General features: G+C 38.8%; 3 protein-coding genes and 1 pseudogene across 4 annotated transcripts in view; all 4 read left to right on the top strand.

Moving 5' to 3' along the window:
• Positions 1–9045, top strand: part of LOC150075649 (uncharacterized) — a 9710-nt gene extending 665 nt beyond the window's left edge. The window contains exons 1-2 of the mRNA XM_090388353.1: positions 1–271; positions 7109–9045. The exon at positions 1–271 is cut by the window's left edge and continues 665 nt beyond it. Of these exons, the coding sequence (XP_090244479.1) occupies positions 1–268 (268 nt within the window). The 3' untranslated portion in view covers positions 269–271; positions 7109–9045. The remainder of the gene's footprint in view (positions 272–7108) is intronic.
• Positions 9046–19245: 10200 nt separating this feature from the next.
• Positions 19246–43936, top strand: LOC150075647 (uncharacterized). Its single transcript, XM_090388606.1, has 2 exons — positions 19246–20366; positions 43905–43936. Exons 1-2 carry the CDS (start codon positions 19808–19810, stop codon positions 43934–43936), a joined length of 591 nt encoding a protein of 196 aa, XP_090244732.1. The 5' UTR covers positions 19246–19807.
• Positions 37179–38926, top strand: LOC150075648 (intracellular coagulation inhibitor 1 pseudogene; annotated as a pseudogene). The gene is made up of 2 exons (XR_016547915.1): positions 37179–37389; positions 37710–38926. The product of XR_016547915.1 is annotated as an intracellular coagulation inhibitor 1 pseudogene (transcript).
• A 22931-nt stretch (positions 43937–66867) lies between the features above and the next one.
• LOC150075646 (intracellular coagulation inhibitor 1-like) lies at positions 66868–68352 on the top strand. Its single transcript, XM_090388605.1, has 2 exons — positions 66868–66897; positions 67036–68352. The coding sequence occupies exons 1-2, from the start codon at positions 66868–66870 to the stop codon at positions 68350–68352; spliced, it is 1347 nt and encodes a 448-aa protein (XP_090244731.1).
• Positions 68353–72089: the final 3737 nt, after the last annotated feature.

Below are 72089 nucleotides of genomic sequence, written 5' to 3'. Positions count from 1 at the left end.
CCTTACGGATGAGAGCTTTCTACATCTTCAAGAGAACAACAGCCTACATTTTAAGGATTCAAGGAGCGGAGGAGCTACCAATAGCATCGATGGAACGTGGAGCGCAATCAAAAGAAGTTTTAAAAAAAGTCCTAACCAGGTAAAGGACCATCTTGAATTCTATCTGGCTGAGTACGTGTGGAGGCGAAAGCACGCAGGTAAAAAGGGATTGTTTCTGCGATTCGTCGATGCCATAATCGCCGTTCATCCTCCAAGCGTGAAAGATTAATAGGTAAGTTTCTTTTTATTTATTTTTTATATTTTGAAATTTAGCTTTCTTTCTTTTTTTTTTTTTTTTTTTACTGCTCCTTTCCTTTAACACATTGTACGATATTTCTACTATTCATTCAGTTGATATCACTGGCCGTCCATTTTCTATAATTACAGCTTGCTTCAGTGTACAGAATTAGAGAAAATACATACCCCCCTGTGTTTTCTTCATGGTTGTTTTTTTTTCTGTCAGAAGAAAGTCCAAATTTTCAACAATTGTTTTCATTTACAGTTTTGTGAGAAGGAAAACACTGTGTAAGTTATATTAGTAAATAATTAATATTCAGGATAATTAAATTCAGTCTTTCACTCGGAGTTGCTCAGGGGTTCCCATATGGCATCCACTGGCTACTTGTCACCATTTATGTTTATTAGCTCTTGGTCAGGAGCAGGGCGGACTAGCCATAACACTTACCAGGGAAACCCCGGTGGACTGGAGGCAGTTTTGATTCTGGCCATAAACACTAGTATAAGGCTGCTACAAGTTTTACCCAGTCTGTCTCTGTTCAGGAGTCCATACAATACAGAGAGACAGCATTAAGACAAACAGGCCAGTGGTTGCAGGTTTGTCCTTGGCGCTTCCATAGCCAGGTGGGAAGGAGCAGCAGTGCATAGCACACGCTTCTTGATTAGACCGGGGTTCGAGCCTGTCACCACCAAATACGGAGGATGCAGACAGGTCAGGGAATGACCACCGCATATCCCCGAGCAATATGGCCTTAGTTGCTAATGCTCCTAAAAACCAAATAACAAGCAGGTTTGTCCAGAGGCATACTGGACAAAGTGACAGACCGATGTAGCCATGTCGAGATGTACTACCTATAATGATCAGAATTACACTGACAATGACGAGCTTTCCTTGCGATGAAATAAAATTTCAATGAAACAGCTATAGGGGCTTACAATATATAAGAACTAATCTAATTAAAAGATGACACAGCTGCAATTGGTCAATACGTTCTACATTATATATCAATCAGTTAAGAAAAGGAGGAATTACCTCTATGATGTAAGACAGACAATTCAAAATAATAGCCAAACCCACAAAGAAACTATATGCAGCCCTTAATAATCGCTCAGTCCAATCCTCAACCACGTTCCAAATAAATGATTTAGCCTACACTGTATCTTGTAAGGATTGCAACTTTTCATACCAGGGATCTACTTATTGTACACTAAATACGAGAATGAAACAAAATTCAACATCCATCTTTGCGTTCCGCTCCTCTGCTTCAGAACTTGCATTCCATGCAATCAGTGAAGGCTACGCCTTTCTATTCGATGAAGCAAAAATGCTCAGCATCCAACTTGATTACACCAAATTATTAATTGCTGAGACTCGAGAAATTAACTTACATCAATTCAGTCAATGTATGCCACCCCTATCCCATCTCAGATTCATGCTCCTTCATGCACATGTGCTAAGATAGCAACCAATATCCATGCTATAAATTCCATCACGGAACTGGTGGTTTCACTTTCCTGTGAAACACCAGTTGTGCGATGGACTTTATTCGAAAAGCCCCGTCCACTTCAGGGAAGTAGTAATAGTAGTGGAGAAAGCAAGTGTATGAGCTTATGCAGCATCAGCCAAAAAAAAATCACACCATTCCCTCCAAATGCCTGTCCAGTTCCTCCTTAAATTTATTTAACCTATCAACTTCCACGACAGATGGAAGTTTGTTCCAGCAATTAACCACCCGCTGGCTAAAGGCCAACGGGTGGTTCTTTTAATTCCTTAATGTTTCAGTGCATTCTTCATGTTTTTTATGCTTTAACATTTGTTTCTAAAGTGTTTAAAGGATGGACTCATTGTTTAAATTTGAGTCAAAGCATTTAAATTGTTTTTAAAGTAGGGACTTATTGTTTTCTCGCACTCAAAGGTTTGGGTTGGTGATTCTATGTAATTTTGAGATCTGTGGGCAACCGATTCCATGGTGCATTGGAACATTGATTCTGTCTGAGTGTTAGGAATTCATGTAAATTATTTGCATATTTAATTCAACAATGGAGAGTATCAGCACAGAAGTGTTCTACAAACATCATAAAGGTAATTCCTCCTTTTCTTAGGTTGCAAACTGAACGGTCTAGGGTTGGTTTGACTGTTGAACATTCTTCTTGTAAAATGGCATATTATTATTATTTTAAAACTTAGGATTTTAAAGCAGAAAAATAAAAATGAGAATTTTGGATTATATTTTGTGTTGTTTGTATTGCATGTCAAAACTATGTTAAAAACATTCGATAATGGTGAAACACATTCTCAAAGGTTACAGTCCTGAAACATCTTTCAGAACTTCAAAACAAGTTTCTTTCTGAATTCATGACATAAGTCAGGTGTTTTTCAGCTTATTCATTGTACACTCACTATTTACAAGCAACTGTTCCTTATAATACTGGTGTGGGTTTTGAGTATTTCACATAATTTTTCAGAAGTTTTAAAGAGGAGTATTTTTCTCTCTTTAAGAAAAAAATCACCTATTTTTTCCATCCTTAAATGTAAATATTTCTATAAAAGCAGATTTCATCTGTAGTTAACCTCTACTTAGATGCATATGCAGGCACATTATGGTTCTTCTGTCTGTATGCCCTATGGTCTCCAACGTTTATCACTGATATTCTTCCACGTGACACAGTGCTTGCTATCTACGAGTCTAAAATGATGATGGAACTGATATTCAGGTCCTGCGAATCAGTACAATTCTGATGGTATTCTTCCTCTTGTTCAGAATACACATGCAGGCACGCATAAATTCAAATTGTTTAAGGATAGTTGCAGTGTACACAAGCTTTGCTGCTTTCTTGCATCATACAAGGTGTGCCAAATAAATAACAAACCTGTTGCAATAAAATAAACTTAATAAAATATTTTGTACCTTACAAGTTAATGTCCTTCAAAATAATTGCCTAGGGCTTGTACACACTGTTCCATACATTTCTTCCAAGCACAGAAACATTTCAGGAAATCTATCAGCCATTTTAACACATTGGTATTTTGACGAATGTCTTCAGTAGACTGAAAATGGGTTCCCTGAAGTATCCTTTTCAGTTTAGAGAAGAGAAAAAAGTCTCAGGGGACTAGGTCTGGCAACTAGGGTGCATGTTCACACACAGGGATTTGTTTTCTTTGGCCAGAAACTTGCAATCAGAGCGTGTGTTGTGTGCTGGTGCATTGCCTTGGTGGATCATCCAATCAGCCTTCCACAATTCAGGTCTCTTCCTTCGATTTTTTTCATGTATCCTTGTCAGAACTTCAATGTAGTATTTTTGATGTACAGTCCGATTTTTTGGACATATTCAGCCCTAATAATTCCTTTAATATCATAGAAAACAAGAAGATGGTGTTCACTTTTTGTTTTAATATCCTTTTTTTTTTTTTTTGTCTTGAGGATTGTTTTTCCTTCCATTGCATTTACTCGATTTTAGTTTCTGGGTCATACTGGGAGAGTCAATTTTCATCACAGGTAATTAGAGTACTTATAAAGTACTGAAATCTGGATCTTCAATTTTTTTAAAAACATCTTTACAAGCTTAGTCATCTTATTCTTTAATCTTCATTCAAAAATTTCAGTGCTGTTTTGGCACACTTTCTCATGCATAAATTTTCAGTTAAAATTGTCTACTGTTTCTTTGTCCATATTCAGTTCTGATGCAACCATTCTAATGCTTAAGTGACGATCTCTTCTAATTAATGTCCTTACCTGGGCCACATTCTTATCAGTTTTTATAGATAACAGATGGCCTGGTTGTTCATTGTTTTCTGTATTCTCTCTTCCTTCTAAAATTCTTTATACCATTCAATCCCAAAAGATCTTGACATAGTATCTTCCCCATAAACTTGACGTAGCAACTCATAACTTTAAGTTGGTGTTTTCTTTAGTTTTGTTAAAAAGTTGAGATTGATTCGTAGTTCGATTCTTTTGTCTCATTTTCTGGCCAACTGAAGAAATACAATAATGAAAACCTATCTCACTGCAAAGCAAATGTGCATGTCGGAACTTGACTTGGCAGACCATTAGGGAATGGTCCAAGGTCAACTGCTGTGCCTTTGATCACAGGTGGCACTTGGTGTGTAGTGCCTGCACACACAGTCTCCTTATTTCATAGCCACACCTTGTATTCTACTACTACTAATAACCATGGTGACGTTATTATTCCTTACTTTCAGAGGGTATAGCTCTAAATGTTTAGGCTGGCCACTAGTTAGGTCTCAAGACTACCTATTGGTAACCCTCTAAAAGACATCTAAATCAGCTGGTGTAAGATGAAATTGCTTCTAGTGTGCTGTTTGGTGAATAGAGGGAGTCTGATTATTGTACATGATTGTTTTGGCCATGCTTTGTCAAGGAGCTGGGTATATTCTTGCTGTGTGTATACCAGTGATTCTCAACCTTTTTATTGCTGCAGCACACTTTTAAAGATGCTAATATTTTGTGGCACACTACAATCACTACTATATTCATATATTCACAAATGGGAAATTATTTCTTGATTTTAATAATACACTTATTTTTAGAGTTTGGTATAGGTGAACAGATCTAGTACTAGGAATCAAAATATGACGTCACATTGACCACTGGAAGGCACAGCGTAAATAAATAAATTTTTTGTTTGAATTAATTTTTATTATAAAACTTGATTTTAATTATTTTTTTATTTGCATTTTCTGTAGCACTAATGTGCCATGGTACACACAGGCTGAGAAACACTGGTGTGCACCCTATCACAAAAATTTCATTAATTCGTACATGTTCCCCTGTACTTGTACTTATTTACTAAGTGCACCGTGAATAGCCAAACTACTGAAAACCTGAACAAACTTACTGAAAAATATCTATACTTTCTCGTTCATTTTGCAAATGTTCCAATCTCTGTGATGCCCATTTCTACTTGCAATCTGCCAAACTCCATTTTTTGTGATGGAATTTCAATCATGTCAATCACTACTCATCTTTGGCCTAATTATTTGCTCTGTGATACTTGTGCATATATTGCTCTGTTATATTCCTTGTCAAAGACTTCATAAGTTGGAATCTACTCTTTTTGCATGCCACTGGCTTAAACGATCTCTAGTCCATTCTTCAAACTCATTTGTTATTTTAATTGCACTCTCAGATCTGCTAATCACCCTGAACTTTTTCTCTTCCTTCTGTTGAAACTTGAATTTCTTCAATCTAAATTTCATAACAGTGAGGTAATTTTCCTTGGTGATTTTAATGTTCAGAAGTGCAGCTGGTTTTGGTATTCTAGTTACATGGACTCAACTGTTCAAGATGTTAAGGCTTTTGCCTAATGATCTTGTGCAGTTTATTCATTTATCTACCGGAATACCAGACAGTCCTAACCACACATTTAGCGCACCTGATCTTTTTCTTTTTTTTTTTTTTTTGCCAATAACCTGAGTACATGATCAGTGTTAGTGTGTCTCTAAACAACTCAGTTTACACCTTGGTGATGGACTCTTCTCCAGTGATGCCCCACCCCCATTCTCAAGATTGTTCATTTGACTTTGCACTAGTATGAAATGAGATTATCTGTGTGATTTCTAATCTCCTTTTCCTTGGTTGAACTAGTTTTAAATCTTCCGATTTCTGTATTTGCCCAGGTTGTGTCAGTGAAATTATTCTTGTAAGAATGAAATCCTTTATTCAGAATTCCATCCTAAAATCTCCTCTGTTATCTTGGTTTTCCAGTTAATGTGCCAAAGCTTCAAGATAAGACTGTAGGAAATTGCAGTGGGCTTGTATCCAAATCTCTATCATCATTTTCTGCCTACACCAAAGGTTGCTTGCAACAATTGTAAAACAATTATAAACCATTCCAAGCTTGATTTTGAAGAGGTTAAGGGTCAAAAACTTGCATTCTAGTCTCTTGCCAAATTTGTTGGCCACAACTTCTGTATCAGTACTCCCACCTCTGTTACGACATCTTGATTTTTTTACATCCTCAAGTTAAAGGTAAAGCTGGTTTACTGGCACCCTATTTTTCTTAACTTGTATCAACTACCTCTTACCTTACTCAATGCACTCTGCTCATGCCTTCCATGGCATTCCATTCAGTAAAAGGATGTTTGTTAGAAGAATTATGAAAAATCCCGATGTCAAGAAAGCTCTAGGTCCTGATAGCATTAATAATAATTATATAATGTATTATTATTATTGCAAGTTTTAGCTACACTTTTTTTTTTTTTTTTTTTTTTTTTTTCAGTTAAAAAAAAGTTCTTGTTTATACTCTGGAATGACACCAAGTCACAGAAGTTTATGACAAATTGTGAATACAATCATTAATGGTATTTAGCAGTCATGTGAGCTTAAATCTTGGTCCATTTAAAGAGCATGTGCTGCTGCACTCTTGCTTTTGATCACTTGGCTACATTGGACTAATTTAAACTGTCCATAATTTAAATTTTTTCAACTTCTATATTGATGAATTGAAATAAGAATAATTATCAAAGAATTTATTACTTATTGGCTAACATGAAACAGTTAAGAGTCATGTAATGGCTTGTTTCATTGCTCAAGTTATCCATCCTTATAATATTATGTTTTAATTAAATTTTATTATTAAATATAATCAAATTCTAAGTTTTTATATATACTACTCCTCCCAGATTAGTCACACACATTTTTAATTATAATGGAATGTTTAATCTATTCTGTATTTATATAAAATCAGTTTATATTATTAATTAAATATGAAATTTATTAAATTTTGTCTTTCTTGAAAACTTCATCATAATTTATGACAATAAATGTAGAATTTAATTTGGTAATTATTTATAATGCAGTTTTTTTTTTAGATGGGAAGAATATTAAAGGATCACTAAATCAAGAAAAACAGCATGTCATCCATCCAAAAGTGTAAATCGTACTTCTGAAATGCATGGTATTGTGACCTTTTGTGGTCAATCCAGTGATCACTCATCCAGTTCTTGAAGACCATGTAAAATCTGATGCTGTTGTGGAACCTTTCAAATGTAAATTTAGTGGTAAGATATTTTGAGTGGTCACAATTCAAAACGCACAAAGACTCACTGTAATGGACCTTTTAATTTGTGAAATATGTCAGCAATCATTTTTAAAATCATGTTCACTTGAAGCACCAAATTCACACAAATGAGAAAATGTTTACATGTTGAATATGTGGAAGAGCATTTAAATTGCAAAGTGATCTTAAAAGACTCGTAAACATTCACAGCAATGAAAAACCATTTCCTTGCAAATTCTGTGGCAAAGAATTTTTGCAATAAAGATATTTAAGAATACATATGAAGCATTGCCATAATACTTGTGAAGTAGATAGTAGTGCACATTCAAAATCAGTTCCTCTCACTTTGAGTTGCCAAAATAAGAAAAAAAATGTGGATATTTGAAGTCTGTAGGAAGGCATTTTTATATCCAATCAAATCTTCAAGATCACTCTAAAATGCATACCAATTGGAGACCGTCTCACTGCAATGTATGCGGCAGATTTTTTTTTAAGTCTACAAGTCTCAAAAATCGTATGAGAACTCACACTAAAGAGAAACCTTTTTATTTGTGAAATATGAGGCAGAACTTGTACAACTCTCAAATATCATATGAGAATTCATGCTAATGAAAAACCTTTTATTTGAGAAATATGTGACAAGACTTGTCTACTCAGGAACTCTTCGAAATCATAGAATTTCATACTAATGCGAAACCTTATACGTACTTGTGAAATTTATTGCAAGTCATTTACAGAATTGAGCAGCCTTATAAGTCATAAAAGAATTCTTATTAATGAGAAACCTCTTATCTGTTATATATGTGGTAAAGCATTTTCCAAGTCAGGAAGTCATAAAAAGGCATAGAAGAACTCATACTGGAGAGAAGCTTGTTATGTGAAAAATACATCGTAAAGTGTTTTGAAAATGAACTCTCAAAATGCTGTTATTGTTATTTGGTTTTTAGGAGCATTAGCAACTAAGGCCATATTGCTCCGCGGATATGCGGTGGTCATTCCCTGACCTTTCTCCGCATTTGGTGGTCACGGGCTCGAACCCCCGTCTAATCAAGAAGTGTGTGCTACGCACTGCTGCTCCTGCCCACCTGGCTACAGAGGTGCCCACTCAAAATGCACATGAAAATCCGAGGTGTATAAGCTGCATGTGGCATTTGAGTTTTCACTTCCTGAAGCAGACCATTTGTCAGTGTTACTGAAACTTCCCCTATGGCTGTTTGATGTTCATAATTCAGCTCCTCGAAGTGCATTTTATTGGTTGTCCTAATGAGGACAAACAACTGCCCTCAATGAAATTATAATCATGATTCACTGGCAATATTTGCAAATTTGTCCTTTTCTTTGATATCTTCAATATTCTTGTTCATAACTGCTTTGTATGCAATCCAATTCAAATAAGCATTAGTAAGTTTAAGGCGAAGGTAAAGAAAGCCAACACGAGAACGACAAGAAACGTCGGATAACTCACGCAGAAAATTAGTTTCCCGATACGGCACTGTAGCGCTGCTTGCTTGGTAAACAGACGGTAGGTGTTATTGGTCTGGAGCAAAGTCGAGAACGATATATTGATTGACCGGTAGGCATGGCAAACGATGTGCTGATTGGTGCGTGAAAACGGTTTAGTAGCACTCAGAAGCACTAATGGTAACTTGCCCTAATGAACACTTTCCATAATGGTGAAAAAAGGTCAGGTTACCTCCACTTGAATCCCATGGGAGCTTGATCCCCTCCCGAAGTGGAGGGGGTAACCTAACCTTTTTTCTTTAGAATCAGTCATATTTAGAAATACATTCATAAAAAATTTTTTATGACTGTATTTTTATTTTCTTGTTCAACAATATGCTCTAATGGCAAAAAAAGGTCAAGTTACCTCCACTTGAACCCCTCCCGAAATGGAGGGGGTAACCTAACCTTTTTTCTTTAGAATCTCATGGGCGGACTAGCGCATAAATTGTTTATTAACAAAGTATTAATTTTTTATTACTGTACTTTTATTTTTAAGGTCAGGTTATGAAATATAAAGAAACCTTTTCCTTTTTTCGTAACCAAACCTAAATCAACAGTATAGTAAAAACACCCACGAACTCCAAAAATCTGCTTTTAATAACGAGAAAAAACATAATGAAGAACATAAAAATAAATAGAACGAAGCTTTTATTAATTTAGTTTCCATCAAAAAATCAACCAACGTTTATTTCCTTACAAATTTCTTCCATCTTTAAAAGATTCATCGCTACTATTACCTGTTTGCTGTTTATCACAAAACTATTATGTACCGTTCTTTACTCATAAATACACATTATAATGACAACCAATGACTACACAGTAGTTTGTCATCTATCGTGCCCACCACCAATCATTTCATTGTTTGCCATGCCTACCTGTCAATCAATATATCCTTCACAATTTCGGCTCCAGACCAATAACACCTACCATCTGTTTACCAAGCGAGCAGCGCTAGAGTCCAATGTTGGGAAACTAATTTTACACGTAAGTTATCTGACGTTTCTCGTGTTGGCTTTCTTTACCTTAAAGTAAAGTGCAGCCATTATCAACCCACTGCAGGATGGAAGCCTCCTCAACAATTCATGCTGAGGGAAATGAACCATAATCTGCCACGCTGGTCCAGTGCAGGTTGGCAGATCGACCGTATTCAGCAGTCAGGGGCTTGAACCCCGGTCTACTCAAAGAGCGTGTGCTACTGCACTCCCACTCGGCTACTGAGGCCTCGGCTTTTCTTTACCTTAGCGTAAGAAATTCTTTACATTTGACAAAAAAGCATAATGAGAAGTGAAATTTTCTGCAATGTGGAATATTCCTGAATAAGCTACAGGCATTGTACTCTGAACTAAAACCAGTATGTTGTGACCCTGTCATAGAAACCCATTCCAGTAGCATCGAAAGTTATTGAAAAAGACCAAACATGATGATAAGAAAAATAAACAGCTCTTTCACAGATACTTTCACTACCACAATTATATGAAGGTAAAAGATATGGAAGAAATTCAAATAAATTAATGCTCAAAGCATAATTGTAAATATAAATTAAAGAAATCCATTGTAAATATCGAATATTTTCTCTGTTTATGGAATATAAATGTCCTAAATTGCTAAATTTTATTTGAAAAGGTAATAAAATTCGTACTTAATGTTCTTGTTTATATTAATTATTTTAAGAATGAATGCAATCATTAGCCATATTTATTTATCAGTCACAGGTGGTAGATGACTTTCATTTCAGGTGGTAGATGACTTTCATCAACCGGTGAAATACCACCACTTTGCTTATTGGAGGCTTGAAGTGGCGAAACCCATGTTTAGTCTCTAGAGCAAAGTTTCCGGCATCCCCCTCTCCCCATACTTCTCCTTCAACCCATGCACGGTACTAAGTACTATAGGTTTTGATACCTTTCGTGTTTGGGGCTCTTATAAAAAAAAAAAAAACATGGGTTTCAACTACAGTCCACTCGAAGTTCATATGCCTTTGCACTCTCATACCTGACTACTCATCTATACATAGTCACCAAACTTTCTTGTTTACTCTGGCACGAGTACTATGTCAGGAGTTTACATTAATTATTTTGACAGGGAATACACTCATTAACTGTATTTAGTAGTTGCACAAGCTGGAGCCGTGGTCCACTCAAACCATGTGTGCTTTTGCACCCTTACGCCTGTTCACTTATTTTCATGGCGAAATCAGGCTGAGAATATAAACTAACCCAACAAAATATAATGTAAGGTGATTAATCTATGCCAAAAAGTGCAGCATAGTAATATCATCTGTTAACACATGTGTTTAGTAATTGTGGATCTATCCTTTCTCAATGCACTGCTTAATGAGAATTTTGTGCCTTAACAGAATGTCATTAAGATTCATTTTGTGTAAAGAGCACAATTGGTAAGCAGAACCCTTTTAATTGGAAGTGGATCCGTGTGTACATCGTATTCTGAAGACCATTTGCAAAAATAAAATTTTGATAATTGGAATTCAAACAACTAATAACCTTTTTAATGATGTTCAAACCATTCTAGTTTGAGTTAAATTGAACCAGGGAGAAGTGTTAAATGTCAATAGTTAAAATATGTATAAAAAATAATGGAGTCACTGGTTAAAAAAGCATTGCAGGATCATCTAGACACTGCAGTAATAGTTAAGACAGCATGAGTTTGTTAAAGGGAGGTCTTGTCTGACCAATTTGATTGGATACTATGATGTGGTCTCAAAGGAACTTGATATTATATACTTGGATTTCAGGAAAGCTTTTGATACTGTTGCACATGGACGACTGCTGTACAAATTGGAGAGGTATGGCATTAAGGGTAAGTTGCTACAATGGATGAAGGGATGGTTTAGTGGGAGACAACAATGAGTGGTAATCAATGGACACTGCTCTTTGTGGACAAATGTTATTAGTGGAGTTCCCCAGGGTTTGGTGCTGTGCCCATTGTTGTTTTGTGTATTCATCAATGATATTGATGAAGGTATAGCAGGATTAATGTCTAAGTTTGCAGATGATACAGGTTTGCAGGGTTGTTAACGACAGTAAAGACAGTATGCTACTCCAACTGGATCTAGATAATTTGGGCAAATGGGCTGAGAAGTGGCAACTGAAGTTTAACATTGACAATTGCAAAGTACTGCATATGGATAGCAACCTAAGAGAAATGTATCAACTGACATCCATTTAGGCCTAAATCTTGAACAATATTTCTTAGTTGGTATTAAAAGCCTAGTAGCTTCCAAGATTAATTCTTTAAATGCTTCCCATTTTGAATTTGCTGTTGGTAACATCAGTTAGTCCCATGGTATAGAATTTAAATACTGTCTCAGAGCACCATAGTGACATTTATGAAAGAAAACCCTTCCCTTTACCCCTGATGGTAGTTACCCCTTTGAGTAAATCCCACTTCAGCACACCGTGATCATCACACAGATAATTAGTTCAAGAGTATTACTCCTAGTTGCCTCCCGAACATACTGCTGTAGAAAACAATCGTCTAATAAATCCACAAAGCATTGCTAGTGACCAACCCACAAATTCCAGTCAATCTCTGGGAAATTAAAATCCCCAATTATAAGACTCTGATTTACTAGCCCGCTCTATTTCCCCTGTTTTTTTTCTTCTCCTTTTTTCCCATTATGTTTATATGGGGTCAGCGATTTTATTGTTTTGGCATGAAATTTTTTACTGCCGGATGCCCTTCCTGATGCCAACCCTCGCCCTTCATCCGGGCTGGGGATATGCCCTGACCTTCAGCATCCTTCATATTTGGTGATCATGGGTCGAACCCTGGTCTAATCAAGGCGTGTGCTATTGCTCCTGCCCACCTGGTTATGGAGGCGCCACCCACTCCCCTGTACAGTTCTGCACTGTCCAGCGATGTCGACGCTGTACTTGCTTGGATTTTATATGTTTCTTAACTAATAGCATAACCCCCTCCTCCCTTCCTATCCTGTCCATCCTACCTGTACACATTGTATCCCCCAAATTCCATTTATGCACTGCTTATATCTGTGTCTCTGATGTCCCAACAATATCTGCCTTTGATGTTTTGACCATCACCTCAAATTCATCAAATCTATTTACCAAACTCCTAGCATTGGTGTACACGCAAGTATACATGTTCCTGTTCTTAGATACCCTAACACAACCCATGTGTTTACTTGTACTGCAATGACTTCTGCCAGCAGCTACTGTTAATCTATTAGTCCGTGTATCCCCCCCCCCAAGCTAGCAGTTTTCTGATTCACCTAACACTACCTCGATAGTATCAGCAAATATTCTTGCACCCTTTCTATTTACATGTATTCTATCCCTGTGGAAGGAGTCTTTCCTGTTATGTTGCCCTTCTCTGCACCCATACCAGCAGTTCTACATCCTAGAGTGAGGCCTCCAGGCCTGTATACGATACTCAAGAAGTGACCTAACCACGGTCATATGCAAAGGGATAAGCACCTCCTTATCCCTGTTAACAAAGTCTCTGTATATCAATGACAAAACTGAGCTCTCCTGGCAGCTCACAGAGAAATTCTAGGCACCTCTGTAGCCAGGTGGGAAGGACCAGCAGTGCATAGCACACGCTTCTTGATTAGACCTGGGTTCGAGCCCATCACCACCAAATACAGAGGATACGGAAAGGTCAGGGAATGACCACCGCATATCCTGGAGCAATATGGCCTTAGTTGCTAATGCTCCTAAAAACCAAATAACAGAGAAATTCTCTGAGCAGGGCAGACAAGATGCACTGCTCAGAAAATTTCATGTTTGACTGTTCAATTACCTCTAGGTCTTGTTCATTCTCCAATTCCTTGCATGCAGTATTACCTAGATGATTAGTTACCCTGGGATTATTGCTACCCATGGACTTGTCACGACAATCCTAATCATCAAAGGTATTGTCACTGGAAATGCATGTGCATTTCAGTACAACCCACAGAAGCGTCAGAGAATGCAGTGGACTTCGTTCATTCTCAAGCCCCAAAGAGTTTCGTTTACAAAATGTCGATACTGATTATGTTTTCTGCAAACATGGTGTGATTCACAAGGAATTTGTACCTGAAGGGGAGACAGTGACAGTGCTGCAGTCTACATAAAGGTGTTTCAAAAACCATTGAAACTCATTCCTGAGGCCACAAATTTTAGAGAAAGCTGGTTTTGTTACACGACAATGCTCTGCCAATTTCGCACGTGTGAAAATATTTCTGACGAAATATAGCGTTGTACAGAGAAACCAAACACTCTACCTCCTACCTAGCAACAGCCAACTTCTTCCTCTTCACCAAGCTGTTTTGTTGGTTGTAGCAGGATTTTAGATGTGTTTGCAAGTTAGACAATATTGTGTTGTATATGATATATATGTATATTGCATGTTCTTTGGTTGATGTTTTCGGATGAAGAACTCTAACATCCAGCAGGAAAAAACCATGCTACTTTCGCCTGAGACAGACTAACTCGGCCACGTAGACCATAAAAAATCCTTCTGTTATTTAGGGGATTAGAACTGGGGTCTTTTCCATTTGGCGTGAGGAGGACAGCGATTATTCCAAGTTTGCTGCTATCTATGAGGGCATTTCCTATTGTCAAAACTGCTCTCGAAAGATTTCAGGTTGCTGAGGGAAGAGAGCCTTCGTGGGTAGCACAGTAGATAGGATCGCCGTCCTCCCCACACCAGGTGGAAAAGACATGAGTTTGAATTTCCGTCTATGACTTGAGAAATTTTTACGGGCCTTTTTCACAACGTGGCTGAGTTAGTCGGCTTCAGTTGAGGTCGACTAACCATGGTTTTTCTCCCTGAAACTCAGCTTTTTTGCCCAGCAAACAGAAAATCGACCTTAGAACACATGCAATTTAGAGCCAATATACGGAGCAACATGGCCTTAGTTGCCGATACGCCTAAAACCAAAAAAAAAAAAACGTGAAAAAGAAGGCAACTGCACATCATCTCTTTGGATGCTTGTGATGACTCTTTTTAGAAACTTTTAGAATATTATAAAAGTACAAATAAAGTTTCGTTTTCATTTACCTTGAGTGCAACAATAGGACTTGAGCACTGATGAATTTTAATCTATTTTGTGTTACTGAATAAATAACCCTATTTGCATATAGAGTAATTTATTCCCTAACAAAATAGTTTAGAGATCATCTAACTTTTTTTTTCTGTACCATGAATTTCCTATACCAATTATTTTTAAATAAGACTGTAGTGGCCCACCTATCTGTCTTAATGTGTTAGTAATTTGCTATCTCTTGAAACCCTACAACAAATTGATGAAACCTGCGAAATATAACTATACATGTATAGCAGAAAACAAAGATGGACGCAATTTCTTTCAAGTTGTTCTTACCAAGTGTTTTCTTTAAAACATTTATGAACATAGAAATATATTTATAAAATTCAACAGAAAAAACATGAAACATTTTTCTAAAGCTGTTTTTCGAAATACTTCAAATCCAAGCATGTGACCCTTTGACCACGTGAGGTACGAGAGTGTGCAGTTAGTCGACCTACATAACATAGATAAGGTGTCAGTGGTTCAGTAGGTAGTAAAATTCCGAGCGTGATGAGTAAAAGGAAGGATTTATCAGGCTTTGATAAAGGATAGGTTGTGGGTGCTCGACGAGCTGGTTCCTCGAGAGCCACCGTAATTAAAGTGTACCAGGACTGTCGCCAAAATGGTCAAACAACCACCCGATGGCAAAAGTCAGTGAAAGGTTGATGTTAGAGGTGAGCGCCGGTTCCGACGTCTGGTATAGGCAAACAGCACTGTTGAAGAGTTGACTAACCAATACAACATGGGTCAACCCGGAACAATATCTGGCAGAAGATCCCTACAGCATTCTCTCCTAACCAAGGTTCATTGGCATAAAAGACTCGCCGGGCCAAAGAGCACCAGGAAGTTGGACGTTAGAAGACTGAAAGAAGGTGTGTTGGTCGGATGAGTCACGTTGTTTACTCCACACCGTGATGGTCGTGTACAGATTTGGCGTCAACAACATGAGGCTCTTGATCCATCATACATGGTATCAAAAGTGCAGGCTGGTGGAGGTGATTGTATGGTGTGTGGCATGTTTCACTGGCAGGAACTTGGACCTCCTGGTGCATGTGGAACAACGTATCAGTGGTCTCCGCAATCGTCACCTACTTGCTGACTGTGTACACCCCGCTATGTTACACTTTTTTCGATTTTGAGAAGGCATAGTCACTCTTTTACGGCCTGATCCAGATCTTCACATCACCGATTTCACGCTTTAATTTCAGCACCCGGGATGCTGGTGGCAGCCTATTTTATTAGCGATACCACGCGTAAAAAGACCTTCCTGAGACAGAGCAACAGCTACACTTTTTTTTCTTGGTGTCAGCTGAACATATGGAGCCATGCTTACATCTCAGCAAAACAGCATACTAATGAACGTCTGTACCCTTCCAATGCCATATTTATAGAAACGCTGATGAAATACTTTGAAATCACTGTCTGATGCAATATAAGCGTTATCTAATGCAATACCTTTGCTTTGTGACAAACAAAATGACTGTAATGAAACAATATCTTATACATTTCACCAGAAATATTACTTTTTTTAAAGTGATGCACTTTTTGTCCACCACTGTAATTATACAGCATTAGCCAAAATAAGTGATAAATAAATAAATACCCAATCTCATCTGTTCATTCTCTTTAATAATTTATGTAATCCTTCCATAAATTTATTCAAACTATCCACATCAACAACACAGGACTCATTCCAATAAACATTCACTTCCTGGCAGACAACAAATTTTTGCACAGCTGTTCTACAGCCTTTTACAATTTAAGCTATGATCGTTTATGTATTTCTTGGCAGAGGGAGAGAGTAAGGATGTTATCAGCATCACTTGGAGCTCTTTGATTTCCTTTCTCTAAAACTTTGAATTTCTCCAATCTAACTTTCCTAGCAGTGAGGAAAGTTTCCTGTGATTTTAATTTACCCCAGGGGAAAATCTGGTGAATATGGGCTTGGCACACCCAGGGTCTTCACCTGGACATCACCATTCTTCACTTTCTTGGTGATTCCTTTCTACTTCTGACTCCCTCTGTCTCTGGTAACTGAAGAATTTTTTTTTTCTTTTTTGGACTGTGCAGCATAAGCCTCAGGCTTCCTTGCACCATATTACTACTACTGATAATAATAAGGATCACAACTCCAGCAGGCTTCAGTTTTTGCTTTAGACGGATCTGGTCGTCGCGAACAGCACAATTGCCCTGTTCGAATTCTGTCAATGAGACAAGGAACTCTAAGAGTTCTTTTTTTACTTTGTGGCTGAGTTAATCAGTCCATGGGAGGATAAATTGCAAGGGTTTTTCTCCGTGAAACTTTTTTTTTTGCAAATAAGCAAACCGACAACTTAAAACACGCCATTTACAGACACTGTTATATGATTTAATATAGTATAAGTGGCCGATGCGCATAAAACCCTACAATAACAAGAACAGCACTAGATGTTTAATTGATAATCCTACATTATATCTTTCTTATTTTTATGATAATTTTTTTTTACAATGGAAATATTTGCTCAAAGCCAAACAATTAAACTAGCAGCTTGAGTTCACCTTAAGACATCAAGGTGGCGCTGGCTCTTCACTTTCGGAGAAAATTCAACATGGTGGTCATTTTATTTCTGGTGTATTTAGAAGAATACAGCTTGACGTTTGAACTTGGATTCCTTCGAATTATACCGCTATCAACAATCGGCAAAAAGATTCTTACAGTTTAAATCACTATCAACAACTGGAAATTAAATTAATAGACAGGTAAATATTCAGGATAATAACTGATGCATTCACTTTTCGATGTTGCGCTATGCAATTTCAATAAATGAATAATTTTATGTAAACTAATTTGCGTGATCCTTGTGCCATAGATATATATAGTTACATTTTTATTATGGTGTATCGCTGGTTTATTGTAATCTTAAGCATTTGTTAAGACATCATCAGATTTTTGGCTGATGCTGCATAAGCTTGCTTTCTTGCATCAAATGCCTCTACTAATGCTAATGCTAATGCTAATATTCAAACTGACATCTTACAGGGCTTTGCTGGTAATATTTATTTCGCTCAAAATATAGTACCAAAAAAAAAAAAAAAAAAAAGATCAAAGCCCTGTAATAGATTTGAACTTAATGTATTAGAAGAAGACGACATGCACAAGGCATAATTTCTTATGGGTTTAGGTAATTAACTATATAATATCGGTGTAGATACACCATAGTTTACCCATAAATTTGAACTACGTATGTTTAAAGGCATCGTTTTAATTGTATCTCATATTGTGGGTGCCTTCACAACGAGATAGCCGGTATTGCACTACTTCGAATAAATAACGCTTCTCTAGTAGAGAAGACTACTGTTATTTATTTTCAGTGGATACCACCACCCAGACGATCGTTTAGAAGCTAGTGGGCTTCATCATCAGTGGGTGGGCAAGTACACTGGTAATGCAACATGCCATCATGTTGCATTACCAGGGTACCTGCCCACCCACTGATGAATCCCACTAGCTTCGAAACAATAGTCTGGGTGGCGGTATCCACTGAAAATAAATAAATAACAGTAGTCTTCTCTACTAGAGAAGCGCTATTTATTCGAAGTAGTGCAATACCAGCTATCTCGTTGTGAAGGCACCCACAATATGGGATACAATAAAAATGATGCCTTTACACTCCATACGTAGTTCAAATTTATGGGTAAACTATGGAGTATCTACACCGATATTTGAACTTAATGTAAAATTTACTATTTATACGAATTACTATTTGCTAACTGCCGCTTCCATATGCAGAATTGTATGTTTGACTGCCTGGACCTATGACTATGATAAGCTAGGCCCTGTTAGTGGATTCAACAACAAAAAAAAAAAAAAAAAAAAATTCTGGAAAACGAATTTCCTATAAGGAAACTACCAATCAAATAACATCAGCATTAATATGAAGTAATATATCCATAACCCATCAGTCTTATTATCTAATCTACCTGTGGAATTATTCCGGCTGGAAACTAAACTTGCCAGTTCATGACGGTATACTTACTGTATGTTAGTGAATATATACATTTCAATTTAATTTTTTTTCCCTTTGTATTTCAGATGGGAAGAATTTTAAGGGACAAAGCCTACCAGATATATCTAAAGAAAGAGGTTCAAGATTTTTCTGTTGAAAATGTGCCAGGGCTTGTTATCCTTCTAGTGAAACCTGTGTAATGTGTATTATTTTTCTTATTTTATTATATGTAAATATTTTTGTAGACATATATTGAATTTTCTCTGAAAACAAGGCTTGTGAAACAGTTCTATGCTTGTTAATAGAACTTCTGAAAGAATTAGTGCTATATATAGTTACTGTCACTGTTTTTTTTTTTTTTTTTTTGCATTATTAGCTATTACAAGAAATTTAAATGGTAACAGAGTAATGTGATTAAAATCTTCCGTGAAAAACTGGGGTTAATACTTTAGAAGAAACTATAAAGCAGTCATCAGGTGTGTCATGAATAACCTAATAGTGATCCTGGTGGAAATCGTATGTCTGAAAAATGTGGTATATGACCTTTGTAGTTATTCCAGTTTACTCAGTCAGTTCCTTAAAATCCATTGAAAACTTAAAAGCCGTTGTCGAATCTTTCAAACGTAAACTTTGTTGTAAAGAATTTTCAGAAAGGATAATAAAACATATCTGCAAAGGCTCATCTTAATTAACCTTTGATTAGTGAAATATATCAAAAATCATCCTGTCTTAAGAGGCATAGAAGAATTTTGAAGAATAGAAGAAATGTAAAATATGTGGGAGAGAATTAAATGGTGAAATGATCTTTAAGTCACATAAGAACTCACGGTAGTGAGACACCATTTCTGTGAAAATTGTGTGATATGGTATTTTAGTCAAGGTATTTTGGAAGACATATGAGGAATCTCCATAACACTTGTGAAGCCGACAGTGAGACATTCAAAATCAGTGTCTCATCTTTGAGTTTTCAAATATGGAAAAAACTTGGGTGTGTGAAATCTGTGGGCAAGCATTTTTATATGCATCAAGCCTTAAGTATCACATTAAAATTCACCCCAATTGGAGGACGTCTCAGTGTAAGATATGTGGCAAGCTGTTAAAATCATCAAGTCTCAAAAACCATATGAGAACTCACACCAATGAAAAACCATTTATTTGTGAAATTTGTGGCAGTGGGTTTTCACAGTCTGCAACTCTCAAAAATCATATGAGAACTCATGCTAACGAAAAGCCTTTTATTTGTGAAATATGTGGTAGAGGATTTTCACAGTCGGCACACCTCAGAAATCATACGAGAATTCACACTAACGAAAAACCTTTTATTTGTGAAATATGTGGTAAAGCTTTTACCTATTCAACGGCTCTTCAAAAGCATAGAAGAATTCATACTAATGAGAAACCTTATACTTGTGATATTTGTTGCAAGTCATTTACAGAATCGGGTCACCTTAAAAGTCATAAAAGAATTCATACTAATGAGAAACCTTTTATCTGTGATATATGTGGTAAAGCATTTGCGAAGTCAGGAAATCGTAATATGCACAGAAGAATTCATACTGGAGAGAAGCGTATTCGAAGGAAAATATGTGGTAAAGCAAGTTGAGTAAGGTGTATAAGGCATACCCGGAAGTTGCTTTTTAATTTTTATGCAAATGTCATTCAGACTTGCACTACAGTACTGTTGGTTATGAACTGGTAAACTCCTTGGAGTAATCTTTTGTGAGTTCATGACCAGTGACTATTGTCGATCTAGCTATGCTGGTAATTGTTTTCAAAATTTGTTGTCTGTGCATTTTTTTTAGTTTTTTCAATGTTACCATGTTTATTTGCTTTGCTTAAAAATCAGTTTCAAATAAGTAACAGTAGCAAATTGTTTTAGAACTGGTTTTTGGGGAAAAATATAAAGAAACATTAAAGAAGTTAAATTTACTGTATATGTCAGTGAAAGTTATTGTTGGCATTGTATGTGCAAAATAACTAGCATAAAATATTATTTATTGTTTGTTTGGGCAAAAGGTGCCTCTGTAATGATGATAACATACGATGTAAATATAAAATAATAAACATTCAGAAGCATTTTTGTTTATATTAAAGAGATATTTGCTCTTTGCAGCTAAGCCAGAAAATCTAGTGTCAGATCAAGCGGTAGAAATTGATGAAACTATTCAGTAGACCTAAGTAGAACAAAGATAAAACAGTGGATATTTGCAACATGTTGTGACCCTGTTGTAGGATCCGCTATCTGTGACATCAACAGCTGTTGGAAAAGGTTAGAGACAATAAGAAGAATAGCATGTCGAGGCAGAAAGATGTAGAAGTAGTTCAAATCATCTCTCTAAAGCATAGTTGTAAATATCAATGAAAGAAATCTATTCTAAATATCACATTTTTTAATGTTTATGTTTATAGAATGCAAATGTCTTAAATTGGTACATTTCATTATTAAAGGGAATAAATTTCTTTCTGTATTTTTCTTCTTCATTCTTTTCTTTAAACCCAACCCAACACAAAATTAACCCAACAAAGCAAATTCTCTAGCAAAAAAAGTAGTCCATCGTCATATCACCCAAAGCAGTGTATAGTCATACTATATATGTAGAGTATATGTTAGTGAAAGTTATTGTTGGCATTGTATGTGCAAAATAACTAGCATAAAATATTATTTATTATTTGTTTGGGCAACAGGTGCCTCTGTAATGATGTAAATATAAAATAATAAACATTCAGAAACATTTTTGTTTATATTAGAGAGTTATTTGCCCTTTGCAGCTAACAAGAATGAACTCAAGGGTCTATTTTAGAAGTAAAGAGGTGATGGGATGATTTTTCTTTGATTATTAGCCTTTTATTTTTAGATTACACTTGTTTAAAATTAATCATATAAATTTATAATGAAATAATGTATGGAATTGATTGTGATTTCATTTCAATCTTAGTATGTAATACAGATAAAAGATTGGCATTCACCCTCTTTTCCCTGCTTCATTAATCCCTCTACTTCTTAAAATAGTTGTGTATGTCAGTGATTCTGAATTCATTTTTTGGCATTGTGTGCAAAATAATGCTGGCATTCTCTAGCAAAAAAAGTGGGATTATACTTACTACTAAAAGATGTATGCTACCTCTGTATAGTGCTTAATTTGAAATTTGTTTGAATATCATATTCTATAGACCATTTGCAAAAATTTTGTATTGTTTGAATTCAGACAAATTAGTTGTCTGAATTCAATTTTTTTTTTAATGAATGTAAAACATTGATTAGAATGAATCAACTAGAAAGAATTGATAAACATCACCGTTAAAAAAGATCCAGAAAAATAAGTTTTAAATTAAAATGAAAGCTTATTTAACCCATTGATTAAATAAGTTTTCTCTGAAATCATATACAAGATATTATCAATCTTGTGTAATGAGGATCAATTTACTGCCCAGCTATAAACTTTTCCTTGTCACGTATCCTTGATTTCCCGAAAATTACAATTTACAAAAATTCGAGTCTAAGGGCAATGCTATATGTGGTAGTCTAGATGAGTGTTTTGAATGTTGCATTGGATTGCATTTGTTTTGGTGTGTATGGATAGAATGCTGCACATGGCAGTGCAGTGCGTTATTTGAAACTAGAGTAGTGGTTGACATGCTTTCTGAACTGAGCAGTAGTGGTGCTGCATCAGCTGTTTACAATGTTTGATACCGAAATTTTATTTATTTGCTTTTCTGTATGCTATTTATTTTGTATTTCATCTGGATATAATTTTATGCAATAAAATAAATACATAAACCGAAGAGGTAAAAATCACTAATAATTAAATTATCTATACAGTGGGAACTTCAAAATTAGCTAATTTTATTTGCCAGTTTTTGAAATTATGTGAAGTTGGGAAGCCTGTCTTGCCCTTTCATGTGTTTTTTCAGCATGCAGGACTTAAACTGCCTAATTAATCCAATGGTTTTACAGTTCACTGAAATTTTATAGTTCAGATCCCAAATTGAAACTGAGTGGCCACCTGATACCAGTACATGGGCAACAGCAGAAAGTTCCTTTTTTAGGACTAATACCTGATCATGAACTGACCCTGCTTGTACACATTAAACACTTGAAAACCAGCAAACTTTGCCTCTGCAACAACTACAATGCAGTAATATGTATTTGCTGAACTTGCAGTAGGCATTGGTATAAAATCACTGCCTAGTATGTTCTTGTTTATACTCCAGCACGACCACCAGTTCAGTGGAGTTTACAATAAATCAATCAATACAAATGTTAGTTGCATTTAGCAGTCACGGGCTTGACCCACAGTCCACTCAAAGAGTGTGTGCTTTGCACTCACACTCCTGACCACTTGGCTACGTCAATATGTCCACCATGACATAGTATATACAGTTTAAGTCAAGTGGCACCAGTGGTTTCCCACAACTCTATGATCTCTTCTCTTGTGTTGAATACAGTACCCGGTAAAAGCCAGATAATGTGGTTTGTGTAGTATAATGTAGGGTTATGTTGTTCATCTGGCCTCTTAGCCTATGGTCCTGTGAAACGACACCGGACCCTAGTTACCATATCTGGTGTAGGGAGCTGGACCAGGTAGTAGGAATTAGATGCTCTTGTGGGGTGAACCCTGATGTTGCCTGAGCTTACCTGGGAGGGACCAAAAAAAAAAGTTTTTTTTTTTGGAGTGTGGGGGAGATAGTGTGAGTTAAGGAGTATAGGTGAAGGTGGATGGCAGAAAGGCTTCCACCAAGCAAGGATTTAGAAGTTAAGGCACCCTAGTGGAGCAGTCCACCCTCCACTGGGAGACTGTTAAGAACAGTAAAAGTATTAAGGTGATAGGGCCCACTAGGTAAAGTGTTTGGGAGAGGATTACCCCTTGGGTATTTAGGGACTTACAGTCGTAGGTTTAGGTCACTAAAGTGGGGGGGGAGTTGTTATAGGGCTATCTGAACATTGAAAAATTCCACAGTGAGGGGGAACCTGTCAGAAGACAAAAACACATCAGGCCCACACCTGTCATACACGTACACAATTTTTATATACAGGAACTACTTGACTTCCGTAAATTCGATTTTACGTACATTTTTGCCGGCTAGTGCACACTTAAAAAAATTGTGGAAACTTCTTTTGCATCCCGTAGGAATAAATTGAGGAATTGTGAAAACATTGCAATGTGAACCCAATAACACATTGTTATTTTTGGTAATTCGTTCCAAGACCTTGGAAGTTGAAATTTTCTCTATATAATTAAGCTATTTATCTCTCTAAAAGGTCATTTTTGTAATGAAGTGCTACCCTTTCGTCATTATCATATGTTCCATTATAAGAATCAATTTTGAATGCCTTTGTTGATATTTTTCTAAAGAACACATCTGGAGGTCACAACCATAAAACAATTTGCACTTGTTTATTTGGCTTTTCTGTTAGTGCATCTAATTATAAATGGGAAGTAAAATCGATCTTATTGCAATTGTTATAATTCTGATAACTGGAATTCTGTGGGGTTTTATGTTATGGTGAAATGCGTTTCACCTTCACTGAAATCTTCAATCATATAAGAAACAAATTTTCAGAATTTTCTCTTCATTTCTATTTACTTATTACAATGGTGAAAAGAAAGGGACCAATGGAAAGTGCAAGTGCTGGCAATGCTAGGAAATGAAACAGAATTGATTTAGAAATGAAGATGAAAATGATTAAGAAGTAAGAAGTAGGTCAAAATTTTTCATCTATTGCATGGGAATTAGGTCTTGCTGCTTCAACAGTGAAGGACAGTGTGCATATAAAAGAACGGGTTAAAGAATCAAGGCCTTTAAGATCAACAGTGATCATAAAACAGCATACAGGTGCTATATCGAAGATTGAAAAGCTATTAATAATATGGACGGAAAATCAGATTCAGAAGCAAGTGCTCCTGAGTCCATTGGCCATTCAAGCAAAAGCAAGAAGTATTTATGAAGATATTAAGGATAAAGTATGGCAAATCCCAAGCCAAGTTCATGACAAGCAACAGTTAGTTTAATAGGTTCAAGCATTGCGCTGGTTTCCGCAACGTTAAAGTATGCAGTGAGGTTGCCAGTGCCAATTCTGCAGCAGCAGAGAAATTTTGTGATGTGTTGGAAAAAACCCCTTCTAAATCTCCACAGCCCTCAACTTTTGCAGTGGTGTGCTTATCAGCTAGAGTTAATTCCGGCAACAATGCTCGGAAGTTAAAACTTGCCGATGTTATGCCTGTCTCCTCCCTTATTTAGTAATTTTATAATTTTGAAATTTTTGTAATTTTTCCTACGCGTGACATAAAAAAAATTGAATAAATAATTCTATTTACATGTTCGTTAAACATTTCTTTTTTTGCTTCAATCAAATTCAGCAAGCTTAGTTGTGAGTGCTGCATAAGCATTTAGGGAAATTTCGACTTATGCAGAGTTCCGCAGGACGCAACCCTTATGTAAGTCGGGGAGGAGTGGCTGTATATGCATATTTAGTGATAAAAGTAATGTAGAAGAAAAATAAAAGTAAATAGAAGTAATAAACACAAAATATATGCACCCTCAGCACCACACTGATAATTTAGCAGCACCTATTTTTTTCAAATTGCATAATGTCATCTACCTTATTACCTGCCATTCTTGTAATATTAAATATGATGGACAAACCAGCAACAAATTACATTTAATTTACATAGATCTGAAATTAATATTTAATATCAGATATTTAAAATAAAAAATATTAAACACAAAATTGAATTTAGGCATTTTAAATTACAGTTTTTCCAATGTTTTTATCTCAGTTCTTCCCAAAATTCATGATTACAACTTGAGGATTAGAGAAGAGGAGGAGGAGGAGGAGTATCTCTTCATGTTAAAATTCAAAACTTGTTATCCTTATAGGCTTAACAATAAATTCAATAATCAGTTTATCTATAGTCAATAACAGATACTTGTATTTATAACAAATTTCAAGTGGTTAAATATCTTAGTAAACTTCTCACTAAACAATCATACAATAAATCTAAAGACAAAAGTAGGAATAAATCTAAATTAGTTAAGGAATAGGACAATGATCTTATTAATCTACAGCTTATCCATAATCTACTTTTTAGTGTTAAACATAGCATACTCATAGCCTTTGTATAAGTTTACTCATACCTTTCACTTCACCCTGGTTGCCTAAGCTTTCAACAATTTTGCTTTCATATGTAAAGTTTTTTATGCAGTTTACGAAGTTCTAAAAACAGAGCTTCGATCCAGTGATAGCTGCAAATCTGTTTCTTAACTCTCTACATCATTACCAAAAAGTTACTGGCTATTAATATGCTATTAATAAATTGAATATAAATAATTATAATTTTCCTTTTGTATAATTTTATTCCTAAATTTCATAAAACACCTCTCAGTTTCAGGTTCATTACTTGCAAAAATTGCAAAATTAAGCCCAGAAACCTGGATAAACATTGGAACAACTACCTAAAACCTACGTGAGCATTTTTGCCTAATAATAGAATTATACTCAATTATTTACCTGTTTTTGAAGCCTTACATATGTAGCTGGCAACATTCAGGATATTGAAACCTTTGACTTTTGTAACCTTTCACCACTATTAATCTGTTAAATTTAAATAGTTCTTCAGGAAATATATCAAAAGTGGATTGCCACTATTTGTAATGATTCCAATATAGTTTTTTCTAATATTGAAAAATTCTTCCTTAAACTCATTGGCAACTCTTTTCCTTTGTCTTATTTACAATATCACTTTCATAAAGGCCCTAATATTATCAATTTTAAAAAATGTTTTACAGATTATATTTATTTAAAGCAGAATTACTAAATTTCCGTTCCATTTCTTCCAACACTTCTGTATTACGGCTTGGTGTTTCTGTTAATTTCGCTCATCTAATTTTTCTATACATTCTGTGAATATCATACATTGTATGACTATGTTTGATGCTTGACTATGCAGTGTATGTACCCATTTTTTTTTAGTTTGTTATTTTACAACTTTCACATTACTTTAAATTCGTGATTCATATCTCGCAGAACCTTTCTGTAAGAAAGATTTGTTCAAGGTCCTTTCTATGGGAATGGGATGTGTGACTACCTGAGCCTCACTATTCCTTTTATTTCTTGAGTCGTTAGTTTTACGAAAGCATATTGAGAAACTATTTACTTCCTGTATGAACTTTTATTGCCTTCACAAAGTTTCCAGCAATTTTTCTTGCTGCTTTGTCCATTAATTACCTTCTTATTTATACTGAGTTGTTTTCACAAATTTAATATCACATTTTTTTCTCTCTGTACTAGAGGTTGCTAGTTCATGTAGCATGTATGTATACGAGGACTGGTATGAAAGTAATCCTAATTTTTCGCTGTCAAATGTGGCCCAGTAGATCATTTTGTGTGTCACTGAGTGGACACTAAAGTAGTTTCGCCATACGGAGTGGTACTGTTATCAATCTCAGTGCAGCACACTGATAGTTCAAAGCGAAGCAGCACCATTGAAATTCACCACACAAGGAGTTCGAAAGACAGCATTCTGTCGGTAAAGTCATGCCGATTGTTTTGGGACAAAGATAGGGCTTTGCTTGTGGACTTCTTGGAGCATGGCTTAACAATCAACTCAGATTGTGATGTGGAAACATTGAAAAAGCTGAAAGCCCACATCCGTAGAGTTCGACCAGACAAAAACCTTAATTAGGTTCTCCATGACACAACCCCACACCAGTCTGTGCACAGAGTAGTGTGTTTAGTGTCAAATGGCACCAGGGGTTCCTTCCACCTCTGCAATAACATTGTGGGTGTGAAGCAGAATGCTGTTAATGCCAGAGGTTTAAAGGTGTATGGATTTTGTATGTGTGTAGTGTGTACCATTGTTCCACTGGTCACTTAGCTGCTGGCACCCAGTGTTGTTCACACTCTGCCCTGTGGAGGCAGACCAATTACACCATTATTATAGTTTATAGTTATTTACTCTTGCATGTCCTGCTACCTAATTTTCTGAGATTTCAGTGGCTAGGACCTAAAAAAAAAGCTACAGATAGGGGTCAGCCAAAAGGAGTACTAGTTATGCGATTTGAACAAAATTTTTGGGTGTAGGGCTCAAGCAATTTAGAGATGATTCGGATGCTAGTAATTGTAATTTATAGAGGGGGAAAGAGATACAGGGTCCATAGAGAAGATGACCAGTCTTTGCACAATGGAGGCTATTGCAAAATGGGTGTACAGTACTTCCTCCCGCCTCATAGCCTGGATCTTGCATCAACCGAATATAACCTCTTCGGCCCACTGAAGGATGCACTCCGTGGCACCCATTTTGCAGACGATGGCCAGCTGAAGCACAGTGTTTGCAGAGCAAGACTAAGGACTTTACAGGATTGGAATACAGTGTCTGACCTAGAGTTGCTGGAAGTGCATAGAAAACGATAGTGACTTTGTGGAAATATAACTTTATTAATGATTGAGGATTAATTGATATAAAGGCATAGTTGGAATTAAATTTTCTGAGGAAAGAAATAGGAGGCATTACTTTTGTATCACTCCTCATATTTAGCCATCTTGATTTAAATTCTTTTTGGCACTTCCATTGACTTTAGCAGTACGTTCTTTTGCTGTTGTATATACACTGATGAGCCAAAACATTATGACCAGTGAGTCGTTATGAAAATTGAAGCAAGTGCAGGTGAACTACGGCTCATGCTCAGGTCGGGACATGGTATAAAAAACACCTGATACTGAGCTCCATTAATTAGTGTTACTCTTGTTCTTCAAATGGGAAAGCAGCAGACTTAAAGTGAGTTCGACAAAGGCCAAATTCTACTCCAACAATTTCCAAAGATTTCTGTGTGGATACAACGAAGAGACCATGACTCGGTTCCCTCTCCTCTCTTCCATAAACATTCTAGGATGGGAGGCGATCTCCACAATTACTGTTCCTATGAAAAACAAATCTCACCTTTATGCTCACCATCCCTGAAAACCTGCAGGAGGAAGTTGCTCTGGTCATTAGAGGTTTTTTTATTATTATATTGACGACCGGGCTAGCCAGGTGGTTAAGGTGCCTGCCTGGCAAACCAAAGGTCGCGGGTTCGAATACCACTTCGGGCTTGGATAAAAGTATTGCAAAAACCTTGGGAGGTGCACTATGGCCACAGAAGCTGATGCGCCAACAACTACCAAAAAAAAAAAAATATTATTATATATTTTTATTTATTTATTTATTATTATTTTTTTATTTATTTATTTTCTTTTTATTTATTTATATATATATATATATTTTTTAAGCTCTGGATTGGGCCCCCAGAGGTTTTTTTTTTTTTTTTTTTTTAAGCGTTGTCTCATAACCTGAGACCTTATGCGTCCCATCTACTGGAACTGACCAACCTTCCCGTGGTGTGGACAAGTACCTAGAAGCAGCCTTCCTGGTGATAGCTGCTTCTGGGTAGCCAAGAGGTCAGCATAACACAACAACATAACATGCATTAAACTACACGAACATTGCACTATTACACGCTGGCCTGTTTTGCAGTCTGTTCAATGTACAAAGAAATGAGGTGGATTTGAACGGACATTCTAGGAGCCACCCTACCTATACACACACATGTCCACATGGTCATTTAGAGGTGTTTTCGTGAATAGCTGTTTCCCCTCACATGGGACTAACCTAAATCTTCTTTAGTGCACAGAAATTCACCAAATTGGGCTACGAACTTGTAGCGGGTGCCTTTCAACACCAATAACAAAGCCCTATCGTATTAACATCCCACAGTCTCGGAAATTTAAACTTACCTCAATTATCTGAAATTATCCCAACATGCAGGGAAAAACTGACAAAGCCTAAACCACGATGTAGGAAACCAGCAAGAATGGCATTACAGTCATAGAGCATCACGGAGGGCTGGCGGACCACCACGTGGAAGCTTCCCCTGCAATAAGAAAAAATTATAAACCCACTATTCTCGAGTTTGAGCGGGAAACCTCATAAACCGACATGAGAGAATTACGAGAGATCCACGCATCGCAGCGGGATTCCACCGAGGAGAAACAAGATACACCATTAGACCAGACTCTGCCTGAGGGCACTGTACCTCAACAAAAATTGATCCTACAAACCGCCCTTGAAAACCTATTCAAGAAGCAGAGTTACCACAGGATTAAGAGCCGAAATAGTTTCCCTGTGGACTAAACTGGAAACAATATTGGACCAAACCCACCTGGAAAATGAAAAAACGGCCAGGCTCGATGCCTATCTGGAAAGTGGGGGTGAACAAAATGCCACAGTGCACTCCCACTTTTGCTGAAGTGCTGAGGACAAACACTGCCAAACCAACAAACAATACAAAGCCAGAGGCAAGAAACACACTACTCCCCAAACCTCGCCTAGTGGTTCTTAAACCCACTACTCCAGTTGGACACAAAACCAGCGAGGAAGCAAAAAAGACAGTGATGGACTCCCTGACCAAGGACTTTAGGACGGGCAAAATAAAATCGATATGGAAAACTCGCACCACTGGGGTGATTATTGAAACTGAATCCAGCCACGATGCCAACCTTATCTTGAGTAATACTAAGATCCCAACACTTGGCCTCATGGCAGAACCATCCAGGAAGGACCCTCCAAAGCTATCTATGACGTAGACCTTAGTCCAGCCACAATCTGCGATGAAATATACAGATGCACTCTACAACAGGACCTACCTGACCAAGACCCGGTGAGTGTTGTTATTCCTAAATAACAGACAAGAAGCAGGTATGGAAACTCCATAAACTGGATTATAGAGCTTACTCCAAACGCATAGAAGATTCTCACATAGCAGACAAGAATATTCATAAACTGGGGATCGCACCGGTACAGAGAGCATGTAGCAGTACCCAAGTGCTGTCGCTTCGGACACAACCCACACGTGTGCCCAAATCTTGACCTGTGGCCATTGTGCAGAGAAGGGGCACAACTTTTCAAACTGCCCCAACAAGGAACAAGAACCAACGTGCGGAAACTGGAAAAGCCTGAAACTCCCACAAACCCATTCCATTCGTGACAGTAAATGCCCAGTATACCTTAAAACCAATAGTACCTACCAGCAAAGAATTGAATATGGGGACTCTGACTAAACAATATGACCACAAGTGCATCAAGTTTATACAGATCGATGCGCAGCGGGCCACAGCTGTGCAGGCCAGATACGAAAAAAGGCAGATGAAGAAAACTGCGATATTATACTCATACAAGAACCCTATGCGGTAGCTAACGAAGTGCGGGGATACCCAACATCCTATAAAACCATCCAGGTGGATGGCAAAACACCCTGGACAGCCATTCTGGTTAGTAACCCGAACCTAACGGTCACAAAGATCTCACAGATATGCTCGGCGTGGGCCTCCTGCATGCACATCATCGCTGCCCTTGGAGATTTCTGTCATATCTCTCTACTGTCAACCGGGCGAGGACATTCACCCGGCAACACAGTACCTGAATCAAGTTCTGGCAGAGCTCCCAGGCTCCAAAATTCTAATCTCTGCTGATGTAAACTGTCGTTCTTCTGGCAGAGTGCCACCCCATAGCACAGAGGATCCAGGAACGGACAAAAAATGGAGGAATTCTTGGCAAACAGTGGCATTTTCGTACTAAACTGTCCAAACAACCTTCCAACTTTTGCCTCTACACACTGGGAGGCAACTCTGGATGTTACCCTATCAACAAGATCTCTTGCCCGCTATAGAACGGACTGGAAGATCCAGGAGGGTTGGACTACATCCGACCACCGTCCATCACTTTCAACATGCACAACAATACATCAAGAGCCCATCAGCTATAAGCTCCAGAGATACGCTGTGGAAAAGGCAGAGTGGAAGGTGTTTGAGAAAGCGATCATTGCAAACGCACAGAGACTGTCGACTGAGCACTACCAGACCCAAACTCCTGATCACCAGCGTGCAGTCACCAACGCAATTGTAGATGCAGCAAAACAGGCCATTAAGGAAAATCCCCATGACCTGGGCCATTCCCCGGTGGTCTAGGGAAAAGATGAGCATTCCAAAGAGCCAGGCGTTCCTGCCCTCCCCCAGAGGTGGAGGCCCTCAGGCAACAATATCGGGAAACCAGGAATGCCTACACTGCAATGATCAGGCAGCGGAAAAAGCTGCCCTGGCAGCACCTGGTTTCCACGGTGGGAAACTGAGACCTCTGGGACATAGTCTATAAAATCACAATGAGCAAACTGCCCAGAGGTAATGTGACACCCTCTACCAGGACGCCCCAAGGAAGCATGACGAAAAATTGGAATGAATCGGTCAACAACACCCTAAACAACATATTCAAAACCCTAGACAGCCAAAATTCCCCTGAGCAAGAGCAAATCTGCTGGGAGAATGACACATATCGCACCATTACAGAGGCACCCTTCACATAGCTGGACCTAATATCCGCAGTCGGCAAACTAAGAAACAAGAAATTTCCAGGAATGGATATGATAGAACCTGAAATAGTCAAAAAGGTGGCAGAGCTTGCCCCAAATCTTCTTCTGGACCTATACAACCACTGTCTCCAAAGCGGCCGCTTTCCCACAGACTGGAAAACTGCCAACATTAAACTGATTCTGAAAAGCCCGACCAAGCCACAACACATGCCTGATTCATACCACCAAATTGCTCTTCTCTTTGTACTAAGAAAAGTCTTTGAGCAGTTTCTACGTCAAAGGATAGAAACCTACTATAACTCAGCACAGCTTCTTGCACAGAATCAATTTGGATTTAGAAGAGACCGATCCACCACTGATGCACTTGAAAGAACCATCACTGCAGCTGAAAACTGCCAAAGAAAATACCTTCTCGTCATCTCAGTTGATTTTGCTGGGGCGTTCGACACCCTCTGGTGGACAAGCGTTCTTGCGCGACTGAGGTGCTCAAACTTTCCCATGAACCTGTACAACTGCCTGCAGAGTTATCTCACCGAGAGAAGAGTGGTGATCCAGGCACCTTACTCGAGTTGAAAGACAGATCTACAGAGGTCCGCAAGGCTCTGTGCTTGGACCGCTCCTTTGGAACTATGTATTGGATGAATTCCTCTCCATGGACCTTGGGGGCATCCGGCGCTGGCTTTTGTGGACAACCTAACCCTGATCTTGGAAGCTGACTCAAGGGCTCAGATGGAAACAAGAGCAAATGGAGCCCTATCTGTCCTTCAGGAATGGACCAGAAAGCACCATTTGCAAATGTCTCCAACCAAGACTCAATCCATTCTCCTCAAAGGATACCTAACACCCAAAAGGCCTGCACAAATTAAAATTAACAACAAAACCATAAAACTGGTCATGGAAATAAAGCACCTGGGAATCATTCTCGATAATAAACTATCTTTCCTACCACATCTAAACTACATCCAAACAAAGATGAAGAAATATGCAGCAATGGTGGCAAGGATCGTCCGCCGGGACTGGGGCCTAAAGAGGCACACACTCGCCCTCTACAAAACAGTCTTCATTCCAGCAGCTACATACGCCTCAGGTGTATGGTTTAAAAAGGCTACAAAAGCGTCAAATAGCAGGAAACTCAATATTATTCACTGATCAGTTCTTCTTACCAAGATGTGTGCCTGTAACACCGTCTCCACCCACGCCCTGCAGGTGATCACGGGGGCCTTGCCTCTTAACCTGGAGGTGATACGCACAGGTATGCTGTGCCAGCTTGGACGAGGAAAGAGCACGACATTACAGGGACCATATCACGGACCCTGCTGGAAATCGATCTGCAGAAAAGAAACGACTACAAAACTACCTCCAATCCGTATGGCAACAACGTCGGATGGAGTCCACAAAAGGGGGGGGGGTTTCGCAAGTTCATTCCAGATGTACAAACACCGTATCCAAAATCATCTTCGTGGTTCTCCCCGGGATTCTATTGGACTTACTTATTTACAAGACACAGTGCTATAAGCAGCAAGCTAACAACATTGGGATAGCCAACAATCCATTTCGCACATGTGGATCATAGGAGATCTGGGACCACCTGATGACTGCCGACTCAGTGAGGACCTCCGGGGTCTATTCATCACTGAGCTATAATTTATCCCTAAAGACAGAGAGCACCACATCCTAGAGAGTGACATCACCTACACAGCATTCTCCAAATATGCCCAAAGTCTCTTCACAAGAAGGCCGACCCTGCCGCAACCACCAAACCCACTTGACTAGACAGCAACCCGCTACCATGAAAACTACAGTGCAACAAACCCAAACAGCAATGACTTGTTGCCTGGACAGAGGCACCTGACCACAATAGGATAGGATGATGCCCTTATGAAAATCAGAGCAAACCAGATTAAGATATACCCATCCCCAGATGTGATTCAAATTCGGAGGTGACTGAACACAGAACGCAACGAAGCCTGGAGGGATCTCCACTTCCCCGACAAATCATCATGAAATGTGACTAACTGAAACACGACAACTGAATGACCAACAGATCCGGCCAGTAAACTTCACTTCCCGGACAAGAATGATGAAAACGCGACAAACACTGGAATTGACTACCACTTGCAAAGACTACAATCAAGACAGAATGGACGGGACCTGAATCTCATGAACAACTACCTGATCAGACCTCTGTGGAGGCTAGACGGATACCACTGGACTTGACAGTGCGATCTAAATCGAACTTCCTGTCTCGATTTACTTTATACCCTCCTCCCCGACGGGGGGGGAGACGGTTCTCTGTCTCCTCCCCTTCCTGCCACCCCTCCTTTCCTCTAGTGGGGCCTGGGCAGGCCCCACTGACCACTGGGGTCGTCTTCTCTATCGTCCCCATTCTTCTGTCTTTTTCCCTAGTCTTCAGTCTCCCTGCCCCACTCTACCTATACACCAGACTACACCCTAAACATCAAAATTGAATCATGCAAAACTGAACCTCGTACGACTTTGGGCTACCAATTCTAGCGTTTTCTCCCTTTTTATTTTATATTTTATTTTATGTGTGGACAACATTGGGTCCCATTGGGGGCCCAGCGGCTAAATGACCAGAGGAACAACGGTACACGACACTACACATATACATAATCCATGCCCTTTTAAACCTCTGGCATTGACAGTGTTGTTTCACAACCACAATGTATACTACGCGGAGATGGGGGAAACCCCCGTGCCGTTTGACACTAAACACACTCTACCTAAACATCATTGCTGACCAGGTACACCCTTTCATGGCAATGGACTTCCCCTCTGGCAGTGCTGTCTTTCAGCAGGATAATGCGCCATGCCACACTGCCTGGATTGTTCGAGACTAGTTTGCGGACCATGAGGAATTATAAGACAGTATACATGGATCATCAGACATATTGGTCCATGTATACTGTACATCAGTGGTTCCCAACCGGTGGTTCGAAAACACCCCAGTTTCCGGGGGGGGGGGGAGACACGGAGTGAAAAAAAAACAACCATTAAATTTCTTCGCGTCATCGACAAGATTCGAACCCAAACCTTTTCCTTCCAGTGTGAGGAGGACAGTGATGATATCCACACAGACCTACAAGTTTCAGAAAATTGTAGATCATGCAAGTCAGCAATGCCACGCAGCGTTCACTGAACTTGTAAGAAGTTGTTGCATCTAGTTATGGCCTGCGCCATCAGATAGCTCTGCCCTTGAAACGAGATTTACTCTCGCGAAAAGCTTTGAGAAAACGAGCCTGGTGACTTAGCCTAGCTGATTGTGCCAAACAGAAAAAGGGGACCCACACAGGAATTCCCATCTTGCATGGTTGCCACAGTGTCTTTCGTTTCTTATGTTTTCTATCTGGAGCAACAGTAGATTAAGATATGATGTTGTTTCTAATTCCAATTTGAGAAAGTTCCTCTCCTAAATCTGTTTATGATCGACATCAAGTGGACCAATGTGATTCTTCCCCTTCTAGTGATTATACAAGTAAAGAAGTCTGCTGTTTTTCTTTGCCAAGGATTGGGAAAGCCTTGGCTTGCCTAATCGCTTTTGTGACTTGATTGTAGACTACTTTATAACTACCACAGGCTTCTTATATGTACCATACCTTCTCTGTCACGTGTTCGTTAGTTCACCTGACATTCATTTAGGTCTAAGCCTTTCCTAGTTGGTATGAAAAGCCTAGTAACGTCTATAATTAAACTGGATACATAGCCTTAGATTTTATGTGCTTCTTAACTAACAGCATGACTATCCTCCTTGCTGTCCTTTTTGGAAAGTCTGCACGTGTAGCGCAGTGGTTTCATCACCGTTTCCCCCATATTGGGTGGAAAATAATAGCAAGGTTTTTTTCCCCAGAAACGGTTTTTTGTCAAGCAAAACAGGCAAATCCACCAGAGAACATATGCAATTTACAGACACAATACGCATGGATATTTGTAAGAAATTATTTGGTGATCCTAATATTTTTGTCAGTAATGTATGTACATAGGTAAGAGCTGCACCAAAAAGTTATTTCAATTTCGCCACAGGTCACCGTGAAGTTACAAACTATGTTAAAAAGGTCAGACTCGTGGTTACTGTCATGTTTCTGTAATAATGCTATGTTATGTTGTGTTGGCCTCTTGGTCACCCAGAGTCAGACGGACCACAGGTACCCGTCCCTACCACGGAGAAGTGGGCGAGAACTAGTAGTAGGAGCCTGTATTGTGGTGGCTCATACCAGAAAAAGGAAAAAAAAAAAAAATAGAATGAAAGTACCAGTAAACCCTTTTCATGCAATGTGTCAGAAGAGCTCAATAAATGCTAAAAGGTCTTGGTGGAGACGTTTCTGGCACCTCCCTCGTTGAAGCCAGTGGTGATGAACAATGCGAGACAGACGTTGATGGCCATGTTCATCCACCACCTTTCTCCACCCACAGACCTGGTGGTACAATTTCTGTATCACATCCGCGATAGAGTGACCCACTATCATCCCCCTTTCAAAGTTAACTCATGACGGTTATCCATACTAACATCATCTGCGTGAATGAAGTGATGCAGCGTACCTATATACAATACCTGCCAAGCGGTGGGCTCGTCCACTAGCGAGAGGGGTGACAGCTCAGGAACTAGGTATCCCTTGAATTCTGTCCTTTCAGTGTATTCAACTTTGATATTGAATATCGTATGACAACTCCAAAATTTCACTTAATTTAATCATAGTTGAAGTTCCTACCCATTTCAGGAATAAAACTGGAATTTCCAGTTTTTTTTGTTTAAGTATTTCACAATACATAAACTGCAGCTTTCATAACAGTGTGCAATGACGTCACTTCCTGATTTCACAACTTTGGGGCGATTGCAGAGAACGCTGTTTTCAGAAGAACACAAGGAAAAAAGTCACGTGGGTCTTTTCTTTTATAGGTATTTACACACAGTTCATTATAACAAAAGAAAAGGCAGAAAAGTTAGAATCGTCTGCGTTTAAATTTACCAAGCGCCATCTGACTAACGGTCGTCTGCGATTAAATCTACCAGGCGTTAAATTTACCAAGCGCCATCTGACTAACGGACTTAAGTCGTCTGCGATTAAATCTACCAAGCGCCATCTGACTAACGGACTTAAGTCGTCTGCGATTAAATCTACCAGGCGCCATCTGAATAAGGTGAGATTATCTTTTTCTAGACTATGCAACGCACTTGATGAAATTCTGACAAAATAATTTTGTATACCACGGGAACATTTATAAAATGATTTATTCCAAAAAAAGTGTAAAGAAAGCATTAAATCCTAAAATGGAGAAAGCTCTTTTCTCATTTGAATCAAACACTTTTCTGTTTGATACGTGTGGACACTAAACATAAAAAATATGGGTGTGCCGGGCATGCGCGAACGCTGTTCCATGTGAAACATCTCTGTAGAATTAATTTTTTTAAAATAAAGAAAAAAAATAAATAAAAGTTTATTTTTTTTTTTTTTTTGCAGCCATGCCTTGTCTGATTCATCTATTGACGTTTCTACTTTACATGGCTGCTTCTGGTGTGGACAGTAGTGGAATCTCGGATCAAATTGCAGATGCGACCAACGCATTCGCCTCCAGCATCTACTCTAAACTGGCTGCAGAGAATGGCAACTTATTTATTTCACCATCCAGTCTAGCTACTTGTTTGGCGATGTTGTATTATGGCGCTAGAGGTCGGACAGCACAGCAAATGAGAGAGTTACTGGGATATTCCTCGGCCAATCTTTCAGATGAAGACATTCCTAAAGGCTACCAAGAGATGTTGCAGACGACGTTCGGTTCTTCTGAACATTACATTCTGGAGGCTGCCAATTCGATTCTAGTCCAAAAGGACTTCCCACTATTTCCAAATTACACAAACGGTCTCGAAACGTACTTTCAAGCACAGGCCAGAAGTGTCGATTTTAAAAACAACGGAAAGCAAGTAGTGAATGAGATAAACTCTTGGGTTCGGGAGAAAACCCACAATAAAATCAACAAGATTGTCGACGATATCGTTTCCAATACAATTTTATTGCTGATGAATGCCGTGTATTTTAAAGGCACTTGGAAAACAAGATTCGAACCCAAAAACACGCGTCCTGTTGAATTCTATAACAACGGAGATCCGAGCCAGATCAACAAGGTCCCAATGATGCACCTCTCCAATGTGAAGTTTAGGTACTCATTTGTATCTGAGATGGATGCAGGAGTTCTGGAGATGCTGTATGTTGGCGGTGACGTATCTATGTGGATTATTTTGCCAAACGAAATAAATGGGCTTCAGAAAGCAGAGGACCATCTTACTTCATCTTTGATTCGTCAACTTGAACGCCAGTTAACAGCAGTTCGGTTTGACAAAGTTGTTATCCCGAAATTTAAGTTTGAATACTTCAAAGAACTCTCGAAATATTTCAAAAAATTAGGGATGGTGGATGCATTTAATGAAGACGCAAACTTCGGTGGGCTGAGTGACCAGAAAGACATAGAAGTGAGTGAAGTCCTTCATAAAGCATACATAGAAGTAAACGAAGAAGGTAGCGAAGCTGCAGCAGTAACTGTCATTGGAGTAATACGTACCACTTCTGTAGCAGTTAAAAGAGATCCTGTTGTGTTCAAGGCAGATCGTCCCTTTTTGTTTTTGATCTTCCACAAAAAGAGTGGAACGATACTGTTTCTTGGTAAAATTGTTAAACTGTAGATTTATGCTCAAAATAAACTACTTTAAAATGCAAATTATGTATGGTTCCTTTAAATAAATTCAGTATCTTTTGTATGGAATATTGTTGTTCTTTTAGCTCTTTATGGAAATATTTATTTATTTCCATAAATATATTTGATTGTGAAATAGTTCAAAGAGGAAACTTTGAACTATTTCTCAATATTATTATATTGATAATTTGAACGAAGAAATTCTCATTGCTAGTTCTTTATGATGATATAGAACTAGCAGAGAAGGAAGTTTTTCACAAGAGATGGAAGCAGATAATTGATTGTTCCAACAAGATGGATGAAGAAGTCATGTGGCAATAAATCGCACAACAATAAATCTACAGGATCAGATCTTGGAACATGAATCGTTTAAAGCAAGAGCATAACTCCATTGGCTCGAGCGACCGCCCTCTTTGATCATTGTGTTGTGCTAAGGCACCTTGGTCCATGAGGTGTATAATGTCGTGAACTGTGTTTATTCTATGTGCCGTTTGCTTGGTTATTCGATGAAAATTCCAAGTTTTCCATGGGGAGAAAACTTGGCCATGGTTAATTTTGGATTGGAGTAAATAATAACCCCAATCCAAAAACCCCCCTATGCTTTTTCCTTACAGTTATGAGAACCATTCAACAGAACGGAGGTCATACCACCGGGGAACCGGGGTCGAATCCCCTGAACGACGAGGAACTTTTAAGGGCTTTTTTTTTTTTTACTTTGGATGAGTTAATCGTTATCAGGCAAATATAGCAAGGTTTTTTAGTTGTCTAAGTCTTACACTACAAATAAACGACACGTTCCCCTGAAACGGAAACCAGAGTTTGACATTTGCAATTCTGGAAATTCTGATCATGAAGGCATTCATGTTTATATAATTTATTAGAAGGATGACTATCCAAGATTTGATTACGAGGTCTAATTACCAAGAATTTTGTATTTTCAAAGCTAAGTGCTAATTTATTGTCACGTAGCCAATCACACAAACCCTTTGTGAGAGTATTGGGACTAATATCAGCACTAGTACAATGCAAAGGACACTCCATGATATGGGTTACAATAATCATGCAGCTGTTCACAAGCCATTGATCATCTCAACAAATGCTAGACGCCAATTAACATGGTGTAAGGAGCGCGAATCCTGGACTGTAGAGCAGTGGAAAACAGTCCTATGGATAGACGAGTCGAGGTTCGCACTCTACCCCTCCGATGGCCGTTCCTGGGTGTGGCGAATGCCAGGGGGAAAGTTCCTTCCTGACAAAACCATGAATGCTGTGCAATACCAGGATATCCTGGACAATTATGCACTTCCAACATAATGGCAATACTTCGGGGAGTGCCCATACATATCAGCAAGACAACGCGCCATGCCATACTGCTCAGATCTTAACAGAGTGGTTTGAGGACATCGGTGTGGAAAAGTTTGATTGTGCTGATCTGAAAGTTGGAGTCCTGATCTGAACCCTATCGAGCATCTTTGGGATCGTCGGGTACGTGCACGTCGAGATTGCCCAAAGAACAAGGCTGAAATGGTGGCTGCATTAGAGGCCGAGTGGAGGAACACATTACCTGACATTTATAAAGAGCTGGTTGAAATGTGCCGCGAAGATTGAAGGCTGTCATAAAAGCAAAAGGTTTCAGCACAAAATATTAAATGACGCAATAAAAGCTCTTTTTTTGTCTAAAAGCAAGTGTCCCGATATTAATGGTAGGGCAGTGTATGTAACAGTGCTACAGATGAAGTTAGGGAGGCCAAAGCTCAGCATAAGAAAGCACACTGGCTAAGAGAGCAAAGAATCAGGACAGGCAGCTTTCACGTACAGTATGTTAATTCAAAGAAGAAGAGAACGAATCAGATCGGACCCTTGTATACTGCCGGTTGGGAAAGGCTTCGATAACTCTGTTGATGTTTCTGATGAAATGAATAAATATCGAATCGATTGTTACCGAAAAAGCACCCTTTATGCTAAAGAGATGCTGAGCATGGCAGGGTACGACATACGAAATTAATGATTTCGAAATTACAGATGACTGAAGTCGGTAACTAATACCCCAGATAGTCTGACTTCAGTGGAAGGGAAAATCTTAGAGGCAATTATTAAGAGGGCGATCCAAGGACATTTAGATGCAAATGGTATTTTTCGGGACACACAGTATGATTTTGTTGAGGAAAAATCATGTTTGACCAAACTGCTAAGCTATTTCGGTACAGTTACTCATGAGCTAGAAGGTAAAAGCAATTTCGACGTAGTTTATTTGGACTGATTTTAGCAAGATATTTGTCTCAGTATCTCATGAGATGTTCTTGTATAAACTGGAACACATTGAGATTACTGGCATGACTATTAGATGGACTGCAGGGTGATTGAAGGGCAGAAAACAGAGGATCGTGATTAACGTATATTCTTCACACTGGTGACACTTCAGAAGTGGGGTCCCCCAAGGATCGGTTCTTGGACCACTGTTGTTTCTGATTCTCAAAAATGACATCGATGACGGGAGATATGGGGTGATGTAAAAAATTTGCAGCAGACGTTAAAGATTGGTAGAGTCGTTAATCATCAGAGCCAAGTAGGTTCTGACACTGTCATGTTTGGGTCTAGCCTCCTCACAGATAATCTTTCCCAACCAGGTATGGTTTTTAGAAGGGTGATCACTCTCGTGTTTAAACACGTAACGTATTGCTGGAGGCCAAGTATTTTGGTGACTGTGTACAGTCTACAGTCAAGGGTTGTGCGTCATCCCGGATGAGTACTTTTAATAGGTATTCTCTGAGTGCCCATGGAGCCGAGAAGCATGGTTCTTCTGTTATATTATTTTCCCTGTAATTACCGCTAATGGATAGGTCTGATACTATGGGATAATTGTGAGTAGCAGTCAAGTGTTTTCTTTGGTTTCCGAGACACTTTTAATGATGATGTGGTGTAACAGTCCCATGTCCTGGTATAGAGTGCATGTGTATCGCTAGCAAAAGGGCTGTGATTCTCAGTTGAAATTTGGTTCTGCTTCTATGCAGTTTGTACAGCTTCAATCAAAACGTTGAGAATGCCAATTTTCAGTGTAATTTCAAAATGAAACACTCCTCCGCATGTTGAAAAACTCATTGATGTTTTCTCAGAAAAGGGTTGTTTCTGAATCATTTTCTAGTGCTGATTTCAAAAGCTAGTTCCGTTTGTTTCCATCACGTTATATTTTGATTTTCGTTTGATATTCTTCAAAAATCACGAAATAAATTTGATTTTTCAGAATTAGTGCTGAAATTATAACAAAATGCCACCTTTACCAGAATTTTATATTTAAATAATGTTCAAAACATTATTAAAAGTGCAGTGGGATGAAAAGTCAACTAAACACTCACTATCATTTTAAAAACTGATCTACGATGGGTTAAATTTTCGTACCTCTGATTTTCTTGCAGATCTTTTATTTTACAGCGCCTCTTCAGCATCCAGCAATAGTCAGCCATCATGTTGACATTTGACCTCCTCTGGTACCTCGTCTCCATGCCTTGGAGAAACCTCTCACCTAGTTCTTCACTAACGCAGTCGATGTAGGAGTGTAAAAAACGTACCTTGACACTTATGTTGCAGCCCAGCTTCTTGAGGTTTGCCAACATATTTTCAACTATATTCTTGTAGTCTGGATCCTTGTTGTTCCCTAAGAAGTTCTCAACAACTGACCTGAAGCTAATCAATCCATCCTGTTTTTCTCTTTTATTCATAGTTCCTTCAAAATGTCAGTCCCTCACCTGTTTGGGAATTTGAGATCCAACAAAAATATTTTATTTTAGCTTCTCTTTGGTGATCGATGGAAATTTAGCGCAAAGGTATGAAACTCTTTGGTAACGTTTTCACAAACTCTTTCATCAAACCTAGTTTGATGTACAAGAAAGGAAGGAGTACAGTTTTGGGATCTACCAGTGGTTTATGAACCATGTTTGATTCAGGGAACAAACTGCCCCACTTTGGCCATACCTTGACATCCCGGTGCGTACTTCTTTGCCTCATTGACTCACATTGACTCACATAAAAAGCTTCTTTGACTCACATAAAAAGCAAAACATTTTTGTGTAGCCAGATTGCTCTCCAAGTAACATGTCTATCACTTTAAAGCCAACACAGACCAACCAACTTTGTTCTTCATACTTCATACTCAAGTTCTCACACGTTTCATGCAAATGCACAAAGTGGGCTACTGGAAATGACTCATATTTGTTTCCATTGCAGAGGAACACGTCTTTGAGACTTCTCTTTCATGAGTCAATAAAAAATCTCCACTATGTAGGACTGTAACTAATTCCTAAATATTTCATTAAATCATTTATATTATTGGAAAAAACCGCAGAACCATTCTCAGAAAATTAGGGAACTAGTTTTCGTTCTCTGTGTCTAAACCATTAGAAAAGCATTCCCTGTACTACAAGATTTTTTGACTTTAGTCTAGAACCAAGGAGTTCTACAGATTCCTTTGGTAAATTTAAATCTCTCACCAGATCATTGATATTCCTCTAGTTAATACGATTTTGTATATGATTGGATCACTCTTTCTATCTAACATTGTGCAATGTCCTATAATTATCATCATAAGACAAAGGACAACTCATGGGACATTGGAAAAAGGATTTCTGCTTTTGTGGTTCCTGGGATGAGGGAATTGTATTCTTTTAAGAGAGTTCTGTTGCTTGCTATGCACAGAGGCATATGCTGGCCATATGCTTCTTGATTTGTATATTGAGTACCACAGCTTTCAGTTATTACATAGGGAAAGGCAAGGAATACACTTTGACGAGTATTAGCAATAACGGTACAGGAGATCATAAAAAGGAGAGGATGGTCATATTAGGAAAAATGTTGGATCTTTGGCAGGAGAGGTGGGAGGCTAGTAAACAGGTTCTCTTACTAGATTATTTATTCCAAACGTTCGGTTTACTTTCAATTATAAGAAGAATTTATGGTTCAATCCTAGTATGGAGTTATCTTATCCACTAACAGCATGTCTCGTTAAGAAGTAACTTTTGGCATACAGTCGAATCCGTTTTGTTTGTGTAGATCTGATGAAACTTGGAGTCACATATTATATAATTGACCTTTATATTTGCCTTATAGGCAACGATTGATTGAGGTGATACCTGATTTAAGTCCTGGTAATGAAACTCTTTGTCTAACTTATAATTGTAATGTAGCAACGCAAGATCTTGCCAGGATAGTTTTCCATAAAAGGTAAAAACTTGCCACATGCATAGTAGTTGAATGATGTTTTTTTCCCTCTCAGTTTCAAACTCGAAAGTGTTTTTTATTTAATTTGTTTTGTTTTTTGCAGGCACTGCAAAATTGGACAGTGCGGGATGAATACACTTGCGGGCTTGATTGGCAGTTTTTTTTTCTGGCTCCCAGGCCTGGGCAACTTGGGACTGAGATTGATGGCACACTCTGATCTTCTACCGGAGGGTGCGAAATTTTTGTGCGGCTAGCACAGACAGATTAGTGGACCCGAGCCTGGGGTCGGGCGCCGGGTAGCGGTTGCCGGAGGGTTGACTGCTTCCTATCCAGGAATGAACAGTTGAGAACAGTGACATCAATTGGATTTGTCTAGGGGCCACCGGCAACCATAAATACATACATGTTGCATTCAATTACAACTGCCCGGATTTCATCTACTGCTTACTCGAGATCTTTGCCCGTTAATCTGTAAAATCTTTCTCCTCAGGAGCAGTATTCAAACAGATAGTTGCAGTATTTTGGGTTGTATTATTCATTTACGGTTTTTCTTTTGGCCAATTCCACAGCTCTAAAGTATTCCAGGCACTTGCTGTCCCTCACTGAGTGGTTACTATCTTTATTCCTACGCTTACAATTTGCGTACTGTGGAGGATCTTCTTTGTGCGTACGCTCTGCAAACACGTGAGCACCGTTAGCGCAGTGGTCACAGGACACGATCTTGTGTGTGCAATTGTTCGCGGAGTGATCGTAAGTGAGGAATCGGAAACGTTCATTTACCACGGTAAATTTTCGAAAACGATGAGTGGCAAATCCAAGGTATATTTTGTCTGATTTTAACCTAATCATTTTGTCTGAACATAATCATTTAGTTTGTCCCAGTTCCAGAGTTAAACTGGAAAGTTGTCTCCTGAGACAACTCTTCTTGAGAGACTCTAAAGTCCTTGAGATTTTTAACATACAGATCTTCGAGAATATCTTCCTTAGTATAATCTTTGGGAACTCCATACACCAACACTGTAAAGTTCGTAAATTTCGGTTTTTCAATAGTAAGAGCCTGAACCAGAGACGAATTTTAGAAGTAACTGTAGAGTTGGTGGTCTCCACCAGAACTCCTTTATTCCGTAACAATCTAAAGTTTTTAATTTTAATTTCTCTGAAGTCATTTTTTTTAATGTCTCTGTAATTCTATTTCTTATGTCAAAAGAAAGTTACTTGGCTCCCTCAAACCTTGCGAGGATGTCAAAGGACCTTTAGGACTGTAATCTTCTTCCCGTAGTTCTAGTTGAGGCTTTTGTTGTAGTTTTTGGTTCCTTGTCTTACTTTCTGTGTAGGAACATCGTCCTTAACTATATCTGCAAAGGTCTTTTGCGCTGAGTACTGTCCCTTCATATACATGTCAAAAGCTCTGCTCTTATTTGGAGCTCAGCTGATTTTGCTGAGCCTTTCTTAATCAGTTATTAGGGCTGTTGTTACCGCCTCGAGATCCTCCCAAATGCTATTAACGTGGTCAGAGGCCAGCTTTGTAACTTTTCTGGTCTCTGCAGCCATGTAGTCTCCCAAGGCCTTTTTAATTTTAAGAACTGTTGCATGAACCGTTGACACATCTAATGATTCTCCCAAGTTAATATCTTCTGTGTGTGACACGTTATGTGCAGTTTCAGACTCTGCCAAACCTGTTTCTTAATTTGAATCATCATTTACATTACTGCTCACTGCCACTGAGGATGTAGATGGTATTTAATCCCTTGGGTTTAAAGACCATCTTGGTCTTAAAGAAAAAAAAGCTTGGGTTTCTTTTCCCCAGATATTTACTTATGTGTCTGTTCCTGACATGCTGAGATTACCAGCGAAATATTCCGTTTGGTTGCTATCTTTTGCCTATGGCCGACTTAACCAGTGTGGGAATTGGAGAAAAGTTAAAAAGTGGGTTTTGTATCTCCCCATGAAACCATCAGGGGAGCCACAAAAAAAAAAAAGGAAAATAAGTAATTCTTATTGGACTCCACCTGACAAGAATCGTAATCGTTAGAGAAATGAATATGTAAAGTCTGGTAGCCCTTGTCGCATAATAAAATTTCAGGTGGACTATGCCAGGGTGACACAGGGCAGAACAGAAGACTCAATGGAATTGATGCTAGAATCGCACGAAGAGAGGAAAAACATATACAGTCACTGATGGTAGGTGAAACTACATTTCTGTTATAAGAAAGATATCCTGATACACTGGTGTGCAAAATTTAAGGACCAGTCAAGTTTTCACCTGTAGCCTCTCATAGGAGTGGCCTGGATATGGGAAAAGCATACCAAAGGAACCTCGTGAGGTACAGAAATGATGGAACGGGCAGGCCAATCCAATGTCCTCACTTTCCAAAAGCATATCAACAGCTCAGCTGACGTCCAGATTCGCTGCTGAGACTGAATCTACTCTCATCAGTAAAGAGTACCTTAAATATAGATTTTGTGGTTGTAACCTTTAGAAATAGTGTTGGTCCTTAAGTTTTGCACACCAGTGTAGTAGGGAATCCGATTAGATGGCGCCTACTGTTAAAGATTTCTTTTGCAAAATCTTGGAAAATATCGAAAGTTTCCTTATTTGTAATTAAATCGTGTTCATTTCTAGGAGCAAATTGATGAGATGTAGTTGAGATCTGTTGCCGAAGGGCTTCTAAATTGGGCAAGAATAAATTACGTATTTCCTGTGCTCGATGCCACCGCATAAGAAAGAATCTGTAGTGGTCAGATTAAACTGAAAGAGCTTCCCATTCAATGATCCATGACTGACCTGTTATTAAGTATGATGTGCAGAGACTGGGGAAGAACCATTTCTGTACAGTGCTGGAAGAGGTAAATTAAATATCAGGTACAAACGATTTGGTAACTATACCTTTAGTGGACAAGGACCACCTGGATTGCCAATGGTTGGTGAGGAGATTCCAGTATTTCTCTTTTTTCTTTCTTTGGGTCAGCACTTCGATCGATAGCATTAGCATTAGCATTAGCATTAGCATTAGCATTAGTAGAGGCATATGATGCAAGAAAGCAAGCTTATTCAGCATCAGCCAAAAAAAAAAAAAAAAAACCCTCTCCCATTTCACCCGTCCGTTCGTTCGAAATACCTGTCCAGTTGAGCTTTAAATTTGTTTAGGCTATCAACTTCAACAACAAGTGATGGAAGTCGGTTCCACCAACCAACCAACCACCCGCTGGCTAAAGGAAAATTTCCGCACATCTATCCGACATCCGTCCTTCCTCAATTTGAATTTATGCCCTCTGAGGTGATTATTCTGAGCAAGATGAAGAATCCCATTGGCATTGAGCATGCTCAAACCATTCAAAGCCTTATACACCTCTATCAGATCACCTCGCCGGTGCCTAGTCTCCAGACTCTGTAATTTGCAAAACTTAAGCCTTTCTTCGTAAGAGCAACCCTTTGTTCCATTTACTAATCTTGTTGCCCTTCTCTGTACCCGTTCCAGCAGCTCTACATCCTTCTTGAAATGAGGCCTCCAGACCTGTATACAGTACTCAAGATGTGGCCTAACCATTGCCTTATACAAGGGAATAATCACCTCCTTATCCCTGCTAGAAAAATTCCTGTATATCATTGACAAGACACCATGAGCTACTCTTGCAGCTCGTCTGCACTGCTCAGAGAACTTCATATCTGCCTGCACAATTACCCCCAGGTCCTTTTCATTCTCCACCACTGTCAGTGTAGTACCGCAGAGTTGATACATTGCTCTGGGGTTACTGTTACCCATATGTAGTACTTTACATTTGTCAATGTTAAACTTCATTTGCCACCTCTCAGCCCATCTGTTCAACCTTTCCAGATCCTGTTGCAGCAGCATAGCGTCAGTAGTGTCCTTAACGACCCTGCCAACCTTTGTATCATCTGCAAACTTAGACATTAAACTTGATATCCCATCATCAATATCATTCATAAACACCGAAAACAACAATGGACCCAACACTGAACCTTGAGGAACTCCACTAATAACATTAGTCCACGTTGAGCAGTGTCCATTGATTACCACTCTCTGTCTTCTGCCACTGAACCATCCCCTTATCCATAGCAGCAATTTGCCTCCAATGCCACACTGCTCCAATTTGTGCAGCAGTCTTCCATGTGCAACAGTATCAAAAGCCTTTCTAAGATCCAAATATATAATATCAAAGTTATTCCCTGCATCCAGTTCTTTTGTGACTACATCATAGTATCCAATCAAATTGGTCAGGCAAGACCTGCCCTTAACAAAACCATGCTGCGTCTGAGCTATAACTGAATTCTTGTCTAGATGATCCTGCAGTGCTTCTTTAACCAGTGCCTCCATTAATTTACCTGGAACAGAAGTTAAACTAACAGGTCTATAATTACTTGTGTCAGCCTTTGATCCTCCTTTGTGAATTGGGGTTACATAATAATATTATATTAAGGAGGGTAATAAGTATTCCCTAGGAGGGTAATAAGTATTCCAGATAGTAATATTAAGGAGGGTAATAAGTATTCCTTTCCTAATACAATAGCAGAGACCTTTAGAAATAACATGAAGGTCAGCGGGAAAAGTGCCTGCAATAGCTTGTAGGGCCGGTGTGGAGACTGTACGGCATGTTCGAAGCAGCGCCAAGAGAAAAGACCTTTTGAATAGTATCCAGTTGAGATTTTACGCTAAGAAGGCTGGCCCTTTGAAACCAAATGCAGGAGGCATATGATAGAACTGGGATAAAGATGGTAGGATACAAGATACGGAGAGCATTGTTTTTCAGTGCCCATTCTTTCCTAGAAATTCTGAAGAGCATTGATGTAAAGTTCTTAATCTTTTTAGAGAGATGCTGTAAGTGTGGTGAGAAGAAGAGACGGTCATCTAGGAGAATACCAAGGTGTTGTGTGTGTGGGCACTAGAGGAAGCACTGGAGGCCTACCATAATTTAGTCTTCCCTTAAAGATAATCATTTTTGTTTTTTGTTAATGAAACAGTGAGCTTGTTTTGAGTGGCCCAGTCAAATAGTTTGGACAATATATTATTTGCAGAAGTTTCCAGATCCCTTCTGTAATTTCCGTGGACAAGAATGGATAAGTTATTGGAGTAAGCTATTGTATTTATATTAGTCAGGTCATCATTCAGGAGAAGCCAATCATTTAGGACTAAGTTCCACACTAGGGATCCAAGAATAGACCCAACAAACAACCACAAGGTAGAAAACAGCCGGCTTCAGTCTCACCTGCTGCTAATAAGAACAGATTGATCAGACACATTAATTGGACTAATCCTTCGACTGTGATTTTCCTATCTTCTTTCATAGTGATATCCACTGATGGACACTTCATTTAGCTTACAGAACCAACCTTAGCAGAAAACATTGCAGATACTGATATTCCCGGCGTGGGACCGCTTCTGCTTACCCCTGCCTGGGGGTTGGATCTTAGCTGCTGACCCCACCTGAGATGGGATCTTCACTTCCTGCTGACCCCTACTGAGGAGTGGATCTTTGCTGCACCTGAACAACCTACTGTCCAATCTTTCAACGCAACGTTTCGTTTTTTAATATAGGCCCTTGCCACTGAAATCCTCGGAAATTAGGTGGCAGGGCCTCCCAGAGTAAATATGCGATCGCTGTACTGCCTGACCTGCCTTCTCGGGGCAAAGTATCGGCGACTGGGGGATTCCATTAGGGACCCAACGGCTAAAAGGTCAGAGGAACAACATAACCCGTCATTGCCTTAAACCGAATCACACAGCCAGTTGTGAAAAAGACCAATAAGAATTCTTCCTCTTTCACGAATTTGAAATTCGATTCTTTTCCATCTGATAAGACAGTATCAATAACAAAAATGTCTTTCAAAGCGTGGCTAAGTTAGTCGGTTTCAGAGAAGAAAACATGTGCTTAATAATGTCACCAATACCAGTTACTGTACCATTTCTACTACCACCGATTACATGTATTCCACGAGCACCACGAGTAAATAAAGCCGAGGGTGCGGTTTGCTCACTTCCGAATTCGTCTACCTCGATACAAGTCTTTTGATAAAGTGATGAAAGAATCACCTTTCCAGCCTCACTTATTCCGCTGAAATCTTCCCGAGTGGTATACAAATTATTCATTTTCAAATATTCCAGAATCTGCTTCATTCGATTGGAGTATTCCAATCTAAACCTCAGTACGGTACCAAGACTTTTTTCAGACGACTCTCCACTGTTTTCAGAAAGTCCTGAACTACATGCTGGAGGTGACCACCTAAGTGGGAAAGAACGTTATCAAAGGTCGAAGTGTGGTGTACACACCAAAGACGAGTTGAAATTTGCAACTTTTGTATCTTGAAGCCAAATTATGCAATGAACACCAAATTTTCACAAACCACGGCAACTAATGCACCTTTTCTTTTATTTAAACAATATTCTGAATTTGTCATGGAGGTTGCGCTAAAGTCAAGGCCTCCATTTTGTATCATCCATTTTGATTTCACACTATGGGAACCATTTTGATGAGACTCAGTGGAACATCCAGTTAAATCTACTATGAAATAACTTTGCTTCTATTTACTTTTTCGACATTAATACCAGTGGAAGGTGGTTTCAGTGTCCTTTATTATGAATCCTACTATGTGGACAGCCATTTGGTATTTGTCTCTCAATCACTGTATAGACTAGGCGCAAGTAAACACATTCAGGTTATAAAATGTTTCTCCAGAAAGAAAAAATTTTAATTTTAACAGCAATGTTGGAGACATGCTCAAGAAATCCAAGTCTATCGTTGGAGACATGCTCAAGAAATCCAAGTCTATCGTTGGAGACATGCTCAAGAACTCCAAGTCTATTGTTATCTATTATCATCTATTGTTAGGCCTAAGTATTTTATCTTTGAGAGGTAGGGCAATTGTTTTCCCTACAACACCACTCTAGGAGGCCTTCTATAATCAGAGTGATTTTTGAATACCATAAAGTTTGTTGTTGTGGCCGATATTTTTAATTTCTTAACCTGTGCCCATGTAGAAAGATCGTCCAGAACTCTTTGAATCATTTGTTCCAGTGTGGCTCTCGAACTACCCATCACACCAACCACTAAATCGTCGGCTTATGATTTTACATATTCATTACTCTCTCTGGTCAGCCATTGATCCAGGACTGCGTTCCAGAGGAGAGGCCCCAAGACAGAACTCTGGAAACAGTCGCGTTATACGTTAGATGTTTAGTACATACTCTGATACGCCTGTTTGTGAAATACGACCTTAGGACCCCCAAAAAGTATAGTTATCACTTTTAGCCATACGCAAGGATTTGAGGGTGCTTTCCCACCAAAGGGAATCAAAGGCGTCCTCAAAATCAACAAAGACCATTAACACATTCTTGTTTGGAGAGTTCTGGATATAATTTATCAAGAACTTGATGGCATCTTCTGTAGAGTGACCTTTTTTAAAGCCGTGTTGACAATCGGAGCATAAAGTTTTATTTAGAAACATGTCCAATATTCTAGGAGAAATTAACCTCTCAAAAAACTTCCCCAAGTTTGCCACAAGAGGAATTGGCCTGAACGCTCGGATCAGTTCTTTTCTTATTTGTTTTGTACAGAATTTTAAGTAGTGCAAGTTTCCAGCAATCAGGAAAGAACCCTTCCAAATAACAATTATTAAACATGTTGAGAAGAAACCTTACGATAAAAATCAAAAAGTTTAATTATAGCCTGATTTTCTACACGAGTGTGCAAAATTTAAGGACCAACACTATTTCTAAAGGTTACAACCACAAAATCGTTACTTAAGGTACTCTTTACTGATGAGAGTAGATTCAGTCTCAGCAGCGATTCTAGACGTCAGCTAATCTGGTGAGAGGTTGGCACACAGTATCACCCCTCAAACATCACTGAAAGGGATCGATATGGCGGTCGAGGTGTTCTCGTCTGGGGATGCGTTATCTTGGATGAACGTACATAACTCCTGATACTGGAAGGCGGTACTGTAATCGGTGCACGCTACTGTACTCCGGTAATCCTTCCCCATGCGCGTCTGTTCCGAGGGGCCATTGGCACCGAGTTCGTGTTTATGGATGATAACGCCACACCTCAGCACTGCAGCAGTTGATATTCTTTTGGAAAGTGAGGACGTTGTTCGTATGGATTGGCCTGTCCGTTCCACCGATCTAAAATACCATCGAACACATATGGGACGCACTGGTGAGACACCTAGCGGTACGTCCACATCCACCAGAAAATGTTCACCAGCTGAAGATGGTGCTGACAGAGGAATGGACGATGTTATCGCAAGAACTTATCAACAACATTGTTCTAAGCATGGACAGGCGGTGCAAAGCCGGCATAGAAATTAGGGGTGGCCTTATCTCCTACTGAAGACCACCTCTTCCCTCTGTTCCATCTTTGGCAGTGATGCATCTGTATCATGGCAGCCAGTGCAATGTTGCCAGTGGCGCGAACCGCATGAAGCCATGCATACAATCTCATGACCACCACCTAGCTGCTTGAAGTGGTATCATGGTATGGGGGTAAGTTCTTTTGGTACCGACTGGATTCGCTGATCGGATTGCAATGGATTCTTTCAAGACCACAACGCAATTGTCCATAACTCAATTGTATTTGAATGGTTCGAGGAACAATCTGAAGATTTCTAGCATCTACCCTGGCCGCACAATTGGCCAAATTTGAATCCACTGAGAATTTCTGGGTTTTGTTCGAAAGGGCAGTCGTCTAAAGGTCAAATCTGGAACTAGTCTGGAGCTAGACTCCCTCAAACAAAGTGGAATTTATGGTATGAGCAGTACGGGCTCTAAATAGGGCAAAAGGTGACCTTAATATTGAACAGAGGTCTCCAAGTTATTGGGCAGTAGGATTGCCATCCATGTAAGTGTGGCTGGGACCACCGCCATTGAAGCTGGCTGTTCTGGCGTCCTCAATCCAAGACCTGGATCCTTCAAGAGCCGATCCAGGTTTTGGATTGAGGTCACTTTGAAATCAGTTTGATCGGATCCAAATATAATGCAAAATGGACCTTTTATACAAATAAATATTAAAGAACAATTTTGCTATTGTGTTGCTCTTTTTTTTTTTTTAGTTTTATGATTTAAAAAATATTATTTTATTGTTTATTTTCAGTTTGTAATTAAATAAACTGACGCAATAATTTTAATTCCTTATTTTCGACAAATCTAAATAAATAATGAATATATTGACCGACAGATGGCGATAGCGCATGATAGTCGAACTTATTCAGCTTTAAGGCTTCAAATTACAGTATTACGTCCTGTATATTTTTTAAAGTTGTTTCTTTTAAAATCAAACTTAAAATAAAAAAAATTTAAAGGAATTATAAAAGTATTAAACCCATTAAAATACTGAGGAGTAAAACCTAAATCAGCTAACACTTTAATTTCAAAAATTAAAAAAAGAAAGAATGAAAATGATTTACATATTATTATTTTTATTTTTATAAAAATATTTTTATTTACATAATAAAAATAACAAATCTATAACCAAATAAATATTTCCAAAGGTATTTTTTAAATTGCGATTGGGCTGAAATATTAAAAGCATTATTTTTATGCGCATGCTCCAGATAATCAACCCAAGAACATTTAATTGGTTTTCAGTTCTCTATATATGGATTATATAGCCGAACTTTCCAACATATCCAGCCGATATCAGACATTGACAATTGCATTCAGATATGGAGACTTAGGCAGCCAGGGTAGATGTTGGAAATCTTGGGAATGTTTCCTAGAACCATTCAAATGCTATTTTGCACGATGGATAGTTGAGTTGTGGTCTTGAAAGAATCCATCGCAATCTACAAAAAAAAAAAAAAAAAAAATGAAACACTACATTGGTCCAATACAACAAAAAGATATTAATTGGTGGTAACGCACCTTCTAACACTATGAGAGGACACGTCCGTACCAACTTGGTACCACCTTTAGCGCCTTGAGTGGTGGACACAAGACAGTCTGGATGCATGGCATCATGAGGCCCACGCCTAACTTTCAACTTCTGCAAAAAATGTGTAAATCGAGATTCATTGGACCACATGATCTTTTTCCCCTGTTCCACAGTCCACAGTTGCCATTGATGGCACACAAGTGGCTTTCTGTAAATGAATGTAAAGAATATAGGCAAATGACTGCCAAATCCCAGATTCTTCAACTCTAAGCGCATAGTTTGGTTGGAAACGGGTCTTTCATTGCCTAACTTGAATTTTTCAGTCGGGTTGCAACACACTGACACACAATTAATAACAAATTCTTCGTTCTTCGTGTACGTACGACTTTCTGCTGCATTTTTACCTTTTAGAGTTGCATTCTCCTTTTGTCTTCCACTCATTGGATACTTTTGGAATGGTTTCTTTCAACGCACCGGCGATTTCCAATGTTTTTTTTTTTCAATTGTGGATCCTGCTAAACATATTCCAACAGTAATACCTTTCTGAAAATCAGAAAGACCTCTTGTCTCCCCCATGATATGGTCGACTAGGACGCCCAGGCCTTCTTAGTCGAACGCATACTGGTTCCCAATAGGACGTTCTTGAAAAACCAAAGAGACAGATTCATGTTCAGAGATGAAATACACAGAATGCCTCCCTCTTTTGCAACAACGGTAAATACAAAAGGCAGATCGGATTTCCAGAATCCCAATGGTAATTCTACCCGAACGTCATCGACTTTCTAATATTTTATTCAAATGGGCCCTTAAATATTCTCTTTACTCCAAAGGTCCGTTATGTTTTTATTCGTTCGTTTTCTACTTTCCGTCCTAATGGATTGATTGAAAGCTCTGATTGCACAATCCAGCAACACCTCTAAGGAAATATTGAGATCAACAAGAGCACCAGATAATGATTTCTCAAGTTCAACTGTACTAAGTGACCAAACGTATTAGTATTAGAAGGGCTAAAGGATTCAAGGAACCTGGGACTGCCAAAAACAAAAATTCGCTAATCACTCATGTTTCAAATTACCAAAAACTGACCATCCAATTCGTCATTCAACTTTATTGAACGCGATTAACTTGATAAATAGTCCGCGCGGTAGCACAGTGATTATAATCACCGTCTTTCCCACACCGGGTGGAAAAACGCATGCGTTCGAATCCCCTCAATGACGCAAAGAACCTTTAAGGGGAATTTTTTGCTCTCTGGCTGACTTAGTCGGTCTCGGACATCGACAGCAAGGTTTTTCCTCCCCGAAATTCAGATTTTTCGTCCATCAAATCAGGCAAGTCCAAAGAACACAGCAATTTATGAACATATTACTCATGGACAGACTCTCGCATGTGTTGATTCTCGGACTGCCCTAAAACGACATCTCGGATGGCCCTAAATTTTACGTTGGTAGATAATTTATTCCAGCAATCTTAAACATCAGGTTGCCACTAAAATGGCGAGATTAACAGGACCGCCCCTTCTAAGCCTCTTCTGCTCTTAGGTACAACGATTGCTGCGCCTTACTGGCTGATCGCCTTCTTTGAACCCACTCTAGAAGTTCTATGACGTTTTTTAGGTGTAGCCTCCAGGACTACATACAAATTTCCACCCATTTTTACCATAAATAAGAAATATTACAATCGTTTTGAGATCATATTTTTGAGTGATCCAAACAGAACGGCCTCGTTTCCAACCTTCAATTGTCATTGAAAAATTTTAGCATTCCTTTATTCCCTTCTCATTTTCATCATTGAAGATTCGAAACAAGAAGTCTCCAACCCGAACCGTTAGGGACTTCTTGTTTCAAACTATAGTTTTGATTTATTGATTTTAAAAGTGGGAAAAAAAATTATAACCATCTGTACACTTGGAAAGCATTAGCGACTCTCCACTCCAAGAAGAAGAGATTATATTTATACCGTTAACTATCCGTTGTGTAATGATAATCTCATGAACGTTACTAGCGATTTCATACACTCACATTCAACAACTGGACTAATACTATCTACCCTTGGAGACCTTCCCTCAACCTCAATAGTTTTTGCAATTGACGTTTCTCAGAGATTGTCATATCCCTGATTTTACAATAAGCTCTTCACTTTTTCCTTCCAGTAAGAACAGTAGAATGGTATTTTTGAATATATTTTTGCAAAATGCCTATTAGTTCATCTGCGACCTGGATTGTATTTGTTTTTCGCTGCTCAGAACCCTTGTCAACTGGAATATTAAAATCGAATATGAAATACGAATTACTTTTGAAATTTTCTTGGTGATTCTTTAACATCTTTGAGGATAGTGGTGATTCTTTAACATCTTTGAGGATAGTTGTGATTCTTTAACATCTTTGGCATAAAGGCCTTCTAAACGAGATCCCATCTTACAGATTGGCCCTCTGTTGGTGATGGAAGATGACTTTTTGTCTTCTAACTTCACTAATTCTGGTATTCGCCCGAACTACAGTTCTCTTTTCCACTGTTTTCCCCTCTTGTATATTAACGATCTTCCTCCACCGTCTGAAAATCATATCCATAATTTTACTGATGATTGCACACTGCGCCCCTTCTTCCAGTTCCAGAAATCTTGACCTGCACAGCTTCAATTGAATATTCATCACCAATTCTTTAAACGCCCATCTCTAGATAATTGTTTGTTCTAGTGACTGTATTCTTTGTGTGTTTCCTTGGAGAACTCACAGATTTTTAGGCAGGGTCACATATCTTCATTGGGGATTTCCTTGACTTTCATGCTCTCTTAGCATAAGCACACCACAAATACTGTTTCCGCTGCATCAACACTTTTCGTCCACACAGATATTGACTCTGTACATGTCCCAAATCAGTCCTACAATGGAATATTGTTCTGGGACAGTTCTTCTAAAACTTCTGTAAATCTTTTAAACTATCCAAAAGAGGACATTGAAGTTAGTTATTGATCCACCTGTTTCCATCTCTATTTTAAATCCTTATCACAAAGACGTTCAGTTTCTGCTGCATGTCTTTTCTATAGATTCTTCCATGCGCACTGTTCTTCTGAATTGTCATCTGTAATTCTCCAACTGTTTTATAAACTAGTCCGAATACGTGTCTCAACTTTCAAGATCTATTAACTGTCCAATTCCAAATTATCAGAACTATCGTTTCTTCTTCCTCACTTATATCTTCTGTGTCCTCAGCAAGCAATAGAAAACAGCAAATTGAAATAAAAGAGAATGATGGAAAAACCAGGATAAGAAAATGGACCAGATACATCTCCCTCCAGTCCACCTGATTCAGAAGCATGGTCTGATGATCGGTATCAGCAAGATCCCGAACCAGCCTGCACACCAAACCCTTATGTGCAGAGTATGGGAGCAAAGGTCACCCCAGGCTTCCACTACACAAGAACCCCGGATCTAGGTTAAAAACTTGGCACCAGCAGTATGTCGGATGATAGGTATCGGTAAGATCCCGAACCAGATACACATCAAAATGATGTTTCTGAACTAGGTTTCCACCTTGAAATCATTTGTCGTATATCCCTGATGAGACAGGAGACTGAAGTTGATTCAGTGCACTCAGGATCTTTGAAGTTATCATATGTTTACATTGGATGACATTTAGATGAAGAGAATTACGAACTTATAGATTTTGAGTGGGTTGGTTACAGCTTTTCTGCTGATCGACCTCAAAGTCCAGTATTTTAACCATAAAAACAAGTTTTTGAGGTTGACATTTGACGTCTGCAATTTATCGAGACTGTCGTTAAGCTGCAGGAACTTGGTCCCTTTGAAGTACTATGTTAAGCCTGAGGACAGGCTAAGCCAAAGCCTACAACGTTGCCAAAATATCTTCCGTATTGAGATGATTTCATTTCAATAAACAACTTATACTAAGAGTGGCGAAATGATTAGTTACCCCTACCTATTCAGTTCCCTTGAGACCTCAGGACAGCCTGGATTCTTGGATTCTTATAGCATGGACTGAACGATGTGTCCGATGCGTGTCACAAACCTGGCTGAATTTACTCCATGTTTATATAACCGCTTCTGCATAATTCTGGCCTTGTGGTGGCTATTATACTATTATACTATCATTTCCATGAACAGTTAGCTTCATGAGATCCATGTGTTCATGGAACCATAATCTCGAAAAGGAGACAATCATAATGAAGTAATATTAACGTCAACTGATCCTAATTAAGGGTACCAATCAACTATGCAGGTTTAAATACAGCAAGAATTCCCAGGAACAAATATCACAGAGGAAATCTTTCCCAAAAGGCATCATCAGTCCCTGCAAGGCTAAGCAGAGGAAGCAGAAAGTTAGGATAAGAGCATATGCCGATTAAAGAGAACTTATCTTCATAATTTTCTTTTAACCATTCAAAGAAAACACTATAGTTGACAGTAGAATCCTCTCAGGAAACAAAGAAAACGATCATATGGACACAATATCTTCAGTGCTGGGTACGTCTTCCAAAATTCCAAAGTTCGTTTGAAGAACACATAGCAGGTTCCTTAATAAATAGAGAGCCCAAAAAAATCATGACCAAGAGGTGACATGATGGGTGATATAGAGCAAACCAAACTGGGGAAAGATGAGCCTGAACAGGATATTTTTTTATTTTAAAACCCAAGTTAAACTCGTTCCACAATCTTTGTCCATTCTTCCAAAGAGTGCAGTTTGTAAAGATGGACAACACCTTCTTCCTGAAAGTGATATGAAGAGCAAACACTACGACTTCCAAAAAGGTGCAAGGTTCATAAGTGGGGCTCCACAACAAAGGCATCAAAAGTATAATAAAACTTTACAAGAATTCCAGAAAAAAATCAGGATTGGTTGATTTGCCTTAGTTTTAGTCTTCTCTTGAACACCCGGGTGGCAAAGGTGCTGAACACTGTCAAGATATTCTTCGACTGAACAAATTCCATTTTATTGCAAGGATCAGAGTTATCCACAACCAATTCCAATTCATGAAGAAGATCACAATAGAGATGGCTTCTAAATATAATGCATACCACATTTAATCATCTGATGATGCCAGTTGTAACAGGTTCCTAAATTTTTGGTCAGTGAATTTATAAACAGCTGAAACTGTTAAAACATATCATATTTCAATTCTATCGTTTCTTGAGGGATTTAATAATTCGCTTAATGCTGTTTCTCCTAGCCATTTCTCCCTTTTAAATAAATGAGGGTCTCTAATAAAAATTCCTTGAAGAGTACAAAATAAAGTGGGTTTTTTCCCTTAGGGTTTTAGGCTCTTTTACTCTGGTCTTATCTTAATCTTAAATTTCAACTTTGCTTTCCCAAAATGAAAAATATTCAAACGACCTTCAAACGAACATCAAAGAATTTTATATTTTAGTGTGTCATTGAAGCTAAGGTTGCGTTCTTGAAATATGAGACCAATGATATTAAGAAACTGTGGCAATTGCCTGTAACCACTGTGGTACAGAATTATTTTATGACTTGCAAGAGTCATCTTATTCTTTCTTTTGAAACCCAATGCTTGAAACGAAATCGGAATCCGACACCCTCATTTGATCTTTTTAAATTCGGTCCCACAGTTCTATCGGGTTTTCTTATGAAGTTACTGCGCATCCGAAGAGAAGACAGTTGCCATTCTGTGAACAACTACACCTTTAATAATAAAAGGTGATTGCCGATATAAGAATTGATCATTGAACAAATTCGTCAAATAGCTGCGAGTTCCAGAGAAGAGACTTGGAAATCCTGCCATTGTTTTGGCGTTTCTTTCGAAAGGTACGTACCGATAGTTTGTGCAAAGGGTTTAAGGTTGAGAAGATGTAAAAATATTTGCAGAATATGCCATTAAATCAGCGTTTTAAGATTATATTAGAAAGGTTGAAGAAGATTGTTGAATATTCAGGATTAGTATTTAGTATATTATAAATGAAATGATGCAAGGAAGTGGACAGTTTCTGCATCTGCCATAAAAATAAAGAGAAGGAATTTCTATCATTCTTTCCTTTTCTTTCGCCAATAAGTAGCTGTCCAGTTCTGCTTTGAAGTTTTCTAAATGCTCCACCTCAAGTGAACTACATGAAATGGAGTTTACTTGAGGTGGAGCATTTAGAAAAATTTTGTATTTATTCCACCAAATTTTGTATTTGTATTTTGTATTTATTATATTTGAACTCATCTACTTGAACATCTTCCGTTTGCGAAATTCTCCTTTGGAACAACGGCTTGATAGTTTCAAAGATAAATCCCATAATAATTCCCATGATGAACTTAGATGCAATTGCTTATAGTTGCCCTTCCAGATAACAGAGCCCAAGAAGTAACTCAATCCAATGTAATCCCCTTCTCTAGAAGTTGAAGTCCTTCCCTTTTCTTTTCACCACAGAAATCTGGGTACTATTCACTTTATGGTGCTTACTGCCCGATATTCTCCCCATACCGGGTGGAAAAGATCTGAGTTCGAGTCTCGTCGATGACCTGAGGAATTTTATGTGCCTTTTCCACAACGTTGCTGAGTAATTAGTTCGAGGCGAAGGGTAAAATGTTTTTTTCTCCCGGAAACGTGGATTTTTCGTCCAGCAAAGAAAATCGACCATAGAATACACGAAATATAGAGAGATATTCAATATGACCTGAGTCACTGATGCTCCTAAAGCCCTACTACAACAACAACTGCCCGATATTAGTTCAACACTGTCAAATTTTGGATGAGGTTTGGATTCTTCGCGAGAACTGTGGTGAGAATGTTGCAGACCCTTGTAGTTTCTCTGATATGCTCGTTGGAATAAATAAATCGTCAGTACAATTGCCAGTACATGTAAGTGAATCTGTTAGAGGTAGGTTTCAGCCGCCCATAATGAGACAATCTACTTGGGGGTCCATTAAAGTTGTCTATAGAGATTTTTTTTTCCATTTTCCATACGAGCGTTTTTTTTGTAACATTCTCCACCTATCATCTTCCTCTTACCGCAAGTCACCTTGAACCGTACAGATCCAAGAGTCCAATTTCGTTAGAATTTAGCGCATGGGCATTACGGGTGGAAGAAAAGTGCTCATCCCCCTCTTGACATGTGCCAAACTATTGTGTGTCATTCTATACAATAGACCTTTGTCCTCTGGGTAATACTAAGAACGGCTTTTTATGGAGTACATTTCTAGGGATGTGGAAAGCTCCTATCACCATAAGGGAAAAAATTGGTGGTATCATATAACATAAGAAGGTAAAATGACTTAAGTTACACAATAGCTAACATTACATAATTCAATATTACAGAAACGTTACGCCTCCTTGATTGGGCAAGGTTATTTTTAAACATATGCGCTGCAAATTTTGATTATTTAAAGATGATTCCACAGATGGGATTTTTGCCGATTATTGCTCAATGTAATTCTCCAGAGTAATCAGAGTGTCATGCAGGTGTAATGCAATGTGTTATCATCAGCAAAAACAATGGAAAGGATTTTCTGTCGATGAAAGAAGGTCATTAACATAAAAGAGGAAAAAACTGAACCTTGGGAAACATTAGTGGAGATATCCAGCATCACTCGCAGTGCGCGGTAATCAATTACAAAAAAACAATTGAAAAACCATAAGATGGAAGATTATTTAGAAGACCTTTATGCCAAACACGATCAAATGCCTTTGAAATGTCAAGGGTAACCGCTTGAGTTTCACCGAACCTTTCCATTGAATTTGCAAACAGAGATGGGTATCATAAGCCAGAATATCACCAGTTGATCGACACTAACAGAATCCATACAGGCGATTGTTGTTCAGATGGAGGTTTCTAGATTGTTCAAGAGTTGGTAGTTAATTGCCAACTTTAGAAAGAGTAGAAGTAAGTGTAATTGGAAGATAATTGGATGGGTGGGATTTAACACCCTTTTTTAAGAACTGGTCCAATATGAGCAAATTTCAAAGCAAAAGGAAAAACACATATGGAATAAAAGATTGAAAATGGTGACATAGAACAAGAGAAAGTTCAGGAGCACAGGTTTTAAGAACAAGTGTAGAAATACCATCAGGATCTGAAGCTTTCTTAGCATCAAGATGGTTCAAAATCCTTCTGACTGTCCTTTTGACAGAAAACCACAGGAGGCATTGATGGAGTATACTGGGAATGGTAGCAGGTGCTTTACCAAGCTCATGAGTTAGAAGCAAAATCGGATGCTAGCAGGTCAGCTTTATCTTTGGTTGAAGTGGCAACAGAACGATCTAGTTTTGACAAAAGTGGTAACAGAGATGGGCAAACGTTGCCGAAAATTGCTTTGGTAAGCGACCAGAATGCTCGACTACCATTTGGACAACAAGCAAGTTTTCTACTCTTAGCCTGTTCAAAATCTTGTTTGGACTGATTGATAACTGCTTTACAATTGTTGCCAGCTTTGGTGTAGGCAGAAAATGAAGTTGAAGAATTGGAAACAAGCCAATTACGATATGCAACGTTCTCCTGAACGGCCTTAGCACATTTATTGAAAACAATGGTTTAGAAAACCATTGAGTTTCTAAACCAAATGGTTTTCTAAAGGATTCCATCCCTACAAGAATAATTTCACTGCCAAAACTGAGGAAACGTTGACATCGGAGTATTTCAAACAGTAATCAGACCAAAGAAAAGAAGAAAAGAAATGTCGCAGACAATCTGAGGTGCGTAGAGGACCACTCACCTTGACCGTGTACATAGAGGGATAATTTGTGAGAAAAAAAGATCAAGCGTGTTGGCTGCGTCGTTACGATTGTCTGGTATTCTGGTAGGTAAATGATCAATCTGTGCGAGGTCATTAGTAATTGCAAACGAGGTCAGCATCTCAACCAGCTGCCTTCATGTCACAAGAAAACGAAGCCAGCTGCAGTTGTGAACATTAAAATCACCAAAGATAATTAGCTCACTGTTAGGAAAGTTGGACTGGAGATAATCAACTGTCAAAGAGAGAAGTCAAGGAGTTCCAAGTGATTAGTGGAGTTAGGAGAACGATAGCGACAACAGATGAATTTACCAAAATGTGCTGGAGAGATTTTCAGCCAGAGAAGATCAAAAAGAGGAGATTCAAAATTACCAAGTCCCTGACAGGGAATATCAGCGCGGACATATGCACAAGTACTACCTTTGAGGCGAAAGGACTCATACATAAAAAAAAAAAAAAAAAAACAGTTCCTAATTCATTTCACAAATATACGTGGTCTCAATTCTAACCTCAACGATGTCCAGTTCCACTTGCAGTCTTCCAAACCCCATGTACTTTTTCTGACAGAATCTCAGTTATCGGTTGATTCAACTACTGCTCATCTCAGTTCCCAAATTATTCGCTGTATGATTCCTTTCGCCTCAAAGGTGGTAATTGTGCATATGTCCGTTCTGATATTCCCTGTCAGAGACTTGGCAATTTGGAATCTCCTCTTTTCGATCTTCTCTGGCTTAAAATCTCTCTACCTCATTCTGTCAAATTCATCTGTTGTCTCTACGGTTCTCCCAACTCCACTAATCACTTGGAGCTCTTTGACTTCCTCTCTTTGAAACTTGACTTTCTCCAGTCCAACTTTCCTAACAGTGAGATAATTTTCCTTGGTGATTTTAATGTTCACAACTCCAGCTGGCTTCCGTTTTCTAGTCACACCAACCCAGCCGATCGAGATGCTGAGGCTTTTGCAATTACTAATGACCTTGCACAGATTGTTCATTTACCTACAAGAATACGAGACAATCCTAATCATACAGCCAACACGCTTGATCTTTTTCTCACAAACAACCTTTCTAAGTACACAATCTAAGTCGAAGGTCATTTAGGCACCTCAAATCACAACTTGGTGACTGTCTCTTCTCCAATGGAGCCTTTACCTCATGGCTATTCCCAACCTCGTGTTGTTTGGCATTACAAGAATGCAAAATGGGATGACCTCCGAGATTTCTTTTCCTCTTTTCCTTGGTCGGATTATTATTTCAAAACTTCTGATGTTAACGTTTGCCCAGATCGTGTCAGTGAAATTAGTCTTGCAGGAATGAAATCCTTCATCCCACACTCCACTTTAAAATCAAGTCCTTTATCTAAACCTTGGTTTTCCTATAAATGTGCTAAGGCTGTTCAAGAGAGAAACGTTTCATATCATAATTAGCTTCCTTCTAATTCTTCAGTTTCATTTCCTTCCTACATCAATGCTGGCAACAATTGTAAAGTACTTATTAATGAGTCAAACTAGAGTTTGAACAGGCTAAGAGTAGAAAACTTGCTTCTTGCCCTAATGGTAGCCGAGAATTTTGGTCTCTTGCGAAAGCTATTGGCCGCAACTTTTGCCCATCTCTGCTCCCACCTCTGTCCAAACCAGATGGTTCGGTTGTCACTTCAGCCAAGGATAAACTGACCTGCTAGCATCCCATTTTTCTTCCAACTCATGTATTAATGATCTTGGTAAAACACCTCCCACCATTCCCAACATGCTCCATTCAATGCCTCCTGTGGTCTTTCGTCAAAAAGATGTCAGAAGGATTTTAACGAATCTTGATGCTAAGAAAGCTCCAAATCCTGATGGTATTTTTCCACATATTCCAAAACGTGCACTCCTATGCTTTGCCGCCTTTTTTCACTTTCTTATTCCAAAGGCGTTTTTCCTTCTGCTTGTAAATTTGCTCATATCCATCCCGTTTCTAAAAAGGGTGACAAATCCCTCCCATCCAATTATCGTCCCATTGCAATTACTTCTACTCTTTCTAAAGTAATGGAGAAATCAATTAACCGCCAACTCTTAAACTACTTAGAAACCTTCCGTCTGATCAACAATCGCCAGTATGGATTCCGTCAGTGTCGATCCACTGGTGATATTCTGGCTTATGTTACCCATTTATGGACTAATTCAATGGAAAGGTTCGGTGAAACACAAGTAGTTGCTCTTGACATCTCAAAGGCTTTTGATCGTGTTTAGCATAAAGGTCTTCTAAACGAGCCTGATGGTTTGCCAACTGTTTTTTGTAATTTTTTATCCAGTTTTTTTCTCTGATCGCTCATTGTGGGTGATGGTAGATGGGTCTCTGTCTTCTAACTTCTCCATTAATGCCGGTGTCCCTCAAGGTTCAGTTCTTTTCCTCTTGTATATTAATGACCTTCCATTGACTGGAAATCCTATCCATAGTTTTGCCGATGATAGTGCATTCCACTTTCAATTTTGAGAAACCTTGTCCTGCTCAATCAGCTTCAACTTCTCGAAAATCTGCTACCAATTGCTTAAATGCCGATCTTCAGGTAATTCTCCAGTGGGGCAAAGACAACTTAGTTGATTTCAACCCTTCTAAAACTCAGTCTTGTCTTATATCTAACAAAAAGGATTCTTGTGCTCCTATGCTTATCTTTGGCGACACTCCGATTTCTAGGCAAAATGATATCTCTCTTTTGGGGATTACCCTGACTTCTAATCTCCCTTGGCACAAGTACATTACAAATATTGCTTCCTCTGCATCTAAAAAACTTGGTTTTCTCTTTTGCTCTCGGCGTTACTTTTCTTTCAAACAGCTGCTGACTCTGTTTAAATCGCAAATCCGCCCTGCCATGGAATATTATTCGCACATCTGGGGTGGTGCCTCAAAAACCTCTCTCAGGCTTTTTGATTCCATTCAGAAGAGGGCAGTTAGGTTAATTAATGACTCATCTCTAACAGAGTCTCTCCACTCGCTTTCTCATAGACGCACTGTTTCTGCTGCATGCCTCTTCTACAGATATTTCCATGGGCACTGTTCTTCTGAATTGGCTTCTATAATTCCCGCTCTCTCTTTCAAAACAGTCCGAACACGTGCCACCACCAGCCAACATCCATTTACTGTCCAACTTCAAACCCACAGAACCAACTTTTCATCTTCCTCATTTATTCATTCAACTGCCGTTTTCTGGAACAACCTTCCTTCATACGTATTTCCTGAAAATTACAGTCTACAGAAGTTCAAGTCCAATGTCAACAAATATCTTCTTTCGTCTTCTCAACCTCCAACCCAATCACGGTTCTAATACCTCTCGTGTTTGGTGTTTACATTAAAAAAAAAAAAAAATAGGACAAACTTAAATTAGCAGTGCTTGAATCAACCGATTTCAATTCAATTCACTTGAATCAACCGATGGTAGATTTTAAGTGGATTTGGACATCTTTGAGATTCGAACTGAGATCACGTATATTTGTGAAATGAACGAGGAAGTGTTTGGGCGGTTTGGATATTTTAAGTTTGTTCTATTGGTTTGACAATCCATGGTGTATTCAATAGTCAAAAAAGGTGGGACAGACATGCTGTATGAAGTAATGAAATTTTGGGTACGGTGCACTCATGGTAATAACATACCCAGCTCCATGACATAACGTGGCCTCGATAATGTCCTCTGTATACATACTACTCATAATTCTTCTAGTCACTATCTGGCAGAGTACAGGAAGCAAGATTATACACTGACTGATCTGGAACCCTCCTAGGGCGTTATCTATAGGTTCGGTCCGGTGGACTACCTAGTGACAGGCTTGCGAACACCGTGCACCAGTTAATGAGAGTCATCTATCACGGTAACGCAGAGGGGTGACATTCCTCCTTGTGGTGTGGACGCCACACCTCGACATCTGCTTACTCGGGTGGTCACTTCCAGTATGCTAGGTGCAGTATTTCAAGACTTGCATGCTGATTATACCCACGCTGATGTCACAGACCGACTGGACTTTCCTGAAATTTGATCCACTTGATTTGAGTGTCAATCGAATATTAGTTCCATCAGCGTTTTAGAGTCCAGGGTAGGAAGAATAGCTTGGCATACCTGAGAGAATGTCTGTGACAGCCTCAAGGACAAAATGTCGTACAGTGTAGGCAAATGACAAATGATGAACTGGATAATGGTCAAGTATGTAAGTGGGGCACTTTTGTGTTTTTGAATTCATATCAATAAAATTGGATGCATGTGTTCAAATATTTTTATTATTTTGTTCAACTTCTGTAGTTTATAAGACTGTGATGCTAATTGTATTTTTCTCTTTTGTAGCCCATGGATATCTTAAGAGTTCTTCCGCTTTTGGCAATATCCTTCTTCACATGCTTCATTCCTAGTACACCCCAAATTGAGATGAGGCTTGCCCGTCAGTTGGCAGAAGTTGATTGCCGGTTTGCTATAAATGTGTACAAGAAGTTCTCAATGAAGACTGGAAACATCTTTTATTCTCCATTTTGCTTGTCCGAGGGCATGGCCATGATGATGGTTGGGGCTAGAGGAGGTACGGCACAGCAAATAAAGCAGGCAATGGGTTTCCAGCGCATTTCAGTTTCAGATGAACAATTACTTGATTTGTACCCGAGATATCTGTCGTCGTTGTCGAGAGTATCAGATGGGTGCATTCTGGAGGTGGCCAATGGGGCATTTTTGAAACAGGAATTAGCAATCAGTCAAGCGTATGCCCAAATGGTGAGCAAACGTCTGAAAGGCCTGGCGAAAAATATCAATTTCCAGTTGGAGCAAGCTTCTAATGAGATTAACGGTTGGATTGCAAAGATTACGAAGCAGAGAATCAAGACAATTTTAACACATGTGGACCCTCGCTCTAGCTCCGTTTTTGCGAATGCTGTCTTCTTCAAAGGCACGTGGAAGCACAGTTTCAATCCACAATTAAGTATACCTTATCACTTTTACAACAACGGATTGAGATCGTCAGCTGCACAAGTAACATTTATGAACATGGAAAATGGACATTTTCCTTATACCTACTACAGAGAAAAGCATTTGAAAGTTATAGAGCTCCCGTACAGGGGGGACCGTCTGGTGATGCGAGTTTACTTACCAGAACAGCTAAATGGACTAAGACTAATTGAGAACCAACTGTCAACGGAATTTCTGAAAACAGTCGAGACTCGTCTGAAGAAAGTGGTCGTGAAAAAGGTTATGATACCGCGGTTTAGACTGGAATACTCCGATCGAATGAAGCAGGTCCTGGAATCTTTGAAATTGAGTAATCTGTATACCACTCAGGCAGATTTCAGCGGGTTAAGTGGTGCTGGGAGAGCGTCTCTTTCATCCCTTTATCACAAGGCATGTATAGAAGTAGATGAATACGGAATTGATCACGCTCCACCCGCAGGTACATTCTCTGTTGGTGGAGGTGTTTCTGTAAAAAATGTTTCAATGTCTGGAATGAGTAGTTCAGTTGTTGGTGATGGTGGGGCATTTGTTGGTAGTAGTTCTAGTAGTTCTGTTTCGGTTGAAAATTTTAGTGAAACCAATTTCGTCGCCGATCATCCATTCCTGTTTCATATTTCTGACAGGACAAATGGAATGATGATGTTCTGTGGAAGAGTTTGTCAGCTGTAACAGAAACATGTTTCTTTATGAATGTAAAAATAAAGGAAAATAATTTGATGCTGAGTTTGAATTAGTTTGATTATTTTTTTACATATCATGATTCATTAGCAGGAAGTCCATAACATTGAACGTATGATGTATTACCAATATTGTCTTTGATGGACTTTTTTTTTTTTTTCACATTTTTGAGTAGCAGAATGTATTCCTCCACCCATTTGTCTACGCCTTGAGGATTTAACTTGAATCCTCTCTTTGAGTTCGCTGCGAGAAAACATTATATGGATGCTCATAAGGATAAATATCGGAATTGAATCCGAGCTCAGAGTTCACATCGAGTTCACTGAATGCAATGTAGTTTGATTTATTTTTGTGTAATTATTGTCCACAAAACATTAAGCATAAAAAAAGTCAATCTGTAGTGGTATTTAGTTCCATTGAGCTTTCAGAAGTTGTTGTCACTTTAGGGTTCCACAAATGGGCAACTTAGGCCATATTGCACCTTATATATCAAGTCTTTAAAAGGCTAAGCATACTGGAGTCGAATTACTTGAAGAGAATCACGATTTTTTGGTTAAAAAAAAGCAGGCTCCCCTCGCTGAGACAGACTAACTCAGCCACGTTTTCAAAGAGACTGATAAATATTCCTCGCCTCCTTAATGGGATTTGAATTCAGGTCTTTTTCACAAGGTGTGGGGTTACGAAGTTATAATATTCTAAATTTTTGTTATTAATCTTATCACACTGATGGAAAAGGATCAAATTTCAATCCTGTCAAAGAGAAGAAGAGTTCTTATCGGTCTTTTTCACAACGTGGTTGAGTGATTCGCTTTAAGGTGAGATTAGCAATCGTTTTTCTATTGAAATTGTTTACCATCCAGGAAACATAACCAAATAAATGCCAATTACAGATACAATATACTGATGTCTGGTCTTTGTCACAATTGGTAGATCTCGATATCAGCAGTTGGGTGTATTCACTATTCATTGATTGCTCATTGACAAGAAACAATCCTAACATCCATCCTAGGAACGTTCCTAGGATGGATGTTAGGATTGTTTCTTCGTCTTGCAAAGAGCAAAATTTACAAATGCCGTATACTTCTGTATACTGTCCAGTAGATGGAATTCCTGATTTCTGGGTAAATTATTAATATAGAACGAAGGTCCTCGTACAGGGGACAACCATACCTAAGATGGTGCCAACTTTCCAGCCCCCCCCCCACAAGCACAAGATGGATCTTCAATGATGCCCAGTAAAGTTAGCTTGGCTTTAATGGATCCATGGCCAGTAAGGAGGTAAGTTGTGTACAAACCCGATGAAAACCATTGAGGAAGATCTGGGGAAGATCATGTTTACATTCGACAAGAATTTCCGGGTTTCACCCTTTTGAGAGTTAGACCACCTACTCTGACACTCCTGCTGCAGATGTTTAAGTAGCATTAGCATTAGTTGAGGCATATGATGCAAGAAAGCAAGCTTATAGAGCATCAGCCCATTTCACCCATCCTGTCACTTCAAATGTTTGTCTACTTCAACCTTAAGTTTATTTAAGCTATCAACTTCCACAACGACAGATGGAAGAGTGTTCCAGCAATCAACCACCTGCTGGCTAAAGGCAAACTTCCGCACATATATTCTACGTCTTTTCCCATTTCGAATCTATGCCCCATGAGGTTCTTAATCTGAGCAAGCGGAAGCGTCCCATTAGATCACCTCGCAGGTGCCTAGTCTCCAGATGCTGCAACCTGCAGAACTTAAGCCTCTCTTGGTAAGAGGATTCCTTAATTCCCCTCACCAATCTTGCTGCTCTTCTCTGTAGACATTCAAGCAAATCTACATCCTTCCTAAAATGAGGCCTCCAGACCTGTACGCAGTACTCAAGGCGTGGCCTGACCATTGCTTTATAGAGAGGGACAATCACCTTCTTTTCGCTGCTAGCAAAATTCCTATATATCATTGACAAAACTCCATAACCTGCTCTGGCAGCCCGTCTGCACTGTTCAGAAAACTTCATATCTGACTGCACAAGTACCCCCAGGTCTTTTTCATTCTCCACCTCCCTGAGTGTAGTACTACACAGTTGGTACGTTTCTCTTCGGATATTGCTACCGAATATGCAGTACTCTACATTTATCGATGTTAAACTTCAGTTGCCACTTCTCAACCCATCTGCCTAACTTTTCTAAATCCTCTTGCAGTAGCACACGGCCATTGTTATCATTAACAACCCTGCCAACCTTTGTATCATCTGCAAACTTTCACATTAGACTTGATATATCCTCATAAATATAATTGATAAATATACAAAACAACAATGGGCCCAATACCAGACCATGGGAGAACCCACTAATAACATTAGTCCAGGAAGAGCAGCGTCCATTGATTACTACTCTGCCTTCTCCCACTCAACCATCCTTTTATCCATTGTAGCAACTTACCCTTAATACCATTCTGTTACAATTTGTACAATAGTCTTCCATGCGCAACAGTGTCAAAAGGTTTCCTGAAATCCAAATATATGATATCAAAATTATTTTTTGCATCCAGTTCCTTTGTAACCACATCATAATATCCAATCAAATTGGCCAGACAAGACTTCCCTTTAACAAACCTATGATGTGTCTGAACTATTACTGCAGTCTTGTCTGGGTAATCCTGCATCACTGGTTCAACCAATGACTCCATTATTTTCCCCAGAACAGTAGTTAAACTGACAAGTCTATAATTATTTATGTCACCCTTTGTGAATTGAGGATACATTTGCACATCTCCAAGTAGGCGTTGCTTCTCTTCCTTACATCTATTATATTGTGTAGTTCAGGATGGTATATGAAGCCTTTCAAGTGTATAGAGTTAGTTTTGTTGGAGTTAAAAAAAAATCAAATTATTATATTAGGGTTGCCCGTAATTGATTACATAAACCGTATTTGTGTCTGTAAATTGCGTGTGTTCTCAGGGCGATTTGCTTGTTTTGGTGGACGAAAATACCACAGTTTCTGGAGGGGAAAGCTTCCTATCTACGCCTAAGACCGACTAACTCAGTCACGGAATGAAAAAAGCCCATTAAAGTTCCTCGCGTCAACGACGTGATTCGAACCAGGGCCTTTTCCACCCGGCATAGGGAGGACGGTGACGTTCCCACTGTATTATTATTATTATTATTATTAAAATCAATTTATTTCCCAAGAAACTTGGGTCACCCCGGGACGGCTCTGTGCCAGAAGGGTGTGAATATTTACAGACTAAGGTGCGATGAACACAATGTACAGTAAACAAGAGTACATGCGTGCTCGACCCGAGACTTTTACAGGGTTAAATATACAATAATATACAAAATATACAGTAATATACAAAATATATGATTGCATGAAGACAAAAAGTCTTTGTCATATACAAATAGACAAGTTTAAAAAAAAATACTACATGCTCAGGGTTTGGTTGCAGACATTTGAAGATTATTTCCTTTTGCCTAGTTTTTGAGAATGCAAAGATCATGATTAGCAATGGTCTCTGGCCGTAGAATGCAATGTGCATACAGAAACTAAATCGGACTCCCTTCAATAACTGTCTGGAAGAGTATCGACAGCGAAATTACAGAATAGCTGATCCAGAAGCTTCCTAGAGATATACCAACAGGTTTGGTCCGGTGTTCGCTGGTCGGCCGCAAGATAATGTTGCGGCCGACCAGCGAACATCGTTTTAGAGTTGTACCGTCGAAATGTGAGAAAGATTGAATCTCTCTATG

Source organism: Mastigoproctus giganteus, chromosome 14 (genome assembly GCF_048544385.1).
Source record: "Mastigoproctus giganteus isolate SK-2022 chromosome 14, ASM4854438v1, whole genome shotgun sequence".
Lineage (NCBI taxonomy): Eukaryota > Metazoa > Arthropoda > Arachnida > Uropygi > Thelyphonidae > Mastigoproctus > Mastigoproctus giganteus.
Note: the sequence above shows the minus strand (reverse complement) of the source record. Positions and strands in the feature narration are given on the sequence as shown.

Bases quoted from the DNA above. Each gene is read 5' to 3' on its own strand.
- LOC150075646 (XM_090388605.1), top strand. From the start codon at position 66,868: ATGACAAATGATGAACTGGATAATGGTCAA. The intron at 66,898-67,035 runs GTATGTAAGTGG...TCTCTTTTGTAG, and splicing joins ATGAACTGGATAATGGTCAA to CCCATGGATATCTTAAGAGT.
- LOC150075647 (XM_090388606.1), top strand. From the start codon at position 19,808: ATGGAAAAAACTTGGGTGTGTGAAATCTGTGGGCAAGCATTTTTATAT. The intron at 20,367-43,904 runs GTAATATGCACA...CCTAGTATGGAG, and splicing joins ATTTGCGAAGTCAGGAAATC to TTATCTTATCCACTAACAGC.